General features: G+C 34.5%; 2 protein-coding genes across 6 annotated transcripts; one reads left to right on the top strand and one right to left on the bottom strand.

Moving 5' to 3' along the window:
- Positions 1–2,010: 2,010 nt before the first annotated feature.
- On the bottom strand, positions 2,011–5,671 carry LOC100780971 (omega-hydroxypalmitate O-feruloyl transferase). Its single transcript, XM_003553946.5, has 2 exons — positions 5,131–5,671; positions 2,011–3,189 (listed from the first exon to the last, which is right to left on the bottom strand). The coding sequence occupies exons 1-2, from the start codon at positions 5,584–5,586 to the stop codon at positions 2,311–2,313; spliced, it is 1,335 nt and encodes a 444-aa protein (XP_003553994.1). The 5' UTR covers positions 5,587–5,671; the 3' UTR covers positions 2,011–2,310.
- A 21,545-nt stretch (positions 5,672–27,216) lies between these two features.
- Positions 27,217–63,123, top strand: LOC100780430 (transportin MOS14). Of its 5 annotated transcripts, XM_026127113.2 has the most exons (25): positions 27,218–27,441; positions 27,516–27,756; positions 28,516–28,614; positions 28,762–28,986; positions 29,091–29,210; positions 29,432–29,515; positions 29,599–29,658; positions 33,415–33,543; positions 33,815–33,876; positions 34,246–34,302; positions 41,904–42,027; positions 42,497–42,631; positions 49,432–49,512; positions 54,660–54,773; positions 54,878–54,957; positions 55,183–55,318; positions 55,654–55,803; positions 57,055–57,140; positions 57,556–57,743; positions 57,818–57,910; positions 58,243–58,430; positions 58,589–58,700; positions 59,104–59,261; positions 61,584–61,700; positions 62,524–63,123. In XM_026127113.2, exons 2-25 carry the CDS (start codon positions 27,541–27,543, stop codon positions 62,746–62,748), a joined length of 3,039 nt encoding a protein of 1,012 aa, XP_025982898.1. In that variant the 5' UTR covers positions 27,218–27,441; positions 27,516–27,540; the 3' UTR covers positions 62,749–63,123. The 5 variants fall into 5 exon arrangements, with proteins under 5 accessions (XP_014627244.1, XP_025982898.1, XP_014627242.1 ...); XM_014771756.3 differs by having other exon boundaries at positions 27,218–27,756; XM_014771758.3 differs by lacking the exon at positions 61,584–61,700 and having other exon boundaries at positions 27,217–27,756.
- The last annotated feature ends 8,966 nt before the right edge of the window (positions 63,124–72,089 follow it).

Raw genomic sequence — 72,089 nt, 5'->3', positions numbered from 1 at the left:
AACGACTCTTAGATTCTTGAAACTTGCTTTGATTGAACGACTCTTTGATTCTTAAAACTTGTTTTGATTGAACGATTCTTTGATTCTTGAAATGAGTCTTTGACATCATCAAAATTATCTTGGAAAGCATTGCTTCCATGTGACGAAATAAGGTAACTTCTCAATGTTTGAATGTCACATATCATCATTTGATGCTTAAGAGTATATTGGTCCGGATACAACCCAAATTCAATTTCAAATTAGTACTAAATGAATCATTAATATAAATGAAACAATTTAATTATATAATTGATTCATAAATAATATAAATTGATTTCAAGTTTAAAATATTTATTGGTTATTAAAAAATTTATTTCATTAAACCGCTTTTTTATAATTTAAACTATATTTAATAATATTTTATCAATTAATTTTGGTTTTTTATAAAACATTTATTGGTCATTAAAAATATGTTTGAAAATAAAAATACTGTTTATAGTATATTTTTAAAGAATAATTTTGCTATAATTAAATTTGCGTACATGAAATTTTAATATATTTTTCATGTATAAATTTTTTTAAAAATTACATGTACAATTTTGCGTTATGTTAATATGAAATTTAATGTTGAAGTTTTTAAATACAGAAAAAAATCTGAAAATTAATGCAATTTTAAAAATATTATAAATAAATGCAAAATTGAATAGTTAAGCGGTAAAAAGGTTTTGTTATAATATACCATTTTGTAATAATCCAAGTAAAATTAAAATTCATTAATTTGAAAAATATATTATAATTAATTTATGCAAAAATAAGTAGCTGAGCAGTATTTGGATTACGTTATAGGTCAATTATATGTAATCCAACTAATAAATATTTAATTTTAATTAATTATAATTTTGTTCAAAATAATTGGATGGATATTCAAATCACACGTGATCTTTTATAATTCATACTTTTATAACTATATTTTTTATAACTTAAACTGAATTTAAAAATATGTTTATAAATTTAATTCTTTCTAAACAGTAAAAAACTAAAATGTTTTTATTATATGTTCTCAAGGTTGTATTGATACTTTTTACATGGGTTAAAATCACAATCGATATAATAATTAGTGCTAGCAAATTTATAAATTCTGTCACATTTTCTACATTGATTTTAGGAATAATCGGTGTAAAACATATATTTTTCACATCTATTTTAAAATCAATGTTAAAAGTATTTAACTTTTAACAATATTAGATACAACATCAGTTTTAAATAGATTTTTTAACCAATGTTAAATGTATTTTTTATGGTACTGATACATGTATTTTAAAAGCATGAATATTAGTACAATATTGAAATAAATGTCATCAGTTTAAAAAATAATAGTCATACTTAATTTCACTAATATGTTTTTTTTACTGCAATTTCACTAATATTATTAAGACTCGTAATTTTTTATAATAACTATTAAAATAAACACATTTAAAAAATTACATATTAATAAAAAAAATATTATGCTAAAAAAGTAATGATACTAATATTATTATTAATTTCCCGTGCATTGTACGGTTTTACATACTAGTATTTTAAAATAAAGTTTGTTTAAAGAAATTTTATTTTAAAATACAATTTATCCATTTCTGTAATTAATTTTAAAATTATTCATTTTAGTACTTTTTAAAAAAAGTTACCCCAATCTGATAAAAAAAAAACCACTTTCGTCGTAACACTTCTCTCATACTAAGTAGCATTGCTGTTTAAAAAAATCAAATCAAGTACTACCTTAATCTTGTAATAAAAAATCATTTTGTTTATACATTAGCCTACCATATTCTTCTCTACATGAAGTCATAAATCTCATTCGAAGTAGCAACAATAAAAAATTAGCTTAAATGTTCTTGTTTTTCTTAATTAGTTATTTGAAAAAAAAAATGTAGTGTTATGCTAAAATCAAGTATTAAACATACAATTTAATAAATATTTGTATTTTCCTTATTTTAAAAAGAAAATCACTATTTTTTTAACTTATTGAAAGAACTCTTAAAAAAAATAAACGATCGAAGCTTTATATATTTAAGTTATACAAAAAACATCATGTCATGTACCAATCCTATGCATGTAGCAACAAAATGATCAGTCATATCTTATCTCTGGAAAACCATCACTTACAAATAAATTTTTCTTAACACACATTATCCATATATTGAAATACCATTCATCATTGTTATCTAAAAAAAATACCATTCATCACTTAATTAATTATTAATACACCAACATATATAACTAAGCATACTGATGACCATATCAAGCGAAGAGACATACAGTTGCCATCGATCAAACTCAATTCAAGAACATGTAAAAGAGGGTCTCGAATTTGTCCATTTCCTTGGGAGGAAGAGCCACTATAATATTTATCCCATCATCCCCACTACCAAAAGGAGGAAACACTAAAATAATGTCCTTCCGGTGATACACCACGGGACAACAATACTTAGGCTTCCCCCACGGATACTCCACCTCCTCAAAGCCTAATCTCCACCACGAAGACACCAAAACCTCCCCATGTGGAAACCCACTATGCACCTCTCCCCAGTCTATCATAGACCTTGTATACTCATCACTCATTCTCTTTGCACCCTCTGTCACCATCCCCACCAAGCTTGAGAACTCTCCCTTCTCCAATTCCTCCCATTTTGCTGTGGCATACGCGGTTAACACAGCATTACCCGCAAAGGATTTGGGGAGGGGAGGGTTCAGCCGTGGACGTATGTCCACGGCATATAGTATGGTGGATGACCTAGAGGGGTTGTAGGGTGCAGATAAGGCCTTGCATCTCCATATATGGGCAGTGATAACATTAAACCCAGTGGCACGAGCATTGGTGCTACCCTTGGCTTTCTCCTTGAGGCTGAGAATGTTGTGTGAGGTTAGTTGGAAAACTTTGAAGTCGAGCTCTTCCTTAGAGGCCTCGAAGACACTGGACTCGGTGCTGCCTGTGGGTAAGTTATCGAGCTTGATCAGCTCGTGGTGCGGGAAGCTGACACGTGGCGGAGATCTTGCGGCCAGGAGGTGCCTATCGTGGCAGGGTATCACAGCCAGGGGCTTGTTAGCAGCCAATGCGGCAAGGTTGTCCAAGAATGTTTTGAAGCTTAGACCGTCGAAGGTGGTGTGGCTGGTTGTGAACCCTATTGCGAAGCCTCCACATTTGAAGGATGTCAACTACAAAAATATAATCATTTCATCAATTAAGATTTAATGATATGAAATTTAATGCTTAATTGTGGAGTGGTTATGCCAATTTAATGCCCTACGGCCTAACTTTTAGGTTTTTTAAGAGGATATCAGGAGACATTGTATTTAGTGGAGTACTATTGAAATTTTTCTGTGATATGTGATTGATTGATAAATTAAACTTTCTGAACATCATGGTCCTATACTTAAATGTGCAATCCCATAGCCCTAAACAACAAACGCAGGAGTAATCTATTTGATGTAATGTGATCTTTAATTGTTAGACTAATTTTTCGGCTACCTAACTGTGGACAAAATTAAGATTTCTCAAAATCATGTTGAAGGTAAAGGACAGTACACTTCGAAAAGAACTGGTGAACAATTTTTCCTTAATTGAATTGTACTGTAAGTTTAGTCCTTTGATTTTCCGAGTGATGTAAGAGTGTGTGTGTAATTTTATTTTTTTACTGCATTAATGTAAGTGTGTGTGGAAAGATGAAAATGAAGAGAGAGATTTCAGTTAGAGGAGAAGCGAGCGAGAGCTACGTATATAATTTAATACCCTGGTGTAATCAATCTGTATATTATTTCCTAATTAAACTTCAATTCATAACTAGGGATTAGAGTTTTGGATTTTTGCAACCATTTTACCTTATTACCAAATTGATATAATGATATATTCAATGATCTACAGGTTTTATAGATCCGCAATGCTACTGCTAGAGTAAAGTTTAATGATAAAATAAGATTTAAGATTAAACCTTATCATCTATGGAAAACTTGCTACTATTATAAAATTTCATAGTGAAAATCGATATTATAGAATTTCATGGTGAAAATTGATGTTTAAATATTTTTTTTATTAAATCAAAGCTTAATCGAAACCAAACAGTTCATCAACAATTTTTTTTTAAAAAAAAATTATTCGGAATTAAGAAATTAAATATTTTTTTAAAATAATCATGGCACATGTTGTCAAATCAAAGTTATCCTTATGAATTTGGTGAAAAAACTAATCAGTGCTTTATACAGACTTTCGGCTTCAAAATTTTGATACGAAAATGGTGAAGAATGTTTAACATCAATCCTTCAAATTCATGTAAAATGTATTTATTACATATAAAATATAAAAGTATAACATATCTCTTTTTTAATAAACATTTACTACTTTTATATATATATGCTTAAAATCAAATCTCAAGAGTGGATGTTAATAAAATTGACAAACAATAGAAATACTATACAGTGGAGTAATATATTTTCGGCAAAAGAAATGTATATACGATTTGCCTCTGTTAACAATCCAATTTCTAAGATAAAGCAAAGAAGGAAAGAATGGGAACCAACAACATTTGCATGATTGAAAGAGCAAAAAAAAGCTGATGATGGAAACGAAATTAAATAAAGGTAGCTAGTAGATAGATATGTATTAATGAGGATCTACATTTGCCATGCTCGAAAAGTCGACAGCTATTACAACGTCCTATGATTTCTGAAGAGAAAAAAAATGCATTTAATTCAATTCAAACTACATTGTATCCTTCCCAAAATTATGAAAGTGTAGCTGATGCAACACTAACAAAAAGCTCAACTTCAACAAGCAGATGCAATGTATAAGAGTTAAAAAAGGCAAATTTGCATTGAAAACAAATTAAGGGGAGGGCTAGGAGCAAAGTAATCCCCTCAAACACACACTCTCAAATTAGTTAAAATTTATTAAAAACTATAAAATCAAAAAAGATAATCATTAATATAATATGTTTTAATATTACCTTCATTCATTTTTATAAGAAAAAGGTACTCATAAAGCCGTAAAATACAGACTATAACTTGTTTCTTATTACAAGGAATGATACTAGCAAATTTCAACAAATAAAAGAGAATATGTTTAAAAAATGTGTTAGAGAGTGATTGGAAACAATATTGTACCTGTGCAACGCATAGTGGTTGATCATTTTGTTGAAGGAAATCCTTACTCTTGTGAACAAATTGTGCAAAAGATGGATTGGGATAAACCAAGTGGCCAATCTCACTTAACTTGTACTCACTTGAAGCCACCACAAACCCAGCACCCTTTGCATTGCAATCTATCTCTAATCTTTTGGTTTCGGGGTTCAGATTCAATCTTCCTCCCAAGAAGTCATAGACCACTAGGGCATCCTCTAGAGCATTCTTGAACATCTTGGCCACTTTTTGGGGTGGAAAATCTTTGTTTGCTCCAAAGAAGTGAACCGTTTCCACTTCGAAGTTGAGGACCTTGTCTATGTTTGATAGGAACAATGACCTCTTCTCGGTTTCTTTGGATGGAAAAACCATTGAAGTTTCGTGGATGGTAACCCTTAGGTCTTGGAGAAGTGGTGGAGATTCTGGACAAGTGGTTCCCATGTTTGTCAACAGATACACACAAGGACTAAATGAAAGTGTATAATGTAAGAGTTATGCAATGAGCGTGTGTTGTGCTTTGGCCTTGACCTTATTATATATACACATAGTGGGTGTGTTATCTTTACGAAGGCATGCACATGCATGCACCATGCATCATGTACCATAACGTGCTTTTATGAGCTTTAAATGCATGAAAGGTTCATATTGTGACACGAACTCACGAGGAAGAAAATAAAAGGATTAAATGACATTTAGTGGATGAAATTATAGAAATGTAATATTCTGGTCACATTTTTATATAGTTTTATCCAAATGATGTATTTAGTTTTTTATTTTATTTTTTCATGTGGTTATTTTATCTTTTAAAAAATTTATTTAGAGACCATCTTATGTTAATATTGTTAATAAAATAAAGATATTAAAGATTAAAAAAGAAAAACGCAATACCTTGAATCTCCACCTCTCAAACCAAAAACAACACAAACTCAATTTACATTTACTCCATTATTTGATTGAATCTGAATTGGAGCGTAACTCCAATGAAAAAGAGAGTTTCAATCATAACTTTCCTAATTTTAATACTCTATGACCAGATCTTAAGCAGAAAAAAAAAACATCACAATAATTCTAACATCCATATATATCATAACAGAACATGCACACAGATTTCATAATAATAATAATAATAATAACCTCCATTGATTTCAATTGAAAAAAGAACAACGAAAACCACCACGACCTTGTAAAGTCCTCGGCAATCTCCAACGCAAGTTTGCCTTGAACGACCTTGAAGTACATGTAGAGAGACAGAGTGCGGAGGTGTTCTAAAGGAGGGGGAAGCGACGACGGGTTTCATGCCATTTGTGAGAGAGGCGCTTCGGCGAGGTGACTACTTCAAAAATGGATTCGTATGATTCCACTGTGTTCTCAGATCTCAGATATGGTTCGTTGCGGTCACCGGTGCCGGTGGTGAGGATGACAAGGAAGTGAATAAACTACCAGAAGGGTGTGGTTGTGGGTGACATTGGTGCAGGGAGAAAAGGAAGAAAAAACTTACATTTTTGAATCATTTTTAATTGTTAATATTTTTATCTCATTAAACGGAAATATTTTTATCTTATTAAGAAGTAAATGGAAAGATTATTTTGAATCAGCCAAAATAAGAATTTTTTAAAAAATAAATGATTAAATTGAATAAAAAATAAGACAAAATGATAAAATCATTTGGCCTATAATTTTTGTAAGCACTTGTGCTAATAACTTTTTATACATCTATAACTATCAATAAGAAAAATTATCCCTTCTAATATGCACATGTCATATTCTTAAATTTATATATATAATTATTTTTTTCATGAATCTGGAAAATGTATCGGCTGTCATTACTTTTTTTAATTACTTTTTTATTTTAAAAATATGGATAGAGACTCTTTTAACTAATTTTATATAATTTAATTATAGTGAAAAGGAAAACTCAATTTGAAATAGCCATATCCCTTTTAGAGCGTAAGAGTGTGGGAAAATGTGATGTCGTGGTCATGAAATTATGGGTGATGCATGCTATTTTGTAACAGGCGTGTCGGTGTGTTTGATAAGCGTGGCCAGCATTTTTCATGAGCCGATGCATTAGAAATAGCAGGCCAGTTGCCGTGTGATTTAACACAAACTAGAAAAAGTGGTTAAGTGGTTGGTAATTATGTCCTCCAAAGGATAAAGGGGGTTCGCGTGTAATCAAAGCCATGGTTGTTCGTTGACACATATCAACAAGTGTAGAGATTTTACTTCCAAACTTGCCATTTGTAGGACAAAATGTACATGCATGTTGCAACATTATGTGTTCAGTCATCAGTGAGGAGATTTTACTTTCTAAGGCCCTTTTTTAACAGGGTGACTTTGCCTCGTTTTAGACCATTAGATTAAATCTAACGGTTTAAATTTTGTCATTTGAATAAAAGATGAGTATTTTTTTAATTTAATATTTAACTTAATTTCTATGTTTTTATACTTTAAAATCATAAAAAGTACTATTAAACGTGTAGATTAATTAGTATAGAGTTATTTCAGTTTAACTAATGGTCTTTAGAAATATTTTATAATTTATAACAATTTTATCCAATTAAAATACGATTATCTCTCACAATATCAAAATATTTGTATCCGTTCTTAAATTTTCATAGTTTTTTTCTCTCTAAAAAATTTCTGACAGTTTAATAAATGTGAAATAAATAATTTGAAGATCTGAACAAATTAAAAAATATATATAAAAAAATTAAATTAATAATGTCACTTGAAACAAGTTGCAAAATATGGTCCATCAAATTAATTCAATGGCTTAGCATTTCTCTTAACTATTCTTGCTCACCGAAATGAGTTCACTGGTCAAAAACCGCCACTTTTGAAAGCAAATGAGTTCACTGGTCAAAAACCGCCACTTTTGAAAGCAAATGAGTTCACTGGTCAAAAACCGCCACTTTTGATGTTATTTTAATTAACTAATTATTTTGTTTTATTTTTTTGAGAAAAATGTTCATATATCATCTGTGTCAAGATACACAAACAATCAATCACGGCTCTAGAAATTGTCACAAACCCCAAATTCTTATCGTGTCCATGTAAACCCCACCCCACCCCACATTCTGTTACCTTGCTCACCACATTCGTTGTTCTTTGTGTTGTACCTTCTCTAGTTACATCAACGTCTCTACCTCTGAGACCTACTCCTGTCATATTCTTTGAGAAATAATACTCCCTTTCTCCTTCGTTATAAGATTATTTTCAAAATTTTATTTGTTTTTTTTAAGATAATTTTTTAATTTTTAAATATATTAATTTTTTTTCTGTATACATTTACTTAATTATTATCTTTCCAAACTTAATAAATAATAATTAAGTAGATAAAAAGATTAAAAAAACATAATTTTAGAATGATAATATAATTAATTAATAGATTTAATATGATTAACTAAATTTGTTAAGGAACATAAATTAATTAAAATGATTTTATAATTAAGAAGAGATGAACTAATAGATATATAGGTGATGGGGAAATATGTTTGCAGACATGATCGGAAAGTTTAAGATCGAGATATCCAATTTTTGATGCAGGGAGAAAGTAACAATCAGAAAAAATCTTTTGCTATCACAATGCAACTATGGCGTGATCCATTTTGAAGTTGCAACTGTTACATTGTCCCATTTAAAGGACGTAATCGTCAAACAAAGAGTAAAGCCTTTCTTCTTGGCCAAGGCCTAAAAAGGGATAGTATACCGTATTATGAAGCTGCGTATCCTTTTAGTCATATACTTATATATTTGATACAACATGACTCGGTCTTCAATATATACAAATGACGAATATCATTGGATCATAATTATAGTTAATAAATCTATCTAAGGATATTAACTTGGTTAGAAGTACTTAAGCAAGATTAAGAGACGTAATACCTAACTGGTATTCATAACATGTAAGCCTATAAACCCAACGTCCGGTAAAGTTAATATATAAGGGGAAGAGCCTCAAATAAAAAAATTGATCCACTTTTGAGTATTCACTAGATATTATCAATAGTTTTGAACCAAACTGTTACTTGAGTGTCAGAAGTACCATTTTGCAAATATCTTCTTTTCTTTTGGACTCACACGAAGTGAAATTATTGACAAGAAATCATGAGAGAGAGATCTCGATACAATAGAAAATCCTTCGTTATAAGGATAACTATCTAGTCTATTTGTGACGGAACCAAAGTTATTGACATTTCTCTCAACGGAGATCAAATTCAATTCTTTTAAGATTTTGTCTACTGGTAGCAAGATTAATTATGCAAGGACATTCATTAATTCAGAAATGTATAGTCAAGCGCATTAGGTGCGCCATCTAAGGGCAGAGGCAAGTGCAAGCTGCAGCTTAGAGAGGCCGAAAAACAGTGTTTTTTTTTTCAATTTTTAATAAAGTTTTATTTAATTAAAACACTATTAAATGACATGATAATTTGTAGAACAATGATTGATTATTGTATAAAGTCTCTTTCACTCACCTACGAGCATTTTTCTCTCTTTTTTTTTTATTTCGAGAATTTTCATTTATCACACGAAAAGTAGGATGAAGGAAAATGAAAATGGACATTTGAGCTTTGACTAAATCTCCACGCATCCCTTGACCGTGAAATATTGATGAAAGGAATTAAGTCGATGGTCCCATCCATTAATTAGTACTAATTACAACCCTATACGTGCACAAATGACCCTTCTTACTATTAATTTCCGTTGCAGATTGATATTAACACTAATGGCCGTACGTAACTAATTTTTTCAGCTTTAATAAAAGCAGTTTGGCATTTATGGGCCGAGAATATAAAAATGATTGCGTTGGCAAATCATGTAGTACCATCCGATAGGATGCAGTCTAACGTCACGGAATAATCTCTTAAACTAAGGCGCATAAATAAGTCGATCAGCAAAACAGATATTTAAAGTTTAGGATTGATAAATTAAGAAAATTATTTTAAATAATGTTGTAAAAGTATTAATTAAAAGGCATGAAAATGTCCACCGATAGTCAACGGACGGACTAGAATTGCATAATTTAGAATATTGAAGAACAAAATTTGCAGATTTAAAGATAAAAAATAAAATTACAAATTAAAAATTATAATTTAACCTATTTATTTTTGTCTAATAAAAAAACCCAAACACATTAGAAGACAAAAATCAAAGCAATTTAAGTAATATGTTTTCTTTTTCTAATTAATGTTTATAGTGAGTCTTCTTTCTTTTAAATATTATGTTATATTATTTTTCTTAAACTAAGATTTAGTTTTGCTTTTATTTTATGTTATAAATTTTGTTTATAGCAGTGGTTATTAATAGAAATAATTGAAATATATAATAGGAATTTTTTTCATTTGAGGATATAATTTCGTTTTTAATTGATTTTATAGACAATTTTATTGATAATGTGCCTTTATTTTAAATTTGGAATGCTTTTAATTGGTTTTATAAATTATTTTAGGTTTAATATATCAGGATGTTCCTATTTTTTTGGAAAATTTTAATTAAGTCCCTAAATTAAAAAATATTGGAATTAGGCCATTGATTTTGTAAAATTTTTATAATCAAGTTTATGGCACTTTGAAATTGCCAAAAATTAACAATTTGTGTTACTTTTGCTAACGGTAAGATCCAATTACAAAAATTATAGAAGGATGGTGTATTAAAATATAAAAGGGCCTAATTATAAAAAAAAGCAATTGAAGGACCTAATTAAAATTCTTAAATAATTCAAGAATGGTGTAATAAATCATTATTTTATTTATGTTACCATATATATTGTAGATCATTTTATGATGTGTTAAACTTTTTCCTCCTCGTAAATTTCCTGGTTGTGTCCCTCATTTCAAGTAGGAGTGTCTTATGATAAAAATAATACATATTCCAAAAATATTTTCTGTCTCATAATAATTGTTATACAAAAAGAATAAAAATTATCTAAAAAATAATTGTTATTTTATTTTTTTTATATAACATTAATTTTTTTTCATTTATATCTCTTATAATATTAATGATATGCGAAAAAAAACTAAAAATGAGTTAGAAGAAAAAATATGTCTCAAAATAATAAATTTAGTTCAATCTAGGTTTGTAGATCTAAGAAAGATTGTTTGTTTTGTGATTCATTTTTTAAGTCAATCTAATTTATTTAGTTCTAAAACGAAGAACTAAAATGTTTAAGAAGATGCAAACTTGACCCAAGTTATAAAACTATGCATCGCTTGAGTCGACAATGTTGTAGAAAAGTGCTTCACATAAATAGATATGAAACTAATTATGTTATCTAATGAGATAACTTTAAAATGCATATTGACCTTCGAAATGTGCAGAGACCGAGCATGTCCAGACTATGTTTTAGTGGATCCCACCGCGAAATTCATTGAATTTCTTGCGGCAAAACTAAAAAAACATGAGCTTTAATCATGAATAACATGCAAATTGCAAAACAACCGTGAAAGTAAACCTCATTGATTCTTCTGTATGTTCTAAAAATTTATGCAGAGGTTGCAGTGTTGTAAAAAATCAAGAAGAGAGGTTCTGATAAGGTGTGGAGAGTGGACCATAGTATACAAGAAAATTTACTTTTTCATTGTAACTTGTGCCATTAATGATCTGTGTAAAAAACACCCTAAGAAATAAACATAAAAATTAATTTTTCTTTTTTTTTTGTAAAATAATTCAGGATAAAAATTACAATTACAATAAGACGGATGAATGGAGTATTAAATAAATCTTCCTACATGTCTCTTATTATTATGACTAGAAGTTATTTCGCGGTTTCTTGTTGTCATGATCCGTGCATGTTCATTAAAATGAACACAAGAAGTTGAATACCCATGTGCATATAGAAATTAGTAATTTATTACATCCGGGAAATTTAGAGTTAAGTTATGGCACTTAATTCATCTTTGACTATGTAACATCTTATTTTTAGTAAAATAAATTAAAAATAATTTTATTTAAAAATAAATAGAGTTTTAAAAAAATAATAAGGTTTTTATAATTAAATAAATAAATAAAAATAGTTTTATTAATTAAAATAATGATTTTAAGGTAAATAAAATAAATATTTATTTTTAGAAAAAAAATATTTTATTTATTTATTTAATAGGGAGTAAAATAAAGCTTTCTTTTTATGAAATAATAAAATAACAAAAATAGAATAAATAGTAGACTCGAAACCCTAGTTATAAATAGAGACATATTATATCAGTTTTTACAATTATGATACATCTATATACTCTAATATCTTCTCCTTCTCTCTATCGCTTGGAAATCCTAGTAGAACAACCAGAGGCAACCGCTAGAGACGCTGATATAGCTGCCAGACTACATGCGTGAGCCCGCTTAGAGGTAAGGGATGAGTTACTCACGCTTCGGGATTAGAATGAACATGTGTAGGGATTCCTAGAGGATCAATTTTGGGTTATTTTATGTTGTTTTATGAAATTCATTTTTGTTCTTATGCTTTTAATCGCAAATTGACTGTGTTTGACAGATCAATTGATGTCCCGATGTGAAATTATTTGAAATTGATGTGTTCTATTCCCTTGTTTCGTGCTTTAAAAATTTATCTGTGATTATAATGTGTGTCGTTCTCTTGTTTCTTATACCTATAAATTGTACGTTTGATTGCTTTATTATTGTGAATTGAGTGCGCTTTCAGTATATTTGTGTCACGAAATATCTATTTGATTTTAATATATTATTTTTCAATTAACTACCAACAACTTTCGTATTTTGCTTATTGATGATGATCGAAAAGATTTTTATATAATACTCCATGATACCACGCGAATGTGCAGGGTTGCACTTTGCTCTTGAATCAATTGGATAATCATAAAGCTATATAAATAATAGGATAAAATTTACTAGATTAGCGTGAGAATTAGATTATTGAAAACGTTCTTTGTCATGTTTTGGTCTCATGAGCTTATTACATGTTGATGATTATAACACACACACACACACACATATGTATATGAATTGTTAAAATAAATTGGGAATTAATAGTTCAAATAATAAATTAAATTGAAGGAAACTAATATATTATGATTTGACGATAAATACTTTTAATGCATTTTTTTAGTTTAATTATTTATTAACTCTTTTATTGAAAATAATATAGTTTTATTTAATATATACATGTTTTGTGCCATGTAAATATTAATATTGTGTGATGTTTATATAATTTATGAGGTGTCATAACATGTTACTTTGGGATTATAACATTGTGATTAAGATTGAGTGTATATGATAAATTAAGTATGTGTTAAATTGTAAGGCACATGCATATTGAGATGTTATACGTCTTAAGTTGTGAGCTATAAACTGAATAATCACACAACTGTAAGACCATTTAACATGTTACTTTGGGATTGTAACATTGTGATTGAGATTGAGTGTATGTGATAAATTGAGTATGTGTTGAATTGTAAGATGCATGTGTATTGAGATTTTGTACGCATTGTGTTCTGAGCTATGAACTGTACAATCACACAATTGTAAGACCCTTTAAGAGCAACAAGTTAATGTGTGATGAGTTTTATGATGGGCTCCACTATGGGAACTCGACAAGTCTAATCACTTTGAGGCATGACGAATTAAAATAATTTTGAAAACAATTGAGTAGTTTTATGTATTACATAGTTCAAACTTCAGTGACATATATATGATTTTAAATGCTTGTTTTAATGAGATGATTAATCATATGAATATAACATATTAATATTCTTATTGTGTGATATGTATATGATGCATGAAGTGTCATAATGTGTTGTCTTCGGATTATGAAAGTGTGATTAACTGTGTGTAAGTAACAACTTGAGTATGTGTTAAATTGTAAGATCGCACATGTATTAAGATGTTGTGTACATTGAGTTGTGAGGTATGAACTGTACAATCACACAATTGTGGGTCCTTTAAGGATGACGAGTTTTTGTGCGATGAGTCCACTGTGACAACCTGACGAGTTGAACACTTTAAGGCGTGACGAGTTAAAATTATTTTGAGAACAATTGAGGAGTCTTGTGTTTTGTATAGTTCATAGATAGAGTTAGCATGTTAAAATGTTTTCTGGGTTGAACTTGAATCAGGAAGGAGAAGCCCTAACGGACTCTTCAGAGTCTAAGTCTTAGGGGTAAATACACTCAGTTTGAATGCTCCTTTAAGGCTATGTCGATCCCATATGATTGGAACATTCTCGCAAAATAGCGTGATCCTAACTTGTCTCCCTATGATTTTACCTTGTGAGAGTGACTTGACTTACCAGTGTGTGTGGTATGTCTTGTCATGTACTCTTGGGCACTCGATGAGGTTTTTCATTGACATGGTACCACATTGCATCTAGGATTGAGTTTTAGTATATATGTTACATAATGTTTGTGTATTGGTCATTATTGATTGGTTGAGTGATATTGTGTTTTGATCCTTGAGTACGTGAATGATGTGAAAATGTGTAAGACGTGTTGTGTTAAGGCGTGATGTTATACAATAAGTAGTGGAATGACGTGAGTTGTGTTTAAGTAAGTTAAGTAAGTTGTATTTCATTTATATGATATGTACATCTATATGTTGTCTCGTTTCTCTCTATTAGCTAGAATGTGATAACTCATTCTATGTGTGTTATTTGTGTTTGGATCCTGTGATGATCTCGAACCTTGTGTTCATGGGAGCAGATGGTTAGGTGGATGACTATGGAGAACCTCATGCTAGAGGGCGTTGGGATACCGTGCTTTGATAGGATGAGACATTGGGACTTAGGATTTTATGTTGTTTTTATCATATGCTAGTTTTAGATATGTAGTTGAACATGATTTACTTCTATGTTTCTCATTAGAATTTCAGATGTAATACTGATACGATCTTTGTTTAGGGCCAGAACATATTTTTATATTCTTACCGATAAGTTTTAACTTGGTTAATTGGTGAATGTGAACCTTTTACTCTGTTGAGAAGTTTTATATTGAGTTGTGAAGTAAATCTTTTTAAATTACTCTATTATTCTATGCTTCCTTTCACTATATGTATGTCGGGATAGAGGGTGTCACATGCACTGCACATGTCAAGTTGTAAACCATTTCACCATTCTCTTCATAAAAATATTTACTTTTAATCATATATATTTTTAAAAAATTGTATGTAGTGTGAAATTTTACATTTTTAATAACTTATATATGAATTTAAACATTCAGTGTTTTAATTATTATAATTAAGTTTTTTTTTCATTATTTTCTTTTGTTGGGATTCCTACATTTTCTTTTTTCTCAACATATTCACAATTATTTTCATTTTAAATATTCTTTAGCTTAAAATTGATTAATAAAATATTAGATTTATTCCAAAATAAAAAAATCTTTAATTTTTTTTTTGTGTTCATTCTCACATCTTATTGTGAAAGAGAAGGATGGTGACAAGACGATTTGGCACATTATTGAATAGAAAACTTTGTAGAAGACTTCTTAGAGAGTGGGGGAGTTGTGAAGAGACTCACAAACTGCATATGGGACTTGGGTGTGGGTGGCAGTAGAGGATGAAATAGATAGAGAGAGGAGGGAAGGTGTAAGGGTGAGTATAAAAAAAGAAAGGACAAAAACAAGCACAGAGGCATCACTACATACTTCTTCTCAAGATTCCTAATTGACTACAATGAGTTGGATCTTCGGAGAGTTTAGGAGGCGGTGGTTGCAAAAAGGCTAGACAAGTGGGGACACAGGTTTGATTTCATAAGATTCATGGATGTTCAAAATGTATGGGCCCTGTAAAATTTAATGGTTTTTCTAAGGATCACAATAATAGAAAATCAAATAGGATTTTGAAATATATGATTCTCACAGATAATAGATAAATAATATATATCTTTCTCCATAGTGAAACTTATCTTTGATGTGCTTTGATTCTTTGAAAGATGAGAGAAACAAGATTTCACTTCCTTTGATTGTTCTTTCTATTCTCTCTATCTTTTGTGATCGTGGCTAGGGTTGAAAGAATACTTTAATGTCAAGAAGGGGATCTTATTTCACATTAGTGGGCATTGACCCCTTTATAGCCACTACTCCCATCAAATAGTAGTTGTCTTTAGAAATTGCTCCACTTAAGCTCTATGTCCATTTACAACTTAGTCCTTAATAAGTCACATGTCTCTCACATGCGACATTAAAACCTTACATTCTTCCACTTGCTCATGCAAAATTACCTAACATCATGGAAAAATAAATTAATTAATTAAACTTATGTAATGCACATTGAAATGGCTAAATCGTTTCATACATTGGGCACATCATAATTTCATAATTAAGGATATGTACTAATTTGAGTCATGGCAATTTTACATCACTTAATTTGAGCCATGTACCACAAGTTAGACTTCTCCTTAATATGAACATAATTAGAAGCACATAATGGTCCAACATAATGTTTTTATTTAAGATGGTACCTGTTTACGTTACTCTAATACAAACACGCATACAAGTGTAGAGAATAGGTAATCAGAAACATATCATAAATGAGCTCAAAATGTCAACAATCCAAAACAAAAATAAACATTACACCAAAAAAAATCCTTAATAACAATAATGATCATATTTTCAACATGCTCAATAAATATCTTGGGTGGTAATCCCTTTGTCAAAAGGTCAACTATCATGAGATTTGTATTAATAGTTTCTATTGACACTCTTTGTTTCTGAACTTCTTTTTTCATGGCAGAGTACTTTAATTCCATATGTTTAGCACCTTTAGAGTACTTGTCATTCTTAGAGAAAAACACTGTTGTGGAGTTATCACAATACATTTTCAGCGGCTTGGAAATACTATCGATAATTTCAAGCCCTGAAATAAAGTTCCGTAACCAATTAGCTTGAATTGTAGCCTCAAAACATGTTACATGATAAATTTAACTTGTATATAATATCTTTAGTATAAAGTTTATATTATATATAATATATATATTATATAAATTTTATATGCAATTTAATTAGTAACTCACTATTTTATTTGGTAACTCTTTGGTTTGACCAATGACCCACATAGGCTTAGGTGAGGACTTCCTTCATCCTTCCTAAGCTTGGTTTCATGTTTTTTGTTGTTCTCTCTTGTCCCATAAACCTTTTGGATGGTTGATTTATTTTTCTTTTCCTTCTCTCCTTTGTTACCCTAAGTTAGGGATTGATGGTTTTAGGATGATTGTGAGTGATTCAAACTTAGATGTGGATGATTAAGGGTTAGCATATGTTGTATAAGTGTTTAGGTATTGATTGGCATGGTTAAGAGTCATGTGAGGCTTGTGAAGGGTTATGGGTTTGTACGAAACCCAAAATTATGAAGTGCAAATTTTGACCTACAACTTAAGCATTAGGGTCTACGGCTTAAGCGATGAGTCCTGAAACTTATGTGAGATTCGAGTCTACAATTTAAGCCATATTGTTTTGGCACTTAAGCGGTCGATTATAGCTTTAGCTAGAAAAAAGTATAACTTAAGTTACGATGAGAAACAAAGGCTAATATTTTTTTAATTAAAAAAATTAGAATTGGTGTTTCAGTTGAATAAAGGGAAAATTTTGCGACAAATGGGTACAAAGTATAACTTAAGCGAGCTTTGGTCAAGCTTATGCGATGAGTGGGTACAAAGATTGGTTGGTCTTTGTGGTTAGTTCAGCTTAAGCCATGGCAAGTCCAACTTAAGCTATAGTAATTCCAACTTAAGCCACAATGTATGCAAATGTATATTACCTTTGTATGGTTTTCGCTAAAGCATCACTTAAGTGAGAGGGAAAGACATTGAGAATGAGATGCATATGGAAGGTCAAGTTATGTAGATGTGTAACTATGTGCTTGCTTCAATTATGGTATAGTCATGATTGTTGGCTTATGATTTGTATGAGATTATGATGTTATTATATTGTGTGTTGCTTATGTGCATACATGGTGAATCAAGTGATGTAGTGGCAATGTTTTGGAAGGACTTATTTGTGGCCCAAGATCATATGGAGTAAGGATCACCATGTTATGATGAGTTGTGGTTAAATGGCATCGAGATGGGTGACCTAGCCTATGTGAGGAAAGAATGGGCCTGTGGTATTTTGATCATGAATGACCTAGCTTATACGGGGTAAGAATGAGCTCATTATATTTTATGTGAGGTTCGATGTAATCACTTGTGCAAGAATACTTGAGACATACATCATAAATGATCATATATTTTTAAGATGAGGGATGTGGTCAAGCTTCACCAGGGAAAACATGAGTAAGTTGAAGTTTGACTTTGTCCTTGGGGGTGTTACCCAGTTTGGAATCTTCATGTGGCTCATGCTGATCCCATGGGTTGAAGTGTCCTTGTAAGACTAGGTAACTTTGACACGTCATCGACAGTCTTGTCTTGGTGAAAGTTTAGTAATGGAATCATGTGGGTATGCTACTTGATGTCCTCTCGATCTTCTTTTGCATGTGTTTTTTTGGTATCACATGCATATGAGTAAAAAGAAAGGAACATTACACTGCATTTGTGCTTTATTGTGAGTTTGTTTGGCTTGTGTGGTTGGTTTTGTGATATGGATGCTATGTATGTATTATGTAGTATTGTATGATGTGTGATGATTCTATCTATAATCATGATATGTTGTGAATATGTGAAATTGTTGTGATGACTTGAAATGAGACTAGATGTGAGTTTAAGACTAAGGGCATGGAGAGAGATATACCTTTGAATGGCACTATGTAAGTATAGATGTTAGAATGTATATTGCTATTGATAATTGATAGAAATTGTAAAACTGATTTCATTGACAAAAAAAATTATCAAGCCTAGTTACAAAGGTTTGAGTCACCTCTTTATATAAAGGGACTCAAATTCTAACCAAGACAATTAGTAACTTCTAACCACCTAACAAAAACTTACATCACACACTCCTAACTAATAGAAAACTAACAACTCATTGTTAGTTAATTGACATATCGCTGACAATTAACTAATAACTTATAGTTGACAATTTTCCACTAAGTAAAAAACCAATACATTTTACTTAGTGGAGTAAGAATGCTCTGATATCCCCCCTGACATAAGCTCATGGTGGGTAAGATAAAGAAGAATTGAAGGGATCACGCAATGTGAGCTTGGCCCTAGAAGCTTCAAAGTTGCTAGGAGATAAAGTCTTGGTAAGAATGTCAACATATTAACTTGTAGTAGGCACATAAACTACTTGGAGCAGTTTGTTCAGAACCTGCTCTCAAACAAAAAATAAGTCTAACTCCATGTGTTTGGTGCGAGCATGAATAACCAAATTATGAGTAAGAGATGTAGTGCTTGTGTTGTCACAATGGATGACAGGAAGCTTGTGTGGGACAACAAGTTCAATTAGAAGAGATTGAAACCAAGACACCTCTGTAGTGACCAAGGCCAAGCTCCTATACTATGCTTCTGTGCTAGATCTAGCCACAACTGATTGTTTCTTTGACCATCAAGAGATTAAATTAGGCCCAAAGTAAACACAAGCATCAGATGTTGACCTTCTACCATCAAGATCAAAGGCCCAATCCGCCTCACAAAAGGCATTGATGAAAAAAAGGGCAGAAGAAGGTTTTAGATGAAAACCCTATGAAATAGTGCCTTTTAGATACCTTAGGATCCTTTTAACTGCCACCTAGTGATGTTCAAGAGGCTCCTTCATGAATTGGCAGACCTTGTTTATAGAGAAACTTATTTTTGGTCTAGTTATAGTAGCATATTAAAGTGCTCCTACAAATGACCTATACATATAGGGATAAAAAAAAAGGATTAAAACCACTTTTAGTGAGCTTATAGCCAGTTACCATTGGGGAAGATATAGGTTTGACATCTAACATGTTGGTTTTGCCCATTAAGTCTCTAATATATTTGGTTTAAGTTAAAGCAATGGAACCATCAGATAGATGCTTTACTTTCATTCCCAAGAAATAATCTGAGGATCCAAGATCTTTGAGAGAAAATACTATATTTAGCTTAGAAATGAGTTGATGTAATAAAGGAATATCATTTCATGTTTTTATGATGTCATCAACATATACCGGAATGTAGATTATGGATGAAGCCTTAAAATAAACAAATAGTGAAGGATCAAACTTGTTGGATTTGAATTCAAACATTAGTAGAGTCTCATTTAGTTTATCAAACCAAGCCTTAGGAGCTTATTTGAGGCCATATATAACCTTATGAAGCTTGCACACCATGGATTTGGTGGAAGATTCAAAACCTAAAGGTTGCTACATACACCTCCTCCTCAAGAATGCCATTGAGGAAGACATTATTTACATGTAACAGTTGAATAGGCCAACCATAGGTGACAACCAAGGAGAGGGGAAGTCTCACTGTGATAGGCTTGGTGGCAGGTGAAAAAGTCTCAGTGTAATATATTCCATATTGTTGATGAAATCCCTTAGCTACCAATCAGACCTTGTACTTATTTACTGAGCTATTTGAATTTTCTTTAATCCTGAAAACCCACTTACAACCAATAGGAACTCTGTTAGGAGGCAATGAAATAAGTGACCAAGTATTATTCTCAATAAATGCATCATATTCAGCTTTCATAGCAGTTAGCCATGTAGGATTAGCCAAGGCTTGTTTGGTAGACTTAGGTTCCATTTAAGTAAGAAGTCTAGGATGAATTCTATGTTTCACAATTCCAGACTTGGTTCTAGTTTGCATTGGGTGAGTATTTTGAGGAATGGATGGAATAGGTTGTTGTATGTCAAAAATGGAAACAGAAGAATTTACAGGTTCAACAATATACGATTAAGACTCATCTATATTAATAGTAGTAGATGATTGAAACTTTGATTGAGTGTCAACTAAAAGGAAAGGGACATGTTGACTTGATTATGAGTGAGAGAGAAGATTTTGAGAAACAAGAGAAGTTGAAATTTGTGACGTATTGATTGGAGAAGCAACAAAAGAAAGTTGACATTTGTGAGGTATTGATTAGAGAAGCAACAGAAGAAAGGTTATGTGATTGTGTTGGAGGTACAAACACAAGAGGAATAATGGTAATAGGGACATGAGACTCTAAAGAGGAAAGTGAAGAAGTAGAAGATGAAAATAGATTAGGATATGGAAATTTAGATTCATTAAAAACAGATGTAAATTCTGCCATCTAACGAAAGACACTTGTACCCTTTTTGTGCAGGTGAATACCCTAGAAAAAGATACTCTTGGGACCAAAACTGAAACTTGTTTTGTTGTAAGGTCATAAGAGAGGAAAATAAGCACAATCAAACACTCTAAGAAAGTGAAATTCAAGTTGTTGTTTGTATAGTTTGACAAAAGGGTATATCAAAATTAAGGGAAGATGTGTGAATTCTATTAATAAGATAAACATTGGTTAAGAATGCATGATTCTAGTAGGTAAAAGGAAGAAGAGCTTGAGCTAAAAGAGTGAGACCAAGCTCAACTATGTGTGTGAGGGCAAATAACCCTATGAGTGACACCTAATTGTTTTAAAAAGGCAACAAAAGTTCTGAACTCTCCCTCTAGTCAATTTGGACAACTTTAATAGGTAGACTAAATTGCTTTTCAACCATAACTTGAAATTGTTTGAAAACATTAAGTGTTTCATAGTTTTTTTTAAGTAGAAAAATCCAAGTATACCTAGTATATGCATCAACAAAAGTAACATAATAGTTATACCCTATAAAGGAAACAAAGGAAGTTGGTCCCCAAAGGTCACTGCAAATTAGTTCAAGAGGGTGATTATAAGTTATGAGAGAAGAAATAGAGTCTAATCTGTGAGCTTTACCAAGACAACATGAACAACAAAATTCAAGGCTTAGTTTTATTGATAAATGGAATCTTACAAAGTTATATTACAATTTTATGAATAGAAACACTAAGATGGCCTAACCTAGAGTTCCAAGTGCTTGAATTAATGGATTTTACAGAGACAAAATTTACAGCAAAATGAGAAAAAATAAAACTAGGCCTAGGAGAGTTAGTCTTGATAGCTGATGAAAAGCTTGACAACAAACTGGGAGGTTTGTACAGTCCATCAAAACCTAGATTTCCTTTGAGAAGTTTCTCATTGGAGACCTAAGATTTCACTAAGCAAACATTAGGATGAAATTAAAAAAATACATAGTTATCTTTGGCTAATTGATTGACACTCAACATTTTTTTAGAGATTGTAGGAACATGAAATAATTTGTCCAAAGTAAAAGTAACACTGGGATTAAAGGGAGAGGAAAATGAAGTCAAACCAATAAATTGAATAGGAAAACCTTTACCATTGCCTATTATGATCTGATCAAAACCCTTAAAGGGAGCACACTACTGAATGTTCTGAGCATTTGACGTGACATGATGTGAGGCATTTGAATCTAGAAACCAACTGCTAGAAGAACTAGTAAAGGTACCAGCACGCATAACTTAAGGATGTTTGGAAACAATGGATGATGCAGGAGCTGATTGTGGCTGTGGCACTTGATAATTTGCAGTCTTGGGAACTTCAGAGGGATTGATGAGATAAGATTGTTGTTGTAACTATTGATTAGTAGGAAATTGCATAACTGGTTGTTGTTAGAACTATTGAGAAGCATGATATTGCATAATAGGATACTACATGGGAGAAATAACATACTACATAGAAGTAGATACATAGGATTGTTGTGTGACAAAGGAAACTTGCACAGATTAGGTCATAACTTGCATAGGATTCCTGGTGGAGTCATAGGAGTAAACTTGGGGTAAGCAACTACATAGAAGGAAGAGGAATGTCGATGCCAACAATTACCAACATCATATCCAAACCTGTAACAAATGGAACAATTGAAGAGAACTCTTACCACCACAGTCACCATAGCGACCACCACGACCTCCAAAGCGGCCACCATTGAACTATTGATATTGATTCTGATCAATTTGAGAGAAATTCAAGGACTGACTCTGATTAGAAATAGAATTTTGATTTGAATTTGTTGCACAAAGTTAGTCTGAGTAGTGTTTAAATTAGCTAAAGCAGTGTCCAAATTAGATTTGGGAGGAGCGGAGGAAATTGTCACAACATTAATGGAAACAACATTTTTCTTGTGAAATTTCTCAAGTTGAGACTCATTTGCAAGAAGCACAATTTCAATCTCACTAAGAGAGGGAAGATCAATTTTGTTTGTGATAAAAACAATAGAAAAATCATAATGTTCTGGTAAGCCTTCAACAATTATATCAATATGTTCTTTGAAAGAGATCGGATCTCCAATTGCAACCAAAGAATCAATAATATTTTGTATAATAGAAAGGAAATTAAAGACAAATTAACCTTGAAGAGAGATATGATGAAGATCAGTGCAAAGTTGTCTCGCATTTGCATTCGTATGTGCATGGAAGTAGTTGTGAATTTTATCCCACAACAACCACGAACTTGTGCATCCAAAAAATTTATGAAGCATTGAGGCAGAAATAATGGACTGAAACCACGAGAGGAACAATTGATCCTATTGCTCCCAGGTGCGATAAGCCTTAGTGACATGACCTGCATTGCGATCAACTATCATGGCAAATCACTTCGGAATTTGGAGATCCTTAATGAAGTGATGAAGACGATGACCACATATCACAAGTTTGACTTACGACTTCTAGAAGAGATAGTTTATTGTGTCAAGCTTCTCTATAATAGAGTGATTGAAATGTGTGCTAACTGAAGCAAGTTGAATCAACAGTGCATTTCCATTGTTTGGTGAAGGAAGACCACCACCACCACCACCAGCGACAACTGGAGTTGTCATCATGGCAGAGATAGATGGTGGAAGAGGGGAAAATAGTGATCAAAGATGAAAAAAAATGAAGAAAATTGTTGCGGATCGCAACCAAGAGCTCTATGATACCATGATAGAAATTGAGAGAAATTGTAAAACTAATTTCATTGATAAGAAAATTATCGTGCAAAGTTACAAAAGTCTGAGTCACCACTTTATATAGATGGATTAATAGATTCTAACCAAGACAGTTACTGACTAACTACTATTAGTAACTTCTAACCACCTAATAGAAACTTACATCACACACTTCTAAATAACAGAAAAACTAATAACTCACTATTAGTTAACTGCCAGCTCACTGACAGTTAACTAACAACTTGCAGTTGACAATTTTCCACTAAGTAAAAAACCAATACATTTTACTTAGTGGAGTAAGAATACTCTAATAAGAATAGACTTATGTAAGGTGAGTGTTAGGGATCATTATTTGTGAATTTGATGTTAGCCAAGTATGCCTCAAAAACTCACGAGAGGGGGAGAATTGAGTTCTTTTAAAAATGAATTTCATGCTTAACCTTTAATACCCCATAATTCAATTTTATGAAATAGATGAAAAGAGTTAATTCAAAACCTAAATGCAAGCACAATTAACATGTAAGCAAATCATAGAGTTTAAGGAGAGAGAATAATGCACCAATGTTTTATTTTGGTTCGGTCAACTTGACCTACATCCATTCCTCAAGTCACGCTTGAGATTTTTCACTAAGTCTACATATTTGCTCTATTCTTAATTTTTCTATGATTAATTTGACAAGGATTTGTCTTACCATATAATGAGTGTTGTTTTCATATGATCTTTTTAGAAATTTTAAAACATGTTTTATACAAGGAGATCTTATTTCTTATCATCTTATGTTTGTTTGTCATCAACAAAAGGAAAATATTATTAGATCTAAGATGATTCAACCCTTGGTTTTAATGATGATAAACAAAATATAAGATTGTATGCCTATGATGAAGATTGATAATTTTTTGTTGTACAAATTATCTCAGCAAATCATCCTATAAAAGGATTGCCAATCTTCAAAGCTTTGTCGATCTATAAATTTACCTAAAGGCTCCATCCTAAGAGGAATTTTGTCTTACAAAAGAAGGTATTTCACTTAAGATACTCCTTCCATCCCTATTTATAAAACATAGTTTTGAATTTTTTTTCCTTTATAAGATTTTCTTTTAATTGTCTTGTGCATTAATTATTTTTTGACTAAAATGTCTTGAATTGTCTCTTTCTGTTTCCTATGGAGATTGGAGAAAATGAATATATTCCTAATAAAGTAAGGATAAATTTGGAAAAATATTATAATTATAGACAAATTTAATGATAACAACTAAATTAATCAACTTTCTTAATAAGCATAAAATAATCAACTATGTCTTATAATTAGAGACAAACGAAGTATGAGCTAAGAAGTGTATTTGAGAAGTTTTCAAGATTTGTTCTTATCAAAAGAGACAAACACAAAGTCGACCTATGCTCATGCCTCATAAGATGTATTGAGTCATAAAACGAATAATGACCTTCAATAATTTTGATTAGATGCAAATAAATACTAAATTTGAAAGTTATGCCTTATATGCCAACAAACAAAAGAGTTGCATTTGTCTATGATGGATCAAACGATAATAGATATACACTAAGATCTAGAAAGAATTTAGGATTGAGTTAATGCTCTGTATTTGTGATCTATTTGTAGAGAAGGTTCAAACATCCTTCCATAGATCTATCAAAGTGAAAAAAAAAGAATGATAAGAAATTAAACTCTTTCTTCACCTAAAAAGATGCACCAACTGCTGCAATTGTTATGAGCATACATGTTATGTGCTAAAGTTGATTTGACTACTGAAGCCAGTTCTAGAAGTGTGGCTTAAGGAAGATAAATAGAGTGGTGTATCAACAAGGAACGAGCGTGCATTCAATGCTCGTATTTAATGCACCAACATACACCTTCTTCAAATGCAATTTGAAGACCATTTAAAGACAACGGTTACCTGTTGAAGAAGTGTATAAGTACCAAAAGTTATTGAAGAATTGAATATAACAAACACAAACTTTTGAACAAAACATTCTCTCCTACCTTCAAACTCTTTTTCGTAAATTCTTTAAGTTGTAAAAATCTCTTAAAACACCTTGTGAATCCTGAGAATAGAAAGACATTGTGCTTAAGTTAGATATCCATTTGTAAGATGATAGCCTTGTTTGTATACACTGTGCACCTAACCATCAACATATCTATTGATTTGTTTAGAATAAAAAATGGTTTGGTAGAAAACAATACTTGGTTGTAGAAAGCTTGAGGATTAAGTTTTGTGTAAGAACCATAAGTGATAGTGAAAAGTACTTGTATCTTTGATTAAAGATGGTAAAAACTTGGTGGGTTATAAAAAATTAGACATAATCTTAATGATAGAGATGAACCATTATAAATCACTTTGCTCATTTGATTCTCTCTTTATCTACTTTATATAGCGATTGTGGGTTGACATTTATTTTTTATAAAACAAGTTTTTTTAAATTTGTTAAGTATCATCTATTTTGTTGCTTTTACAAAAAAAATGTTTTTCTTCGTTTTTAACATACAATTGATAGAGGTGTTCTTGCATTTTTTTTAAAATCATAATTCAACCCCACTTCGTGTGATCTTCTGATTTTATAAAATGTCTCAATCAAGTTATTTTTGTCCAATTGAGTTTGACGTTGTTACTTATACAAAAATCCAAAGATTCAATTTAGTCTCAGTATTTATTTATTTGGTTTCTCCTTTATTTAAAAGAATTAAATTTGATCCCTTTATTATTAAAAAATCAATTTGGTGCCTATTTTTTTTTCAAAAAATACCAATCTTGCCCTTTTCTACCATTTGAAATTAACGTAGCTATTATGGTAAATACGGGTGATTTAGATTTGTGAATACCAACAATTTTGAATCACTACAATTTAAGTTTTAAATTATTAAACTTTAACAATTTATAAAAAAAATTACAATGTTGTAGTTAAAATTTATAAAATTATTAACCCAAATGATTGACACAATAATATAAGGTTTCACTACATATAGAACAATCTATTTAACGAAAGAATCTTTGTTCGATTCTAAATTATGTACAAAATTTACTTGAGCTTGTAGCAATTGTGCAATGCAAGTAAAATTAGTCTATGACTAGAAAACACACTAGTCTCTGATTTGCATTACCAATTTTTATTTTTACAAAATTATTACTATAAAATAGTTTTTTTTAACGAATAAAAAAAATACAGTAGCTGAGAGAACCGTAGGATTAAACATGAGGTGGGTGAGGAAGGTGGCCAATGAGGGTAAAGAATCTATAAAAAATGAGGAGTTGGTGTATGGTGGGATGTAGAGGAGCAGAGCCAAACCCTCACCCGTCCCTCAGTCACTCACTGCTCTGTCACTCCCTCATAGCCCGTAGCCGTCCGATGCAACGGTTAACTGAATGAATCCCTTCCAGGCGTCGCTCCATCTTCCATCATCATCATCATAACATAACAACATCACTCACTCACTCTCTTCCGTCTGTTCTGTTCTGTTCCTTTTTTTTTTTTGTTACTCGCTCGATTTTTTATTTTTATTTTATTTTTAATAAAGAAAAAGCCAACCAAAGGCGCACATCATGGAATTGGCAATGAAGGTGGCCGAGGCCGTCCATGTGCTGAACCACGATACGCAATCCTGCAACCGCGTCGCAGCGAATCAGTGGCTCGTCCAGTTCCAGCAAACCCACGCAGCCTGGGACGTCGCCACCGCCATCCTCACCGCTGATCGCCGCCTCCCCCTCCCCGCCAACTTCGAGGTCGAGTTCTTCGCCGCGCAGATTCTCAAACGCAAGGTTCTTTCCTCTCTCTAGAATCTCCTTCTATCTTTCTCTCTCTAGCATCATTAGAGGCTCCTTTGTTTGATGCTTATTATGGATTACGATGCTTTGGATTTCGTAATTGAGGTTTCTGCTTTTATACTTACTATCTGTGTTGCGTGTTTATAGATTGTGGGCTGCGTGATTTAGTTAGGTAATCGAAGTGTTGAGATGAGAAAAAGATGTTGCTTTTTCTCAAGTTAAGAATGTGCTGAGCGTTTTTCTGTGTTGCACTGGCAGTGTTATTATTGAGTTTTGAATTGAATTGATTTTGTTACTTAATAGTATAATTTATTCAGAGATATTAAGGAATATTAATGCATTATTGAGTTTCGGTCCTTTCGGATTAAATTGATTTTGTTAGTTATATAATTTAGTCAATGCTATTAATGTATATGATATGAAAAAAAGTGAGACTTCATTAGTGTTCGGGACTTTTATTGTTCTTCCTTGACTTTCTCGACCTTTTTATAATCTTTTGTTTTTAATTTCTTAAGCTCAACTGTAGTTAGGTTTTTGTATCTCAAGTCATTTGAGCAGTTTAGTGGTAGCTTGTTGCCAGTAACTAATTTTGAAGGTGTGAAGCTTGATTTTGTGTTTTCTTCTTGCTCTGGACTTTTTTTTTAAGTCGTACGAAGAGTTCCTTCCCCGAGAAAAAATGGAAACCAACAAATACTTCATGACTGATGCCTTTAATATATGTCGGTGATTATTTTTGCATCTTTCAAATTACAGATACAAAATGAAGGTTATCTACTGCAATTAGGAGTTAAGGATGCTTTGTTAAATGCCCTCCTTCTTGCAGTCAAAAGATTTAGTACTGGTCCACCTCAGGTGCATTGTTTTTCTTTCTTTGTGATTCTGTTGAGTGTTGATTATCTTTTTCAAGTAAGGTACTATGTAGACGCTTAGTTGTCTTATAGATGGATTCATGTTAAAAATAATTTGATATGAACTTGTTCTTTGTTGTTGTTGTGACAGCTTTTGACACAGATCTGTCTTGCACTCTCTGCTCTTGTACTTCAAGTTGCTGCACATGGAAACCCTATCAAGCAGCTTTTTTACAGTCTCCGGAATCTGCAGAGCCAGGATGATGACAATATTGCTGTCCTGGAAATGCTCACTGTTCTGCCAGAGGAAGTTGTTGACAATCAACATATCGATTCTAAAATTAGTACATTACACAAAAGCCACTATACCCAAGAGGTTTAGGAACTTTTGCTTTGGTACATTCATCTATGCCATGTTTTTCTGTGCATCCTTGCTCTATCGCTCTGACTTCCTCACATTCTTTTATGTCTGTTTTACAGCTTCTCTCCCATACACCTATGGTTCTTGAGTTCTTGCTGCAGCAGTCTGAAACTAATTTTGATGGTTCTGTGCAACAACACGAAAGGAATAGGAAAATTCTACGCTGCTTATTGAGTTGGGTACGCAATTATACTGATGACTCATTTGGTTTTTGCAATTTTGCCACAATGCATACTTTTATGTTGCCCTATTTTTAAGTTTTAATCATGGTTCTGGACAAGACATCTTTTGCTTTGGTTCTCGTCTGTCTTATATTAACAAGAATATTCATCCATCCCGAGCTTCATCAAAAGCTTTCTGTCATCTCGAGTTTATTCTAGTTTGGTCTCAATATGTTCAGGTTAAAGCAGGTTGCTTCTCTGAGATTTCTCCTGGAACATTGCCAGCTCACCCACTTCTAAATTTTTTGTTCAACTCATTGCAGGTATTCCAGTTCTCATGCACTTGACATTTAGGATGAGCATTCATGACTACTCAAGATTAATTTATATTGCATTGTTTGTGTAGGTTCCTTTATCATTTGATCTAGCCATCGAAGTTCTTGTTGAACTTGTGACTAAACATGAGGTACAGTTGCTTAATTTGATCGAACACCTGTCATTCTGATCATTATTGATCTGGTTGGGTAAGTGCACGTGTCAGGCATTATTTTAAAGATGTCATTGTACTACTAGTCTACTACTATGTTATTGATGTACTTTCTCATTCTCTTAGATTTTATAATATGTTCTAGAGTTCAAGTTATCTGACACTGAATATCAGGGAATCTACCACGCCCTCTCCCATGAGCTCCACCATGACCTCCTCGACCATACGAACAGCCACCATCACCCCTCCCTTGATTACCATACACAGAATCATAATTTGAGGAGGAGTGTGTGTTACCCTGAGTTAGATGAACCTGAGCTTCAGAAGTAGAATTGAAATTTGAACCCTTAGCAAAATTCAACAAGCTCAAATTCTTCTTGCGAGACTTTTCAATGCTAGATTCCTCAGCAGTAACATAGAAGTGACATTGTCCAGATTTAGAGGATCACGCAAATTGTTTAGAATAGTACAAATTGTGCGATAATCATTAGGAAAACCATCGAGAATCAGGTTGATGTGAGCGCTCGTCGAAATCGAGTCTCCAATTGATGCAAGTGAATCAATTAAGGATTGAATGTGCAACAGATAAGCAGTAATCAAACGATTCTCAAGAGAAGAAGAACGAAGCTCACTATGCAAATGCTTCTTCTTTGCGCGCGTAGTGGATTGAAAGTGTTCATACAATCGATCCCATAGATGCCACGAGGTTGCGCAATTGATGATGCGAGGAAGAACTGTTTCTGAAATAGTCGATTGGAGCCAAGAGAGGATCAATTGATCTTGTTGCTCCCAAAAACGATAGGCAGTGCTAACGATGTTGTTGTCAAGATCTTCAACGGTGAGAAATTTTTGCGGAATCTACAGAGCGAGGATGTAATCGAGAAGACCATGTCCAATGATTACAAGTTGAACTTGAGAACGCCATAGAAGGTAATTGGAATCTGTGAGTTTCGCTGTTACAGTGTGCAAGAACGAGACGTGGGAGTGTGGTGCCGGCGGCAGAGGAGGAGGCGGAGGTGGTGACGGAGAAGAATTGTTGTTTGCGGAAGCCATTTTCATAAGCAAGGATCTAACCTAGCTCTGATACCATAAAGAGATTTAGGGAGAAGAGAGAAAGAGAGAGAGAGAGAGAGAGGAAAGTGTTTTTGTATAGATGAGGATTCAACCCAACCAGAGGTTGGGGAATGAAGCAGTACATATAGGCAGTTGCATAATAAAATGATAAAACTGTTGATAGGTGTACTTATAACTGTCTAACAGAAAACTAACCTAACCTGAGTCAGTTAACTTTGAGAAATAGTTAACTAACCTCTGATTACAAGAGATACAGAAACTAAGAAAAAGAACACTTAGAGACTAGAGAATACAATACTACTCTCTTATAACTAGATTTTAGAGTTGTTAGGTTCTTAAAATTATCATATGTAACTATACTGGTATGCTTTAAGTTTGAAGCTTTGCTCTCATACTATCTACATTGAGTACATTCCTACAATGGATGTGTGGTTGGCCTATATTCAAATAGAACATTCAAGCAACTGATTTTTTTTTTCTTGTTTAGGATTTAGGATAGTCTAGGTCCAACATAACAGTTGAATTGATGGTTATTTAGAGGCATCTTATGGTAGGGGTGGTTTAGCAAGCTATAAGTTGATCATTAAGGGTGAATTTTATGGATTTTTTGGTGCTGTGAATTATATAATGGAAGTTGGAGCTGAAGGTTCTTACAGCAAATTCCTGAAGATGAATTAGTAAATGATGCAGAGTCACGAGAACAATAGGAGTGGCTTTAAATTGAGGAAAACATTAGAAATTAATGAAAGAGCAGCGATAGAAACCTGCTTAAAACTATTGTTCATCATGCTTAGAAATTAGTTGCATAGCATGACATGACTGATGCAATAGCAGTATTATGGACTAACGAAAACTGATGATTACCTATTAAATAATCAATATAGCATGGTTAGAGTTTGAAATTGTATTTGGATAATTATGGCTCATAGTTGACAGTCGGCACATTTCAGATGCTTGGTTTACAAAAAAATAGTATATCCTTTCATTTTCTTCAGTTTTTTTTGGATTGTTTAGAGTTTGGGTGACAGTCTCATATTTTGGCTTTCTCTATCATTCCCTCTTGACGTGCATCTCATAAATGGGAAGCTAGGGGAGTCCTGCTTCTTTGTCTTTCTCTTTTCCATTTTTTTTTATGTAGTTCATCTTAAAAGAAAGCATATAACATGTTTAAGGCAGGCAGCTGGACTATTGACCCTGTTTTATTAATGTATTAACTGTTATTTTAGCTCATACAGCTGAAAATACAGCAAGAGCAAAAAACCTGTCTACTTTGAGCAGCCAGTTGGAAGTATTGTTAAATACAAGCCATGGTGCTGTCATGACGGAATGGCGTGGCAAATTTTTGCTAACCTCCATTGCAATTTGTGAAGGGAGGCCCACCATGATGGTAATGTTGTCAAACTCGAAAATTTACGTAAACTCGTAGAGACTCCGCAAACTTAACTCGCAAACTCGTAAGAGTTTACTGAATATAAAAAAATATTAAAATACCTATAAGTTTTTAAAATGATAGCATTTAAAAAACTAAAATATTATTGCTGATATTTGTTAATAAAATAAAAAATATTAACCACAACAAATAAAATCAATAACCAGTGTATAGAAATACAATAATACAACAATTTGGTGCTCCTAAATCAGTGTATATTCCTAATATAAAAATACACTCAGAAATTGAAGGAATAAATAAGAAGTAGCAACTGTTTAACATGTAAATCAAATCCTAAATAAGTGTTCATGGTTCAGTGAAGAAAAAATATCTTGATTGGTAGCCTGGTCTTATACAGCAGAGACAAAGTTACAGGTCGAGCCTTAAACGAACTCCAGAAATAAAATACCTTCAAGCTTTCAATGAATGCCAGCAGCAGATCGAGCAGAGGACAGATTGAGGAAGAGAGCATGCATAGGAAGAAAGGAAAAGCAGCATAAAAAATGTCAGAGAAGTGCTTCAATTTGATCTTCTCCTTTCTGTTCTGGTTCGTGACTCTAGGAGGTTTCGTCTCTTTTAAAATCTTTCGTCTCTACTGGACTAGCCAACTCGGGACGGAACTGGCGAGTTTAACCGAGTTTGTCTGAGTTTGAGTGAGTCTGCTTGATTCTACTGCAAAAACAAGTTTGGTCCTGAGTTAACTCGAAACATGGTTCTGAACTCGTAAACTCATGCAATTTTATGAATCAACTCGTGAGTTTGATAATCATGCGTGGCGGCGTCATAAGGTGCAATGCTGTGTTTATATGGCTGAATACTGGCCTTCCACCATCCACCACTGATAACACTGCCTTTGGTTATACTTTTACAAAGCTAATACCTCTGGTTGAGACAATTGATTTTTTCCATGGGTTTCTGAATCATTCCTCCTTTCTCTTCTCCACCTTTCAGTTTTTCCAGTATGCATATTTAAAATCGTGTTCTCCACTATGCTTTCTTTTTGCCATTTGTGATAAAGACTGACAAAACAATGATTTTTTTAACTACTATTATTGCATATGAGGCTAGAACTTTTCTGGATTTGTGTCTAATTTTTTCTACATAAATTTGGGGTGAATTTTGGCAGTTTACTAAGTTAAACTAGTCTTTTTCTTCTCATTACTTATTGCATTTCTATGCATAATGTTTCTGAAAATGGGTGATATATTGATTTTGATTTTGGTTTTCTTTAGGGAGTGCCCCGAATTTTGTTATGCAGAGTACATTATCTGAAGGAAGTACTTCTTTTTCCAGCTCTTTCTAGGGGAGACATAAAAGTAATTGGTGGTCTTTCTTGCTTGTTGTCAGAAATTGGGCAGGCTGTAAGTATTTAAATAATATTTGAGTTCTCTAGGATTTTCAAAAATCCTCCTTGTTGTGGATACCTTTTTATTTGTTGTCTACTTGTCTGTTAGGATGGCTTTGTTTCCTAATGGTGACTCTTTATTTAATCTTATGTGTTAGATATATGAAAACAGTTCAGTTTACTTATGGTTACTAACTTACTATTAGTCATTTAATTTTTCCATTGCTATGTGCAAGCTAAACAATGCATGCCTCATTTAACTTGTCAACTTGATAAATGTATGCTAGGCTCCATCTCTAATTGTAGAAGCAAGTGCAGAGGCCCTAGCCTTGATTGATGCCCTCTTGAGGTAATCTCAACAATTTATTTAGAATTTTAATTGTTTTAGTTTAGTCTTTTCTGCTCATTTATGGGTTGGAAGAAATCAAGGATATTAGGGTTTATTACATATGTCCTATTCAACATAATCATTGATTGTGAACTCTTCATGCTGTGTCAGTGGATCTAAGATGCTCTCACAGTAAAAGGATACAAATGTTTGGGTAATAACTCTGACAAAGATTTACAATTTGGGAACTTGTATGAACATACTTCAAAAGGCACTTTTTCATGTTGTCATAGTTTTGCATATCTCTAATCAGCTTGTTTGCATATAGCATATTATTATAGATTTCGTTGGTGTTGAGATTAACCTGTTGAATTTGAATTACGCTAACAGCTGTGTGGCATTTCCAAGTGAAGATTGGGAGATTGCAGACTCAATACTGCAGTTTTGGTAATGCAATTTTAGTAAGGCTTTACCACTTGTTTATTGGGGAAATTACACTAGGTAGGTACCCTTGAGTTTTCTTACGTGACACTCGCTACCCTTTGGGATCAGATTACACTTGATACCCCTTGAGCTAACGTCCATTAACAGGAGTTGGTTTACTAGTTGCAAGATTGAAGAAGCTACAAATGATGATAAAAGGGAAGATAGGTCATGTTTTGGATCTGGTTTTCTATTCTAATGGATGTTGAACACCATATTCAACTACAGTTTATGTGTGGTATAAGAAAACCTCGGGTACCGAGTGCAATTTCCCCTTGTTTATTTAGTTTGATGATCTCTACCCATCAATTATTTGAAATATGATGTATGTGTTTATCTCTATGTTGATCTATTTGTGTGCTCTCTCTCTTCTTTGAACCTCTTCGTGTAGTTTCTTGTTGCCATTTATTCTCCTAAGCATGTCAAATATTTGGTTGTTGTTCATGCTGCTAATTGATTATGAGATTTGATATAACATTTTCTTTTCTTTGGGAATGCTCTTGTTAGAATGTCTTATATATTCAAGATAGCATATCATATTGTTGGAAAGCCACCTTAATTGTGTCACCCCTAGCCTGCAAGTGTCTCTCGAAAAGGGCTACCTATGGAGTGGCTAACCAGAAAAATTGAGTGAAGCATAGTGTGGAGATCCCACATTGATTAGAGACATGGCCAATGTAATCATTGTAAGGCTTAGACAATCCTCACCTTACAAGTTGATTTTATGGGGTTGAGTAAGGCCCTAAGCCCAAATTCTAAAATGGTATTAGAACCTATCTTAAATCCATTGCTAGGCCAACTGCATTGCCACGCTCTAGGCCCATAGCCTTAGGCGTGAGGGTGTGTGTGCCTTAATTGCATCACCCCTAGCATGCAATTGTCTCTTGGAATGGGTTACTTATGGAGGGGCTGAATAGAAAAGCTGAGTGAAGAGTCATAGTGTTGAGCCACCAAGATGTCAATTCTTAGTAGGTTGAGATCCTACATTGACTAGAGATATGACCAATTAGTCATTATAAGGCCAGGGCATCCTCACATTTCAAGCTAGTTTTATGGGTTGAGTTAGGCCCAAAACCCAAATTCTAATATGTATATGGTAGATTGAATTAGGAGCAATCTTATTTTTTTTTTGGAAGGCAAAAATATATTATTATTAATATGATAAGATAGTACCAGGGGTACTGAAAATTAAATACAAGGCACCAAGTGTGCCACCTTCCAAAACAGAAACCAACAGGCCATAAACCCAACAATCCCCAACACAAAAGGAATACAATATATTAACCAAAAGACTCCGAAAGATTGGTAGACCATTGGTTAAAATGAGTATTGAATCCTTTCTCTCTAGCTTTTAACCAAGATCAAGCAAGGAATAAGGCCTCATCCATCACTTTATGAGGATCAATATAGGATCGTAGCTCTATATTAGGATCATATCATTGTAATTAATATTATCGTACTATATATAGACTATGTGTGGATTGTCTAGAGACACTTTCTTCACAACATGTTAATAACAGCATGCCCTTTCTTCCACGACACTTTCCAGTGAGCTTCCACCATTCAACTTTCTGGTGACCTCAAAATTTCATGTCCGATTTTGAAACCCTTGGGTAGAAATGCCAAGTCTTGATTGTCCAAACCTTTAAGTTTTACAGCTGCTAGCCTCTCCATGTAGTCTACCTGAAGTCCACTACACCTTTAACATCTTGATAGAATTGGACCAGAAACAGGGAATGTGTGTATTATTATTGTGGTGCCTCCAACACCCAAGACAGAATACAGATGAGTTTCAAGGTCTCACCACCCTCCACTTCCTAATCCCCCATTTCCTCTAATTCCCCTCTAATAGACTATTTATAGTTTCTTAACTAACTAACAGTTAGTTATCCTAGCTGTTTTAACTAACTGACAGTTACTAAGGCTCTTAGCTCTTCCAAGGATATTTCTTAACATACCCCTTTCCTCATCTATCACATCTTCACTGGTGCTTGAGAGAGTTTGAGCCACTTTTGTGATACTCTTCCATAGGGTCATGAAAACTCACCAACATGAGACTTCCCAAGCCACTTTGGCTCCTATCTTGGCCATTTGAGGGGTTTGAGATTTGGGTCTCATGGTTGTGTTCTTTGAACAACTCTGATGGGCCTCATGTGGGCATATAATTAAAAACAACGCCAACCATAGAAGGGGTAAAGGAACAAGGTATCTCAAATTTAGAAGAAATAATATTTTATTTTCTCATATAGAATTATGAGGTCAATGAACCTATATGTACATGAGTCTGCTGGCTATTTTAGGAAATATGGACAACTAATTCTAGGGAGACAAATCCCTATAATTATGGGATTTATTCTAAATACATAATCCTAGTATTAATAGTAATATACAGCTGTGATAAAGAATAAAAATACAATCAGGGATAAAATATAAACTTTCCTAAAATACACACTAAGTAACATGATTTTGACACTCCCCCTCAAGCTGGTGAATAAATGTTCTCCATTCCCAGCTTGGATATAATTCTTGCAAAGTTGATACAGTTTAGCCCCTTGGTGAGTATATCTGCAAGTTGATTTTGAGTGGACACATATGGAGTGTAAATCAAGCCATTGTCTAGCTTTTCTTTGATAAAATGTCTATCCACCTCAATATGTTTGGTTCTATCATGTTGCACTGGATTGTGAGCTATACTAATTGCAGATTTATTGTCACAATATAACCTCATTGTCCCACCTTATCTTTAAGTCTTCCAATATAATTTTCAGCCATAGAAGTTCACATATTCCTTGGGCCATTGCTCGAAATTCTGCTTCAACACTTGATCTAGCTACTACACTTTGTTTTTTGCTCTTCCAAGTCACCAAGTTTCCACCAAGGAAAGTGCAGTATCCAATAGTTGATCTCCTATCCACAACTGACCCAGCATAATCTGCATCGGTATATGCTTCAAGACTTACACTCTTGTTTCATTTGAACAAAATCCCTTTTCCTGGAGGCCCTTTTAAATATTGAACAATTCTAAGGGCAGCTTGTAAATGTGCTTCCTTTGGTTGGTGCATAAATTGGCTGACTAAGCTTACAGCAAAAGCAATGTCTGGCCTAGTATGGAATAAGTAAATAAGTCTGCCCACAAGTCTCTTATACATTTCCTTGTCCATGACAATATCCTCCTCTGCACTTCCTAACTTTATGTTTGAATCAACTGGAGTACTTGCTGGTTTGCAAGTTGTTTTACCTGTTTCTTTAAGCAAGTCAGTGATGTATTTTTGTTGAGATATGAAGATTCCTTTCTTAGAATGGGCCACTTCAATTCCCAAAAAGTATTTAAGTCTCCCTAATGTCTTAATCTCAAATTCTGTGGCAAGGCATTGACTTACTCTTGCTGCTCCCTTTTGTCATCCCCAGTTACTATAATATCATCTACATACACCAGTAATACTGTTACTTCCCCTGAAACTGAATGTTTGACAAAATAAAGTGTGATCACCTTGGCTCTGTTTATAGCCCAAACTTGTCATAACTTTGGTGAATCTTCCAAACCATGCTCTCGGGGATTGGTTCAGCCCATATAGAGTCTTTTTTAGCTTGCAAACAGTTCCAGTAGCAACCTGTCCATCATAATCAGGGGGTAACTCCATGTATATTTCTTTTTCAAGATCTCCATTTAGGAATGCATTCTTCACATCAAACTACTGCAGGTCCCAATCATGGTTTGCTGCTAATGACAATATTACTCTGACCGTGTTCATCTTAGCAACTAGGGCAAATGTTTCCAAGTAATCCACTCCATATGCCTGAGTGAATCCTTTGGCCACTAACCTTGCCTTGTAACGTTCAATGGTCCCATCAGCTCGATACTTTATGGTGTATACCCATTTGCACCCAACTGGTTTTATTCCAGTTGGCAAAGTGACAAGTTCCCAGGTCTTGTTCTTGTTTAACACCTCCATTTTCACATCCATGGCTTGTTTCCATTTCTTGTCAGATAATGCTTCAGATACAGAGGAAGGTGTGAGTGTAGTGTTTAGGTTTGTGAGAAAGGTTTTATGGGTAGGAGATAATTTTTTAAAGGATATGAAACTTGATAGAGAGTAAAGTGGTTGTTGGGTGCATGTTCTAGTTCCTTTTCTAAGGGCAATGGGAAGGTCAAGGTTTTGGTTCACCTGTACTTCTGAAATTTCAGCAACAAACTCATTAGAATTATTTATAGGATTAGAAGATATTACCTCATGTAATGATGGTGGATCAGATTCTTGGACATGGATAGAATTTGGAATGGCCTTTTCTCTCCTTGAATGTACCAGATTTTTCCCAAATTTTCCACCATTAGTCTCAGGTTGAGGTGCAGGTCCTGCTGTTGAATAAGGGGATTGTTCTGTTGAATTTGGACTTCTTTTAGTTTCGTGTACAACAGCGCTAGTTGTCCCAATTTCAGGTCCAAATGTCATATTCGGAAGCATTAGAGGCTCATCTTCCTCTATTACATTCTCCCCCTGAAGATAAGGTTGCTTGAAGTAGCTTTCTTGTTCGTTGAAGGTGACATCCCTTGACACATAGAATCTTCTTGATGGAGGGTGAAAGCATTTGTATCCCTTTTGTGTGGTTGAGTACTCCAAGAATACACACTTGACAGCCCTAGGATCCAGTTTTCCCCTTTCATTACTATGAACATGTACAAAGGATACACCCCCAAATATTCTAGGTTGGAGTTTATTTGTAGGGTCCAAGTGTGGGTAGAATGAGGATAGGACTTGTTGGGTTACAAGTGTGAGGTGAAGTCCCACATCGGGTAGAAGTGGAAAGGTTGAGGAGAAGACCCATAAACCTGAGCCTTAAGGTTTTGGGTTAGAGTGTGGTGTCAGGTCTCCTTATGTGGTGACTCGTGGTCCACAGGTGTACCCCTCGAATCCCCCCAACAATTGGTATCAGAGCCGATGGTTCAAGTTAGTGACTGGCTTAGATGAGTATGCAAGTACCGCAGGTGGCTAGAATGGCTAGCGGCACAGCACGCCCCGCAGGTGAAGCGGGGTAGCCAGAATGGCTAGCGGGCAGGGCAAGTACCACAGGTGGCCATGGCTATACTCGTGGATGATAAAGACTTCCGCTCGAGAGGGAGACTACCATGTGGAAGAGACTCACACTTGAGGGGGAGATGTGTTGGGTTACAAGTGTGAGGTGAAGTCCCACATCGGGTAGAAGTGGAAAGGTTGAACACCATATAAGTGAGGAGAAGACCCATAAACCTGAGCCTTAAGGTTTTGGGTTAGAGTGTGGTGTCAGGTCTCCTTATGTAGTGGCTCGTGGTCCACAGGTGTACCCCTCGAATCCCCCCAACAGGACTTGCATGAGACTTTTTGATTCTAAGATTTTTGAGGGTAACCTATTGATTAGGTAGGTGGCCGTAAGGAGGGCTTCCCCCCAAAATTTTTTAGGGACATGATTTTGAAAAAGCAAGGCTCTGGTTTGGTTTAATAAGTGTCCATTTTTCCTTTCTGCAATCCCATTCTGTTGGGGTGTGTTAACACATGAAGACTCATGGATTATCCCTTCCTTTTGACAAAAAGAGTTGAGCACAAGATTAAAGTAGTCCTTGGCATTGTCAGACCTAATTCTCTTAATGTTGACTCCAAATTGGTTTTTAATCATTGAGACAAACTGAATAAAAATAGTGCTAACTTCAGATTTCTGTTTTAATAAGAAAACCCATTCTCGACTTGGGGGTTTTCCATGTAATTTCCAACACTTCTCCCTTGTGTGACGTGGCTTGTTGCAGTAGGTACACCAGACTTCCTCATGTTTTTTCTCCATATTGGAAAATCCGTTTTTCTTCTGGTTAACAACCATGGCTGTTCCTCCTTCAGCTATCATTGTTGAGCTTTCAGCAGTTGGGGTTTCTAGCATCAGTTCTCGCCTGCTTTCTTCACTCCGGATGATGGCTATCACTTCATTAAGTACTGGGACTTTCTCTTTTCCTAGAATTTTGATTCGGACCTGGTCATATTCAGAATTCAGGCCTACCAAAAAATCATAAACTCTATCTTGTTCAATGTACTCCTTAAGGATTGCTGAGTCTTCTGAACACCTTGCTTTTATGACTCGATAGTGATCCAATTCCATCCATAGGGATTTGAGTTGATTGGCATATTCTGTGACTGATTTGTTTCCTTGTTTTGCACCCAAGGTTTTCACCTTTACATCATATATTTGTGCAGCATCCTTAGCCTTAGAATAGGTTTGTTCTTCTGCCTTCCAAATTTCCTTTGCTGATTTAAGGAACATACATGTATCACTGATTTCTGGGACCATTGAATTCCACAGCCATGCCATGATCATGGAGTCTTCTTCATCCCATGATTTGAACTTGGCATCCTTTTCATCAGGGGCATTATTAGTCAAGTGACTGCCCTTTCCTTTTCCCTTCATTATGGTCCTAATGAGTTGAAACCATTTAAGATAATTCTTTCCAGTTAACCGATAAGCAGAATGAATATTCTGCAATTCTCCAGCAATCTGGAATTTGTCCCCTATTTCAGGAACAGGATTCACAATTTCAGCCACGGGTGAGATCAAGGCTGCGATGAGTAATGAAGACAGCAATGAAGGCTGCGATAGGTTTAAAGGTTGCGCAGCAATGAGGGCTGCGACTTAGGGTTTCAGGCACGGTCAGAGGCTCCTAAGGATCAGGAGCTCTGATACCATCTCAAATTTAGAAGGAATAATATTTTATTTTCTCATATAGAATTATGAGGTCATTGGACCTATATGTACATGAGTCTGCTGGCTATTTTAGGAAATATGGACAACTAATTTGAGGGAGACAAATCCCTATAATTATGGGATTTATTCTAAATACATAATCCTAGTATTAATAGCAATATACAGCTGTGATAAAGAATAAAAATACAATCAGGGATAAAATATAAACTTCCCTCAAATACACACTAAATAACACGATTTTGACAAGGTAGGATGTGAAATGACATGGAAAATGGAGGGGAGAAGTCTGTTACTACCAGATTAACATAACAGACAGGACAGGAGGCATCAGGAGAGTGGGGAAGGTGTTGTAATCATTGAGAATATGAGAGGAATGAGGGATAGGGGGTAAGGCAGGCTATCATTTGGGTAGTTTGAGGGTGTGTGTTGCTAACTTGCCTAGGGAAGAGAATGTCTCCTCTGATAATTACTTGATTTGTTTTCTGTTTCTGAATTCCCGCATTATTCTATTGTAATCTGAGGTTTGTTCTCTGGATTCTCCTATTATTTCTATAGTAAATTTCAGTTCCTATTTGATTTAATGCATGCCCAGACCTTCCCAGTCCTTTTTTTTAAGCACTCCATGTCCTTTAATTAAGCATAATGGGATTTTTGCAGCATTTAGGATTTATCTGAGAATTTTCTTACTAATTTTTCCACTTAAAACTTTGCTGTGTTATGTGATGATATACAGAGACTAGGAAGCCTTTCAGTATCGTTAGCTTCTCAACTTCCTAATTATTTTTTACATCCTCTCGCGTTGATGATGAACACACTCATCATAAGCACAAAATATCTTGTCACAGGTCCACTCTTGCAAGCTATATACTTGGCATTGATGAAGATGATGCAAAAAGTAGAAAACGCGTGGAAGACATTTTTTCTCCCGTGTTCTCAACATTACTTGATTCACTGTTATTGCGTTCTCAGGTTTGTTCATGTCTATTTGCATTTTTCCAATATGGGCATGAATTAATTTAATGTTGCTTTCTTATTTATGTCTTTGTTCCGGGGGAGGGGAAGATTCTATTTGCTTTTATCTACCTTGGACATTTTCTACTTTATAAATAATCTTTAAACTGTTCACTTTTAAAAAGAGAGAGAAGGAACTTTGCCTAACATTGGTTGTTGTGTTCTAATCGATAGTCCATATTTTATGAATATTGGATCTATTATTTGTTGATAAAAAAAATTATTTGTTCCATTGAAAATATTAACCTATCACTTATGATTACTATGGTATATTGGTCTTCATTTTGTTTGTGAGCATAACCTTTATTCAAGTGTGTAGCTTGACTGGTTGATCTTTTCTTTGTTAATAATCCTTTGAGCTTCCTTGTATTAAAAGATTGAATCTTTTGAGTAAATTGCCTTTTCTTTCCCTCTGGGTGCTTAACAGGTGGATGATTCTACATACAATGATGAGGGAGGAGTAGTTGATTTGCCTGATGGCCTTATCCATTTCAGGGTGAACCTAGTAGAACTTTTGGTGGATATATGTCACCTGTTAGGATCTGCCACATTTATGCAAAAGGTGCTTTTGGAATGTTTGATTTCTTTTATTTCTTTTTTGACTTGGTTTCCCGGGCTTGGTTTTATCTCTTACACCTTTTATTTGGTATCCAATAGCTGATAACTGATAATCACGAATTTTGACTCTGTTTGATCATGTTGGGTTATTATGAATAGATACTAATTGTTAATGGTTCAGAGAAAGTTTAGAGAGAAGATGAGTAATTATGAGAAACAGAAAAAATTATTTCATTCCCAAGTTTATTAGTACAGTAGTTAGGTATTTATACAGTATTGTTTTTAATCATGATTTCTGTATTGTATCAATCTCATGATGTCTAGAGAGAGAGAGAGAGAGAGAGAGAGAGTGAGTGGGTGAGGGAGCAAAACAGTGAGTGGGTAAGAGAGCGACCATGTCATAGCTACGCCGAGAAAGGGTAGGAGCAACGCAATGTGGCAACAGCCGACAATGGTGACACGACGAGGTGAGGGGAGGCAAAAAAACTGGAGGGACGCCTTAGATGTGTCTTCCTTCTACTTCACGTGTTTTCCAAAAGATATGGGGGAAAAGGACTTATGGTTCAAATTTAAAAAATGGGGTGACGTCAGAGAGATATTCATCACAAAGAATAGAAACAGAAGTGGGAGGAGATATGATTTCGTGCGATTCAAAAGGGTTGAAGATGTTCAAAAACTTGAGAGGTAGTTGGATAACCTGATTATCGGGGGACTGAAACTGCACGCGAAACTCCCGAAACATGGAAGGGAACGAAAGCTGGTAAAGAAAACCAACATCGTTGATCAATACAAGAAGGGACATGTCAGGGATAAGCTAGCAGAGCAAGACGAGGACATAGGCAGGTTGAAAACAACACAAACAGTGTGGAACAGAGGAGCTTAGAAGCATTATCCTCAATGAAACACATTACTAATTTCGTACACGGAAGCGGTTGTGACAGGCAGCAAGACGACGACGAAGAGATGGGTCCCAACACATAAACAGGCGATGACGCAACCATCCCACTCGTCAATACAACTAACTATACCCATGGAATAGAGGAAATGGTTCAGTGACGTATGGGTTGGCAGGTTACGAAACTTGATGGTGGTCGACAGATTAGAGGAAGAACTGCTGTGGGACGGAGGTGAGGACGTTAGGCCTAAGTACCTTGGTGGTGGTATGGTACTACTCATGGGCCTTAGTGATACTAGAGCAGAAGATTTGTGTAGGGAAGAAGACGAAAATGGTTTGTCCATGTTTCACACATTGGAGAAATGGAGCCCAACCCTGAAGTCTGGTTTCAGGTTGGTTTGGGTCCAATGCTGGGGAGTCCTGTTACACGCATGGGACATGGAAAATATCAAAAATATTGCGGGGGTGGTGGGTGAAGTGGTCGAGATTCATGACGATGTTGCGGACCTCCAATGCCTGGATAGGGCAAGAGTGCTAATTAAGACACCATGGCACCTCACAATTAACCACAGGGGTGCTGGCGTCCATTAACAAGGTTGAATATGTCATTAATATCGTGGAGGAGACATCTTACAGCCCCTGTAGATGTAAATGCAATGGGGATAGCTTCACAGGATCTTCGGAGGAAATATCGTCAGACAAGTGTGACACGGGGCAGAGCCTGATGTCGGAATACAAAATGTTTGCCGGCGAGTCACCGGCGGCAGCCATGGACGTGGGAGCAGTAGAGAGTGACCAGAACAGAAGCGAAGGGGAGAATCTAATGTCTGCTGGTCAATGTACTAAACAAAGACCCATGGACATTACGCGGGACCCTCTGCCAAGTAGACCAGTCAATTTCAGGCCTAGCGACAATAGTACTAGCCATGGGGTTGAGTCTCCTATGTGATGCTGGCGGACGCCAGACACCCACCTTGGCGAGCCAGCTTGGTGACAAGGATAGATATGAAAAAGATGACAAATGTCAGGAGGTAGGGGCAGCGGAGGTTTACGTAGGAATGGTGAATGGTACTGTGGCTTTTGAAGAGAAGAACGAAAACAAATGTAACAAAGAAAAATAAAGAGATGAAAGGGGCCCACAACTAACCCATAATTTTGAATTAAAGGGGGAGGAGGCACGTGCTGGTTCAGAGGAAAGAGAAGAAGCTCTGTCTATTATAGGGCCCACAAAGAAAATAAATGAGGAAACAAAGGGAGACAAATATCAGATGGTGGGCTTTAACATAAATGGGCCTGACCCTAAGTGGAAGGTATATTCTAGAAACAGGTGGTGCAAAAAGGAAGCTGGACCTAAAGAGACAAATGAACCCAAAGAAATAATTGGGCCCCAAAATGATCAGCAACAGCAGAACAACAGCCAAGGAAAGGAGCCCACCTCCAGCAAAACTAACCACGAGACATCCCCAAAAATGCTAGAGGGTAGTGGAGTGAAATAAATAATAAGATGGGAGGAAAGACACAATGATGATTACAAAACAGGAGTATTAAAGTCAGCTACGAGTTCTACAAAATGTGAGCTGGTAAAAGAAGCTGCAAGCAATTGGGATATGGCAAAATATTTGGGATTCTAATGCTGTAACCAGGAGGACATAATGGTATGCAAAATGGTGAGCATGGAAGAAAGGGATAAGGAAGAGGCGCAAAGGAATAATGAATATTATAACATACAATATAAGGGGGCTGGGGAGGGGGTAGTGGGCCTTAATCAGAAAACTAGTGAAAAAAGAAAGAATAGATATGTTATGTCTACAAGAGACTAAAAGGGAAGTGATGGACAAGAAGGAATGCCAAGCTTTGTGGGGGGATCCTGAGGCTAGATGGAAGGTACAACCAGCATGTAATAGTGCTGGAGGGTTACTATGTATGTAATGAGGAGACATTTAGACTAGAAAACAAGTTGATTGGACATGGTTTCATTTACTTGGAAGGGACATGGCATGCGGATGGTGGCAAAGTCATGATAGTGAATATATACTCGCCATGTGATGCAGTTTTGAAAAGAAATTTGTGGGAACAGATCAGAAAGATAAGGCATTCAAATATGGGGGGCCTATGGTGTATAATAGGAGATTTTAATTGTATTAGAAGACCCTCGGAAAGAATAGGCACTTGTTAAAGGATGCAGGATGAGGGTATTATGAAGGAATTTAATGAATGGATTGCAGATTTAGAGGTTGAGGATGTGCCTTGTGTGGGGCGAAGATTCACTTGGTACAGACCAAATGGGACAGCCAAAAGCAGATTGGGCAGAGTTCTTGTATCCACTGAATGGTTTGCTAAATGGCAAGGAAGCACCCAACTTATCATGGATCATAACTTCTCAGATCACTGCCCAATTCTGTTGAGATCTACCTGCGCAGATTGAGGCCCAAAGCCATTTCGGACTCTGGATTGCTGGATTGAGGATAAGTCATTTAGGAAGATTGTTTGTGATAGTTGGACATCGAATGATGTAAGTGGTGGTGGGGGGGGGGGGTTGTTTTAAAAGAAAAGATTAAGAGATTAAAGTAGAGATTAAAAGTATGGAATAAGTCCCAGTTCGGTGATATGCAACAAAAAATAAGAAGAATAGAGATGGAGATGAACAAGTTGGAAATAGAAGGTGAGGATAGGCAATTGAATGATGAAGAGATCAAAAGGCAAAATTAGATGGGAGAGGCCTAAATTAGATGGGGCCAGATTTAAGGCTATCGGACAACAACATAATGATCTCTTGGCGGTGTGTTTTGATGAGGGAAAAGTGAGGGATGCAATATGGGATTGTGGCAGCGAGAAGAGCCCTAGACTGGATGGATTGAATTTCAGGTTCATAAAGGAATTATGGGATGTTATTAAACCAGATTTGATGCGATTTCTGGATGAGTTCCATGTCAACGGAGTTTTTCCGAAGGGAAGCAATGCTTCATTCTTAGCATTAACTCCTAAGGTCCATGATCCACAGAGTCTGAACGAATACAGACCTATTTCATTAATAGGTTGTGTATATGAAATAGTGGCCAAAGTGTTATCTAGAAGGCTGAAGAAGGTGCTGCCAGTCATCATACACGAACGAAAAACCGCTTTCATAGAAGGTAGACACCTACTCCACAACGTGGTTATTGCCAATGAAGTGATTGATGAAGCAAAAAGGTGCAATAAAAGCTGCCTCATGTTCAAAGTAGATTACAAAAAGGCATATCAATCAGTTTGCTGGGAGTTCCTCTTGTGTATGATGAGGTGGATGGGATTCTACACTAAATGGATTAGCTGGATTGAAAGGTGTCTGAAATCAGCTTCCATTTCTATGTTGGTCAATGGGAGCCCAACCACGGAGTTCATTCCTCAAAGAGGTCTCAGGCAAGGAGATCTACTCGCCCCATTCTTGTTCTACATTGTAGCTAAAGGCTTAACTGGTTTGATGAGAGAAGCACAAGAGAAGAACTTGTTTGAAGGATTTAAGGTCTGGAAAAATAATGTGGACATCAGTATACTACAGTACGCAGATGACACAGTTTTCTTTGGGACAACGTTGGAAAATGTTAGAACAATCAAGGTGATGTTGAGGAGCTTTGAGTTGGTGTCGGGACTGAAGATAAACTTTGCCAAAAGTAGATTTGGCACAATCGGGGCAACTGAGCAATGGATACTCAATGCTACTACATACTTAAATTGTAGATTGTTGTCAATACCCTTCTCTTATTTGGGTATCCCTATTGGGGCAAACCCACGGCATAGTGAGACATGGGATTCAATAGTCAAAAAATGTGAGAGAAAACTATCAAAGTGGAAACAAAAATATCTCTCTTGTGGGAGAAGGGTGACTCTGATAAAGTCAGTCTTGAACTCGATCCCTATCTTTTTTTTCTCCTTTTTTAGGGTGCTGAAGAAAGTGGTGGACAGGTTGGTGGGGCTGCAGAGCCGGTTTTTGTGGAGTGGAAACTCAGACCAGAAGAAGATTGCTTGGGTGAATTAGGGTACAATTTGTCTGCCAAAGGAGAAAGGAGGCTTGGGTATAAGGGATTTGGGGAAGTTTAACTTTGCTTTACTCGAGAAATGGTGCTGGAATTTGTTCAACCATCACGGGGAGCTGTGGGCACAAGTTCTGGAATAAAAGTATGGCGGTTGGAGGAATTTGGATGCGACAAGAAGGTCCATTAGAGAATCTCTCTGGTGGTGTGATCTTAGCTATGTTTGCAATTTGTCTGAGGAGGGGAGCTGGCTTAAAAATGGGACAAAATGGAAAATAGGATGTGGATCAAAGGCCTTGTTTTGAGAAGATGGATGGTTGGAGGATGGGGTGTCGCCGAAGGAGAAGTATCCATGACTGTACCAGATTTCTCAACAACAACATCAACACATCCAGCAAATGGGGACAACATCAAATACAGGTTGGGAATGAAAGTTTTAGTGGAGGAGGTTTTTCTTGGAGGCTGAAATAGACATTGTTGCAAAATTTATGGTTGATTTACGGGGTTTGACAGTACATGTGCAGCACCAGGATATGTTGAGATGGGAGGGAGATTCAAGCAGCAAGTATATAGTGGGGAGTTCTTACGGGTTACTCAATAGTAATTTGTCTGTGGAGAGTCAAGATGAAACGTTTAAAGCACTATGGAAGATAAAAGTCCCAAGTAAAGCATTAGTTTTCGCTTGGAGATTGACTAGGGAAAGATTGCCTACAAAGAATAACTTAAGAAGGAGGAATGTGGAAACTAATGATGTCAGCTGCCCATTTTTCAGAAGTCATGATGAGGACGAGGCTCACTTATTCTTCACTTGTGCTAAAATCTTGCCGCTATGGTGGGAATCGCTATCTTGGGTAAATGTAATGGGTGCTTTCTTGGAAAATCCGAAACAATATTTCCTTCAACACTCCTACTACAATCTCAACGGACTTAGGTTTTAGCGGTGGCAGACCTGGTGGATTGCTTTGACATGGTGTATTTGGCATCATAGGAATAAGATTGCCTTCCAAAATGAAAGTTTCAACAGCCATAAAGTGATGGAGGACACTCTTTTTTATTGCTGGACCTGGCTTAAAAATTTGGAGAAAGGATTTGATATCCCATTTCACTCCTGGTCCAGTAACATTAGTGATAGTTTTTGTTTTGAGGGGGGATAGCTTATAAAATCGAATTTTGGCCTGTTAGGTACCTAGCAGTTAGTCAGATCTTTGGTTTCCTAATTCAGGTTGGTTAGCATGTATTAGGTCACCATATTTCTGCACCTTGCAAATGCTAGGATGTATATACAACCGTACCGCTTGTACTGATTATAATGTTCTATATAATATATATACTTTTGCTGATAAAAAAAAAGAAGGTATTTATACAGTGAGCCCAGTAGACAGTTGTCAAACTAACTGACTTACTTAGACTAGCTAATAGAGATTACAGTAATAGACTGATCTCAATACAATATTCACACACTAACTATAGTGATGGATAAAAATGAAGATTTTATTCAAACTTTTGGTGTAGTTGAATATGAGGCTTGCTTACAATGGGAAGCTGATCCAATAAGTTGTTGATATATATCCTGATCTTTCCAAGAAGAAAAACAATATCTTTGCAATTTTTGCTTGATAAAATACACTATAGCAGGAAAGAGATAAATAGTATTATACAGCATTGATTATAAAAACTAACCAAGCAGGATAAATATTAAAAAACTAATTGAGCAGGATAAATAAATTTTACTGGAATTGTTCATTTAAGTTTTTGAATGGAAGATAGTTTGTTATCCAATTCCTGGCTATATTCTGGTTAATGTATGTCAAACAACTCTTGATCATTATCATTAGTGCATCATGTCAATTTATTTAGTCAGCAAAGTCTCTATTCTCAATTTGAATATCGTTGTATGTACAGCTCTTCATTGGTGGGTGGGCATCTCAGAATCTATCAATCCCTTGGAAAGAAGTGGAAAGCAAGCTTTTTTCTCTTAATGCTGTGAGTAACACTTGCTGCTTTCATTTTGGATTCTTTATTGGCCTGCTAATTATAGCAGCTAGACTGGTGATTTGGCATGCAACAATATGATATGTGTAGAAACTCTATAGAGGAGAAAAGAGATTTGTATATTGACTTTAGAAAATATTACAAAAGCCACAGAGATGTCTTAAAAGAGCAGTATTTATACTGTTGAGATTCAGTTGTAACTGAAGACTAACTAAAGCTAACTGTCAACTGACTACAGTTATAAAACTAACTAGAGTTAGTTACGCATATACACTTACACCCACCTACCCCCCCACAAACTCAATGGGGCTGAGAAACCAAAGGTAGCTCAGCTACATTGAGTTTGGAACACAAATAGGTAAACCTAGTAGGAGACAAAGGCTTGGTAAGAAATCTGCCCACTAGCTGCTTGGCGAGAACCTTTTCTCTTACAAAAAACACATCCAACTCCATGTGTTTGGTTCTAGGATGGAAAACTGGGTTATGAGCTAGCTGCACTGCACTGGAATTGTCACAAAGCACTAGAGGCGTAGTATGAGGAACTGCAAGTTCCTGGAGGAGAGTCTGAATCCAGAGGATATCAGCTGTGGCAGCAGCTAAACTCCTATATTCAGCTTCTGTACTGGACTTGGAGACCGCTTTCTGGACCACCAAGATACCAAGTTAAGGCCAACATACACTGCTGCACTGGAAGTAGATCTTCTGTCATCTGGGTCTGAAGCCCAGTCAGAGGCCCAAAAGCCCCTAATGGAAAGGTGTTGATGAGGAGAAGCTGGATACAGAATAAGACCAGAATAGAGAGCACCTTTAAGGTACCTCAAAATCCTCTTTACTGCTGTCCAGTGGGATTCAAGAGTTGAGGCCATGAATTGGCAAACCTTGTTGACAGCAAAACTGAGTTCAGGACGAGTGATAGTCAGATACTGCAGGGCTCCAACAACAGACCTGTAAAAAGAAGGATCCTGCAGTAAATCAGACCCATGTTTGGAGAGCTTGCAGCTTGAGGTCATGGGTGAATAAATGGGCTCTGCCTCCAACATATTTGTCCTTTGCAACAGATCTCGAATGTACTTGGATTGAGTCATTAAGAGTGCTCCACTGGACAATGAATGAACTTCAATCCCCCAAAAATAGTCTAGAGAACCCAGCTGTTTGAGAGAGAATGAGGCATTGAGTTGCTGAATTAACTTGTGAACCAAAGAAGGTGAATTACCAGTGATAATAATATCATCAACATATACTAAAATGTAGGTAATAGTGGAGGAAGTCTTGTAAATGAATAAAGATGGGTCACATTTGCTGTCAGTAAACCCAAACTGCAGCAAAGTAGTTTTGAGCCTCTCAAACCAAGCTCGAGGAGCTTGTTTGAGCCCATAAATTGCTCTATTCAGCTTGCACCCAAGGGACCTATCTGAGGACTCAAAACCTGGATGTTGAGTCATGTAAACTTCTTCCTCTAACAGCCCATTGAGAAAGGCATCATTTACATCCATCTGCTGCAAGGGCCACTTGTGAGTGATAGCAAGAGTTAAAATCACCCGAATTGTTACTGGTTTAATCGCAGGAGAGAATGCCTCATGAAAATCAAACCTAAACTTTTGGTTAAACCTTTAGCCACCAATCTGTCTTTGTACCTATTTATACTGCCATCAGAGTTTTCCTTAAATCTGTATACCCATTTACATCCAATTGCATTTCTGTGGGGAGGAAGAGGAACTAGGGTCCAAGTATTGTTCCTTTTAAGAGCCTGAAACTCATCAGTCATGGCAGAAAACCATTTGGAGTCTTGAAGTGCTTGTTTCACTGACTTGGGTTCAGTATGAACACAAAGCAAGGAAGGATGAATCCTTGGCTGTACTATTCCAGCTTTGGCTCTTGTAACCACAGGATGCACATTTTCTGGTCTGACAAGAGAGGTTGGTGGGGAATTGAGGTTCAGTTGGAGACAACTGAGGATGAGCATCAGACTGCAGTGTACCAGAATGAACAGTAGCTGGGGAAGCTGCTGTATCCTGACTATGAGATTGAGCAGGTTCAGGTGACTGTGAGACAGCAATGTCAGAACTGGGAGACTCAATAGAGGGTGAGGAGATCTGGCTTTGAGGCTGAGATGAAATTGAAGAGGGAGGAGGATGAGAGACTCAAGTACAGGTAAGGTAGTGGAAAAGGATGCAATTGGAACAGAATTGGAAGAGGTAGAAAACAGTTTTCTATAAGGAAATTGATGTTCATTAAAAATGACATCTTTTGACATAAAAATTCTACCAGAAGAGGACATATATTTGTTGCCCTTGTGACTGGGTGAATAACCCAAAAACACACATTCAGAGGACCTAAACTCAAGCTTATGAGATTGGTAAGGGTGCAAGAAAGGAAAACAAGAGCAACCAAACACTCCTAAAAATTGATAATCAGGTTCAGTTTGAAAGAGAACAGTATAAGGGATATCAAACTTAAGAGGAGCTGAGGGTAACCAATTTATGAGATACACAGCAGTTTGAAAAGCATGATCCCAAAGGAAAGAGGAAGGGATGCGTGACTAAGTTGAGAGAGACCCAACTCAACTATGTGACGATGCTTTCTTTCCACCCCACCATTTTGGTGATGTGTGTGTGGACAAGTTAGCCAATGAATGATCCCCAATTCCAACAAAAAGGAAGAGAAAACTCGAAATTCCCCTCCCCAATCTGTTTGAATAGCTTTAATCTTTTTGTTAAATTGCAATTCAACAAGTGACTTGAATTGTTTAAACACTGATAAAGCATCAGAGTTATTCTTCAGAAAATATATTCAAGTAAACCTTGAAAAAGCATCAACAAATGACATATAATAGCGTAATTGACAATGAGAATTCATAGGAGCAGGACCCCACAGATCATTTTATATTAATTCCAAAGGAGAATTGTGTACAGTTTGAGAAAGCTTATAAGGAAATCTATGAATCTTGCCATACAACAAGCAGAACAAAAGGGCAGTTCATCTTTAACAGGAATTTTGAAATTACAACGATTAAGCACAAGCTTTAAAGCTTGAGAATTGGATTGACCTGGGCTAAGTTGCCAAATATATACAGAGTTAGGCACAGTATTATTACAATCAACAGAAGAAACAGTATTTATACAAGCTGGAGAAGACACAGCAGAGCAGAACTGAAGATTGGGAAACTGGTACAAGCCATCAGATCCAACATCTCCTTGAAGAAGGATTCTTTTGGAATCCTGATATTTAACAAAGCAACGATTAGCATGAAACTCAAAGAAAACATGATTATCTTTGGCAAATTTGCTTACACTAATTAGATTCTTAGTGATTTGAGGAACAAGAAGCATGTTTTTAAGAATAAGTTGGCCATTAGGACTGAAAGGAGAAACAAAATTGGAATTACCAGGGGCTGAGATATTCAGACCTTGTCCGTTACCAATTTTGATCTGATCTGGACCCTCAAATGGACAAGTTTGCTGGATGTTCTGCGAGTTATTAGTTACATGGAAGGATGCTCCAGAATCTGGAAACCGAGATGATGAAGAATTGGAGTCAGAATTTGCCACCATAGCTTGTGGAGGCCTAGAATTAGAGTTCTGAGAGTTATGATTCTGATTCTGACTTTGCTGTGAACTCCAATTGGAATTAGAAGAATTGTTCCAGTTGTTGATTTGGTTCTGATTCTGATTATGTGACCAGTTATTATGATTGTTGTTATTCCCATAATTGCCATTGTTGTTCCCATAATTGTTGTTATTCCCATAATTGCTATTGTTACCACTATTGGCAGCTTGATACTGAGGATTGAATTGCCTGTAGCAAGTCAGACCTGTGTGATTGTACTTGAAACAAACTTGACACTGGACTGAGCTCTGTCTGCCGCGACCACCACCACGGTTGAAACCACCTCCGCCACAGCCATTACAGCCACCAGAACCTCGTGAATCTGAAGAATACTAATTTGTATACACAACATCGGTGTCGGAGTACAAATTCGAGTTGTCATTGTCAATGGAGTGCGACGAATTTGCTTGAGTGAGATTTACTGTTGGTGTGAAGGAATTACTCGAAGATTCGAGTCTAGTGTATTTGCGAAGCTGTAGCTTCTGCACAAGGATGTATCCTTCAGCCTCTTCAATGTTGATGTGTGGTAGATGACTTTCAATTAGAGTGATGGTCAAGTCAAAATCCCTAGGAAGTCCTTCCAGAATTGCATCCATGTGCTCACGAGGTAGCAACATCACCTACCAAAGCAAGCACATCAATGAGTGCTTTGATCTGAGAGAGAAAATCGGAAATTGGACAATTATCCAGCCTCCTATGACAGAGCTCTGATTGGAGCTATCGCGCCTTTGTTCATATCTGGTGATGAAAATATGCTTGAATCTTGTCCCACACTTGGTATGATTGAGTCGATCCAAGAACTCAAGCGAGCATGGAGCTCGAGAGTGTAGACTGAAGCCAATCAAGGAGAAACTGATCTTGTTTATGCCAGATCGATAAAAGAGGATTAACGCGATCAAGATCGCTATCTTCATCAGAAAGGTATCGCGGAGGGATTTGAGGACTCGTAACGAAGCGATTGAGTCCGAGCGCAATGATCGATGGCTTGATTTGCTGTCGCCATAGCAAGAAGTTCTTATCATCTAACTTTTCAATGATTTGATGCAAAAAATTTGTTGTAGGAAACAACGAAGGAACATCTTGATTCATCGGAAATGCGTTGAGTGGAGTCGCACCGGAGATGTTCGCCGGAGATGTTTGCCGGAGTCGGGCCACCATTGTTGGCCAGAGTTGCACCAGAATTTGTGGAAGCCATGAAAAAGGATCAAAGAGCTCTAAATACCATGTAGAAACTCTAGAGAGGAGAAAAGAGATTTGTATATTGACTTCAGAAAATATTACAAAAGCCACTAAGATCTCTTACAAGAGCAGTATTTATACTGCTGAGATTCAGTTGTAACTGAAGACTAACTAAAGCTAATTATCAGCTGACTACAGTTATAAACTAACTAGAGTTAGTTACTCCTATCTGAGTCTCATTGTTGACACTTTTGTTTACTGAAAACTAATTCACTTTTATACCTTGTAAATTTAGATAATAGTCCAGTCATGTTAAACCATGTTTATTTACAGCAGTACTTTCTTCACTCCAGGTTGCTGATGTAATCGTACAGGATGGCCAAAGTTATGATTTCTCTGTAGTTATGCAGTTGGTGACCATGTTGTCCATTAAACCTTCTGATGGCTTAAAGGGTTTCATTTGCATTGTGGGTCATATATGAACTCTTTCATTTCCTCTGTTGGCAGCATTTAGTTCTAAGCAGTATTTATTCTATTTTACCGTCCATTCAAAAGTGTACTTTTATTTTAGGTATACAGATCTCTAGCAGATGCTGTTGGTTCCTTTTCCAAGTGGATATCTGCTTTTAAGGAAAATTTTAGAGCCTTGCTGTGAGTACACAAAACTCCATTTTTCCATGGTATTCATGATTAACTGATTAATTAGTTTTTTTACCTCATTTTATTATTTTAATTACCTTAGCTCATTTATGTTAAATAGATATATTTGATCAGAGTTTAAGATTTGTTTAATTAAACCTTAAATAACTATGTTGATGATTGACAATTTTCAGTTTTCACATATTCATTTTATGCTACAAACCTTTCTACTTTCAGATTATTTCTTGCTATTGGGATTTCACAACCTCTATCTTCGAATGCCTGTGCATCTGCCTTGCGTAAAGTCTGTGAAGATGCTTCTGTAGTAATTTATGAACCTTCAAATTTGGAAATTTTAATGTGGATAGGAGAGGTAGGTTACTCTATGCTTGTAGTGGAGTAAATATCTGATTATAATATCATGTATTAAGTTCTATGAAGCATTGTGTGCTTGAATTTCTGTTATTATCATATTTTTTCTCTATATGTTTGATACTTGTGTTACCATCTATGCAATATGTACATGGCTAAAGATGCTCAGCATCTTAATGTTCATAGATGTTAATGGATTTGATTTTTTATATAATTTATCTAACTTTCCAAATCAGTTGATGAAATCCTTTTGGTGCATGGTATATGATACCTTTCTCAAATATCCCTGAACTATGGATTCACTTTTAGCCATTTAAGTCATGCTTGTTGCTGTAGGGTTGGGACAAGTGGCATTTATCTTTGGAAGATGAGGAAGAAGTTATGCATGCTATAAGTCTGGTCCTTGGTTCTGTTCCCAATCTAGAACTAAAGAACAAGTTATTGGCTAAATTGCTTTCACCTAGCTATGAAGCTATTGGGAAACTTGTGAGCCTTCGTTTTCCTTTCTTGTTCACTACTGATTTTGACTGTGCAATGCCTATTTTGACCAGCTCTATTGAGCTGGTTGTTTCAACTGCATTCTTTCAGCATTATGCACTGATTCATCTGTAGTTTTCTTAAAGATTTTCCTGGACAATTAAATCAAAATTTGCTCAATGTTAATTTTTATGTGAAGATGTAAACGTACTTTTTGCCTTTGATTCTGATAATATAGTGTATATGAATTGTTGGCTAATTGCTGTTATTCACCCTGTTCTCTGAAGTTTATTTATTTTCTTAGTAGAGAGATAGAATAACCAAGGTGGTAAAGGAAAATTAAAGGCACATAAACAATGATTCTTGACTTGCTTTCTTGTTATATAATGATTATGGGTTCAGCTCATGTTCCCGAAACTGAAATTTTTTTCTTGTCTCTACTTCTAGTATATATGCTATTTCTAAAGGGAAGCATCTGCTGTGTAACATATTTTTATAAGCACCCATTTGTCTTTGCTGTGAAATTCCTGCTTTTCTGATACTTGCTTTCTTAAAAATTCTTTATAAAAAGCATAAATATAAAGAAATAACATTGTGATTTTTTAGTTCTGCTTTTAGGATAACCATCACTTTCTTGCTTCTCTTTAACAACAGATTTTGTGTTTCTGCTGTCACTTATCTGTCACATTTACTTTGGCCATAAAGTTGAAAAAATTTAGTATAAAAAAACAAAAAACTCAAAAAAGTAGCTTTTATTGATATCACAGCACAGACAAACAGAAGAATTATGATGCTTTCTGCAGTTGAACATTTAAATTGTCCATAATTTTTTTTTTTTGCTCAGCAAAAATATATATTATATATATAAAAGAGTACCAGAGGTACTGTAGGTACAAGTATAAGTTTAAAACATAACTGGTACAGAAAATTATGTCCCAGCTATACCCCATACTTAAACACATACATGCTGCACCTCTTGGAAGAGGTGTCAACCTTTACCCTCCCTTTCTAATTATACAAATACATCTGACAAATTGGAAGACCACTGGTTAAAATGTGTATCGAAGTCTTTTTCCATAACTTTGAGCCAGGACCAAAGTAGAAAGAGCGCATCGTGTAGGGGGGGGGGGGGGGGGGATATTGTTTATTATCTGCTATAACTTCCTTTTCCATTATAAATTTCTGGATGCATTTGTTTGAGAGCGTTTTCTGTGTAATGTGCTCTTTGAATTGTTGGATCTCATCCTGCTTTTATTTCAGGTTGATCCAGATATCAGCCTTTCTCTTAAACAGAACCCTGCTTCTTATATGCAAGTTTTGAATGCTTCCTCTAGAGGGTTGCACAGGTATGCTGGTGAATAGTCTGGTTTTCTTATTAAATTCATTTTACCAGATGACAGGTTGTTGTCAGGTTTTCTTCTTGGTCATTACATCTTTTTTTCTTAATAAAACTGATTTAGACTTGCTAGCAAGTTTCCAATGTGGAATTTTTATATTCAAAATTATTTCTCTATTAGTCTTTCGTTGACACCTTTTATCTTGACATTATGAAATACCAATCTCACTGTTACAAGTCTTGCTTATGTTTGCTCTACATTTTGCACACAGAATAGGTTGTTAGTTGCAGGATTGTGTTTCTTTAGTTTTTTCCTCGCAATTTGTTACTTGTTCCTTCTTCACTAGTATTGAGTCTTTTTGTATTCAACAGTATAAGTTTGTTGTGGTCATTTCCTTCTCTCATTTATATTCCTTTAAATTCAGAATGGGAACTGTATTCAGTTATCTTCCCATATCCATGGCAACTGAACCTGCTGCAGATGACTCAATACTTTCACTGCTAAGGGTTTTCTGGCCCATCTTGGAGAAAATTTTTGGCTCTGAGCATATGGAGAATGGCAATTTATCCGTAGCAGCTTGCCGAGCTCTTTCACTAGCTGTTCGATCCTCAGGTTTACCCACTTGGACACATTTGTTGACAGTTCATCGGTTCCCCTTGTGATAAATATAGTTTTTTAATGTGCAGGTCAGCATTTTGTGACATTACTGCCCAAGGTGCTGGACTGGCTTTCAACAAATTTTGTTTTATTCCAAAGTCATGAATGCTATATAAGAACCGGTAGGGATTTTTTATGATCTCTCGTTCATTTAATGCCCTATTATGCATATTCCAAGATGCATGTCACTGTACTGGTTGAAGTGATTGTTAAATCTTAATGACTTTGGCAAAGTACTGGTACATGATTAATTTGGAAAGTAAAAAAATTGTGATTATTTTTATCCGGTATTTACATAGGCTTGTATCTTTATGATTGTCAATCAAGAAAGCATTATTTGATGCCATAACAATCTTATTTGTACTTGTTTCCATATTCTGATAATGTTATTGTGCTCCTTCTGGGATGTTGCAGTGAACCTTTACTAATTTCCTGATTCAAACAATATTTTCAGCTTCCATTGTCATTGAAGAATTTGGTCATCTAGAGGAGTACGGACCTTTATTTGTCACTTCGTTTGAAAGATTTACTCATGCAGCTTCTGTAATGGCCCTAACTTCATCCTACATATGTGACCAAGAACCTGACTTAGTGGAGGCCTACACCAATTTTGCTTCTACCTTTATCCGATCCTGTAACAAGGTCTTTCTCATTCTATTTGCCCTATTTCTTTTTTCGGGAGTAGGGATCCAGAGTCTTCAGTGTTGAAGAAACTAGTTTGAATTATTTTATGGTTAGATTTAATTGCTGTTGTAAAAATGAAGTCTGCATATCTTTACCTCATCGATGATGTATCACAGGATGCTCTATCAGCTTGTGGTTCTCTTCTTGAAGTTTCTATCCAAAAGGCAGCTATATGTTGCACAGCCATGCACCGTGGTGCAGCGCTTGCTGCAATGTCATATTTATCTTGTAAGAAAAAATTATATTGCTTTTGTTGTTGTCGTCTTATTTGTTTTAAATGCAAAACCCTTTTCTTCTGTGGAGGGGGAAGGATACGAAAATTAAACTATTAAAGTATAAAAATATAAGAAACTGAAGAATATCTCATCTATGAAAATCATGTAGCCAAACAAACTTCTGCTATAAATTGCTGCTAAATTCTAGAATAGTGATGTTAATATTTATTTGACTTTGTAGTTGCCTTCTATTTAGATGTACACTTAATTCTATTTTTATGTTTTTACTCTAGTTTTATGAAACTTTGGTGTAATATTGACTGGAGTCATTTGTTTATATTTTTTGTGTTAGATGGTATCTCCTTATTTTACTCATTAATTTTAGTTCATTGACTGTGATTTCTCTTACTCTTCAGGTTTCTTAGATGTGGGTCTTGTCTCTTTGTTAGAATGTATGAATTGTATTACTGAGGGATCATTCAACATCACAGCTATTCATGTCATATCTCACAGTGGTGAGGGTCTTGTATCTAATGTGGTGTATGCTTTACTCGGTGTGTCTGCAATGTCACGGGTAAATCTCTCAACTTTCCTTGTTAGTGAATTTCTTTAATGTTCTCAAGAGCAAATAAATGTCTGTTCATGACTTTGTATAATGAAGTAGAAGCAATAGGAAATATGGTAAACTATGGGAGAAATTGATTCTGCTAGGATGAAGTTTGCCTATTTATTATCCTTAAAAAGTCATTCTCTTGCTGCAACCTTCCCTTTTTTCTTATAATGCATTTTGCATAGAAATGAATCTTTGTTGCCCGCCTTTACATTTTCTATGCAGGACCGTTAGTCAACTAGGGCTTTATCATCTGATTTTTATTAAGGGAAAAATCGAATTTCTTGTAGTTCTTATACGATTCACAAAAGCAAGAATAGGACTAAGCAAAGCAGTTTACATTCGAAAAATAGGTTTTTTGATTCCCATTAGTTGTTGGTAAAAAAAAGGGTTAACTATGTTTTTGGTCCCTAAATTTTTTGATTTTTTTTACTTTTAGTCCCTGAACAAAAAATTGACTAGTTTTAGTCCCTGATGTTTTTGTCTGTCAGTGTTTTTAGTCCTTACAGTTAAATGTTGTTGTTAAGTGATCATGTGACACAAATTTTATTATTATTTAATTACATTTTCTGGCGGTTAGTTTTTTGGCGATTAAAAACCGCTAAAAAATGCTTGGCTAAAGTGTTTTAAAAGGTTTTAAAAATTTTCTGGCAGTTTAAACCTCCAGAAAATGCTTCACATTGTTTATTCTACTTGCATCAGAATATTTGTGGGTATCATCTTCACAACAGGCACCAAAATGCTTCCACTCTTTCTCTCTCTTCAATATCCAAATTGAGAGATATTTTAGTTAAATATTTGTTTTAGTTTCATCATTAGACAATCGAATTTGGTTTTCTAATATATCCAGAGAAATAAATTCCTTATCCATAACTTTTGCCCTATTTAGAAATTCATTGCTCAATTTGTTTCTAATTTCTTCATTAGTATAGCTCTAATAATTAGACAATTCATCATAGAAAAATTTATCTCTTGTGAAGAGATAAAATTGGATTTTGAGAGAGAAAACCCTCTCTACCCCATTGAAAGGAAAAAAAAAAAATCAAAGACGAAAGATTCAGCGGAAATAGACCCTATTAGTGATTCCCTTTAGCTTCTGAGTACCCTCATGGACTCAGAACTCCCAAGCTTTTGCTGAGATCCACAACGCACAGTCAAAGGAGTGTCATTGGGTTCCCAGATCTGGTGTCGCATTTTTGACTTCAAGATCGAGATGCGAGATTTGGTGTTTCCTAGATCTGGTCCCCAATGAAGTGTAGTGCACGGAGAGAACTGCGGATTGCTCGTCTCCATTTCTTCTATCGGGAGATAAGGTCATTGCATTGGATTCTATGGTTCTCGGCGCGGCCAGCATTTCAAACCCAGATCTGAATTAACGCACAACACAGCAAAAACCCAGATCCGAAACAGAAACGCTCAACAAAAATGAGAGAGGAAGGTCATTGCGTTGAAACAAAAGGGGGGAGGGGGATTGATGCAGCGGTGTTGGTATGGCTACTCCCATGAGCATTTGATGTGGCGCAATTGATGCCCTCAAAGAGCACTATGAGTCGAATAACAAGGAGGGAGTCTTTTGAGATTACTTTGATTAGTCTACCAAGTACTGTTGAATCTGTTGCTTCGTGAAAGGCATTGTTAGGAAAATATTATTTTATTAGGACATGTTAAATAAATATTTTCAGTGTAAATGTGGCTCCAGATATGAGGTTGAAGCCTTGAAGGTGTTAAAAGAGCTTCTGTAATTTCTGGCGGTTTTTAACCATCAGAAAATGTTTTTTAATGATTAATTATTCATTGAGGCATTTTCTGGCAGTTTCTAAACTGCCAGAAAATTAGTCATCAGAAATGTAATTAAATAATAATGAAATTTATGCCACATCCTCACTTAATGGCTAGGACTAAAAACTCTAACGGACAAAAACATCGAGGATTAAGACTGGTCAATTTTTTGTTCAGGGATTAAAAATGAAAATTCGAAAAAGTTCAAGGACCCAAAATATAGTTAACCCCCGCCAAAAAAGATCACATTTGTTTATTTTAGTCATTTTTGCATTATGCTGATTCATCTCACTTGAAAATTGAAATGATAACTCCCATTTCCCTAACGTATTGGTGTCTTTGTATGTTCATAAATAACCCAAAAGTATCTGAAGAGTCAAGTTTTCTTATATTCTTTTTGCCTATTCCCTCTCCCTAGCTTCATTTGTTTGCTTCAGCATTAATTGTTCTTTTAGGCTTATAGTTTTGATTGATACATGGCTAGAAGACTTGTTTTTTACATGATAGGTTCACAAGTGTGCTACAATTTTGCAACAACTGGCAGCAATTTGCACTTTAACTGAAAGAACAACGTGGAAGGCTATACTTTGCTGGCAAACTCTTCATGGCTGGCTGCACTCAGCGGTCTCTCTCCCATTCCTTTTTGCTTGCATGTTTAGTTATTATGTCACCTTTAAGATTTGTTTGTTTGTTTGACTTTTCCTATATAAAGAAGCCAGCAGTTAGGGTTAGATTTTCTTCTAAATTTCCTATCTCCATGAAACTTAAAACCTGAACTAGATCATCAACAAAGAATTTTTCTCCCCTCGTCATTTATAACAGTTTATATTTTGATTATGATTGGATTGGATGGCATACTCCTTACCGTGTCAACATAAGTTCCTCTTGTCTTCTTTTGATCTGACTTGAATGCTGTGAAATTCTCTAGTGGCATATGGTCAAGATAGCCAGGTGCATCTGGTTGCAGTCAGTTGATTAGGCTATAAACAGTGAGGCATGTGTAGATCAGTTAAGATAAGGCAATATAGTAATTTAATCAGTAAAAGGCTATAGAATGTCGGACATGAGAAAAGTTTTGTTCTGGTCGAACAAGATGTATTGATTTTTTTTGTTTTTTTTTTTTTTGGTTTTAAAATACATAGACAAGGGCAGGCAACTGGGGATCAAGATAAGTTAGTATTTTCTAACGGATGCTTGTGTTGATGTGCATGGATACGGAAATGTAGCAATCTGCTCCATGGTTTTGTGCCTGTTATCAGATACATCTTTATTAGTAATTGTAATGTTTTAAAAATTAATGAACAATGTAGGTTGGTTCGTGTGTAGGCTCAATTATGGACTTTACTGTCTATTTTGCCATTATGATCTTATGAGTTTGTGGGTTTCATGTCTTTGCGACCATTGTCTCCCTATTGTGCTTAGTTTGATTGACAATTTAAGTTTTCAGGTTCAGGCTCTTCCTGCTGAATACCTTAGCCATGGAGAAGTAGAGGCCATAGTGCCACTTTGGTCCAAGGCCCTAGCTGATGCAGCCACTGATTATCTTGAGAGCAAGAACTCTGATGGATTAAAGAGCGATTTTGGGCATATGCAAGGGAAGGGTGGCCGAGTTTTAAAACGGCTGGTTCGGGAATTTGCTGATGCTCACCGCAATATTCCAAATGTAACTTGACCACTGGATGAGCATTTTTGTTTAGTAATTAACTGATGCGCTTCCACATGCAGGATCAAGAGTCACGAGGCACCTCTGGTCTTTTCTAACGGTACCTGTATTATTTGTTGTAAATTGTTGAGATATGTATAGATGCGCGTATTGTCAACTGTGATGCCCTATTTAAAATGCCTCACCAATTTCCATTACTATTATTTTTCTGTATTTTTGCCCTCTGTACAGTAGTATATGCCCACAATTTTGGCCCTCAAAAGGTTTAGGATAGATGCCCCCTTTTTATCAAATTGTACAGGATATCCATGAAGGATCATCCGCATATGGAATTATAGTGATTTTGAAGGAAAGTAAATTAATGACATTTATATTCTATAGTCATTTTCGTTGTACCACATGAAACAGATTGAATTACTATAGTAGTTTATTTTGTTAAGCATAATAATTCCGTCAAAAAATAGATAGATGAAACAATAACAACATACTATTTCTTTTTCGTATCATTTAATGTTTAAGGTTAATGTACATGAATTAAGAAATATTTAACAAAATTAAAAATTATTGTTATATTTGAACTAAAATATCTTTATTTAATACCTTAATCTTTGATATTTGTACTACAAGTAGTGAATATTAAATAAAGATATATTTGAAAAAAAATGTATTAATTAGACTTTAAAATCTTAAAATATCAATTATTTTGGAAAAAAAATAGAAAGTTAAAACATAAAAAATATGGGTAGTAATTATTATTGGCAATAATAGTTTTACATACATGTGATGTTTGAAAAATTTTATTTCACTATGCTGAAGTTTACAAAAAATCTTAGAATGTTGTCTACTCGAATTTATATGTGCTGTGAAGTTTATTTCAAATGTTTCATTCACATCCAATGATTTTAATATTATCCATCTTTTTTTTTTTACACAAACAAACTCTTTATTCTATTGTTAGAAGTTTTTCAAACTTGAATTTGTACTATTAAAAAGGAGATTTTTCCATTTCAATATGAGTTGTACTTTTCCCTGATCTGTGACAATTTTTAAACAAGTTCGTGAACTATGATAAAAAAAAATTCAATTCAATTCTTGAGTTTGTATTTATTTTTTAATTAAGTCCTTATTGAGGAACACAATTGAAAAAAAAAGTTTAGAAACCTAATTAAAATTAGACAGATAATTGATGAACATTTAAATCAACTTAACCTTTTCTAAAAATAATGAGGCAATTTTTATTAATAATTAAGAATACATTCTTTAAAAAAAAATTTCTTATTGTTTAATCTCTCTCTCTCTCTCTCTCTCTCTCTCTCTCTCTCTCTCTCTCTATATATATATATATATATATATATATATATTTACATGAATGGACTAATTTTAAATATATATTTTTTAATTAGTTCTTATAAAATTTTATTTTTTGATTTTAGTCCCATGATTAAAGGATTCCTTGAGTATTGACGTGGCTAATGGTGTATTCCTTCAATTGATTGACATCATGGTTGTTTGTCATATTAACAAATGATTACATAATCACTCGATGATGTCACAAAAAAATGTCTAATCAATAAATGATGATATCATCAAAATTATCAGTTAACCTAATTACATCATCAAGGATTAATTATTTTTATGGACTAAAATTAAAAAGTGATTTATTTTCAAGGACTAACAACATAAATGGATATATTTACAAGAACTAAAAACAAAAAAATAATATAAATACAACAAAAAAGTGGCATGTTTGTGAAAAGATATTTAAGCATTAAGCTAAATTTGTTTGATAAATAAAAATAAATACCTTGAAAAAAAGAGAAATTTGATTGATTAAATTGGAATCTTGTTTAAGTTACATTTTTTTTATATTTATACGGTACAATTGACATCAATAATTCTTATATGATTACTACTCACTATTCTCCATTTTAGGAGGCCACTACACTGACAATTTGACTTGAAAACTTGCTTTCAACTGTATCCCATGTTTAGGCTTTGCTTCGTGCTTTGACTTCTAGATTGATCCCAACCGTAGGCTACCTTAAGTATATATGTGTTGGGCCCCAATCAGTCATCTATAAAATGACTAAATCAATCCTTAAAATCTTGCATTTATATCTTCGAATTCCATTATCAAAATGCCTTTTGCCTTGGACTCTAAAATCAAGATTACTTTGTCAATAATTAACATTATTAATATTTGGTCAATAGTTGTCAAATTTTAGTTGTTGAATATTTGGTCATCTGTCGTCAACTATCAATTAAGTGTTAATTTAATTTAATGTTTAAATATTCTTTTGTAAACATGCCATTGTTTGTTTTAGTCCATGTACCTTTTTTGTTTTTAGTCCTTGCAAATATGTCATTTTTTGTTTTTAATCCATAAAAATGTTACTTTTTGAATTTAGTCCCAGGAAATATGTCACGTTTTCTTTTAGTTTCAGATGAATTCATTATGACGATGTGATACTTTTGATGAGGACATCATCATTTGCTAACTAGTCATTTTTTATGATGTCATCAAGTGATGATGATATTATCATGACGTCATGGTGACGTTAGGACCATTGAATTTTAAGAATTGTGAGAATGAATTTTAATGGCTGATTTTATTATTCTGTAATGACTCTTTATTATCAAGCAATAATAGGTAATAAGATTAAACATAAATCCTCATAATATATGAGCCACATAATATTTTTCCAACACACTTATCACGTTAGTGTGTCAATGCCACCTCATGAATTAGATGCCATGATGAGAGTTTTTGTTAAAAAATTTACTATTGAGCAATAATAAGACAAATCTAGACCCTCACTTATTTTGATTAGATGTAAATAAATATTAAGTTTCAAAATTGCGTCTGAAACACATACAAACAAAAATATGTTGAGTCTACATCTAATGGATCAGACGATAGTAGACAAATGTTGAGTTTGGATATTTAATGACCAGTTAATGCTTTGTGCTTTTGATATTCTATTTAAGGAATGTTCGATTATTCCTCTTAGGATTTTTCAAAAACATAAAGAAAGAGAGAACTCAAAAGATAAAGCTGCCTACTTCAGCAAAAGACATGCCTAGACTTGTAACAGTGTACTTCACAATACAAAAATTGATTTGCTCTTTGTCGCTAGATTTGGAGTACCATTTAAGAAAGATAATTTGAGTATTTTATTGGTCTATGTTGACAAGTATTTTTTTAATGTTGCAATTAGTACTCCAACACACATCTTCACCAACAGACAAAGGACATATGGAAAAGGTCGTTTAGAGACAACAATTACTTCCTCAGTAAGACTGTAAATACCAAAGTTTTGAAGTGCTGAAGTTACGAATTTTGAACGAGCATATCTCCCTCAAGCCTTCATCTCTTGTAATAGTTTTCTAAGTGATTCAAAAGTTCTCAAAACACTTTGTTTATCCTAAAAGTAAAGACTGTGGGCTATATCTTGTATATTCGTCTTTAAGACATTAGCTTAGTTAGTGTACACTTGATCTTAAACAATACTTGGGATATTAGCTTGGCGAAGTTAATGTAAAAACTACTTAGATGAACCTAGGAGTGACTTGTCTAAACAACACTTGTATATTTGTGAAAGATATTGGAAACTTAGTGGGTTGTCAAAAATTGGTCGTAATCTCAGCGTAGAGACAAACCATTGCAAATTCGTGTGTCTTTATTGTCTGCTTATGTTCTTTTAACTAATTTTTGAATTGTAAAGCATGTTCGTAAAAATGGGTTAGAAAAGCCTTTGTGAAAATTATCATCTGTTGTTCCTTTCTAAATTTTCTTCAAAATCGATTGCTTTTAGATGATATGTTGTTTTGTGGAAATTTTATAAAGGGTAAATACTCATTTTCATCCTTGAATTTTTAAGGCACTAACATTTAGGTCCCTAAAAGATGGAAAATTAAAATTTTGTTCCTAAATTTGAAAAAAGTGTAACAAATTAGTCCTACCATTAGTTTTCTGTGTTAACTCAAACAGTTGTGCTTACATGGCCCTCCGATGATGATGTGACAGATGACGGTTGTCACATGTCATCCATGTGGTTGCCACATGTCGTCTACATGATTGCCACATGTCAAAATGTTGATTTTTCAGTTTGGTTTTTGAACTTAGTAACTTGCTATCATTTTTGTCCCTGAACTCAACCACTTACCCACACCTCAAACGTAACATGTATTGTCATTTTGGTCCCTGAAAATTCTTTTAAATTTTCAATTAAGTCTCATGTTACATGAAATTATTAGCATAGACATTATAATTGTTAAGGCAAATCATATTTATGTCTTAAGACGAATTAGAACCCTTATTTATTTTGATTAGATGTAAACAAATACTGAGTTTGTCTTATGTGCTATCAAAACATGTTTTGCAAAGTATGTGTTTGATGTTTCAGATGATACCAAGATAGAATCATGATCTAATACGACATTAAACATGACATTTAAGACCTCATTTAATACTCTATGTCTAAGATTTATTTTGCAAAGACATTCTCCTATGATCTGTTGAATCCTATGAAGAACAAACAAAGCCAAGTTCTGAAATTTCTCAATCGTCATCAAAAGAAGAGCTTTGTTGCATAGACATCCTCTGACATAAAAGGAAGTGGTTTCCTGCTATAGTGTTCAACACACCAACGATGAAAATTGGTTTCTCAACATGAAGAAGTACGTGCATCGAATGCCCAATGACCATTTTCTTCAGATGCGAGCTTAAAAGAGGAAATATGTCTATTTAGAGACAACAAATACTTGATTGAAAGAGACCTATATAAAACAAAAAATTTGAAGATATGAAGTACAATTTGAAGCGCTCATTATTTCATTCTTTGTGTAAAAGTTCTTTGTGTAAATTCTTGTAAAGTTTAAAAAAACTCACAAAACACTTTGTTCTTCTTGAGAGAAAAGACTAAGTGCATAAATTGTTTATTCGTTTGTAAGATGATATAATGTTAGTCATTGTGTAATCAAACAAACAAATCTTTTTTGTTTATGTTAGAGCCAGCAGTGATTTGGCAGGACAAAAAATACTGGTTGTAACAAGCTTGGGGTAAAGCTTGAGTTAAGGAGCTAGAAGTGACAGTAACAAATACTTGTAACTTGTTGAAGTTAGTAGAACTTGGTTTGCCAAGAACTAGAGGTAGTCTCAGTGGTTGAAATGAACCAGTCTAATTTTTTTGTGTCATATTCTTTTTATTTTCTCTTTTGTTATTTGAACTAACCTAGGGTTTGAATTTGATCTTTGCTTTTGAAAAACTCTGTTTGTTTTATAAAGATTCAAAACTATTGTTTGATTTGCTTTGCAAAAGTTTGATATTGGTTTTCTTAAGTCTTAATTCATCAGACGATAATTTTGTTATTTACAAAAAGGTTTTATTTGGTGAAAATCACAATTCAAACCTTCTTTTTGTGATATTTGCCTTTACAATAACAATTGCATATAAGAGGACATGAAAAATGAAAGTGTTAGAACCATTGTTTTATATATCCTTTTGTAGTTTTCACATTGTTGTTCAACGATTGAGTATTAGAAAACATATGACATACTAAATTGAGCATAAAATATTATTAATCCATTATATTCTCAATGGAGAAAGTGTTGGAATTTTCCGTTCCTATTTTCCCGAACAGTTTTTCTGTTGCGATTTTTATTGGAAGTGGGTTTCTGTACATGGTCTATTTTTTGTCCACATTCAACCCATGTTGAGCAACATTCAACAACAACCCATGATCTTATCATCCATACCCATGTTTTGTTGAGCTTTGTGATGGACAGAGCTCTATAAATAGAATCGGGTGCTCTTAGTTTTGATCACCAAACCTACTCATCTCTTTAGATAAAATACACCATTGAGTTTGAGTGAGTGAGAGTCTAAAAAGCTAAAACTGTGAAGGCTTAAAAAGGTTGATAGTAATGGGTGGAGGTAGGTACCTCTGAAAATTATATTTCTTCTCTGCGTCTGTTGTTTGGTCTGAATGTGTTGCTTATGGTTCAGACTAGTATATTTATAAGTTTTTCATATGGTATCAGAGCCTTATTTGCCTCTGCCTTGCTTCTTTTTGGCACTCATGCGTTATTTTTGTCAGATATGGGCACTCTGTTTTTGAATGTTTTAATTCATATTTAGACTGAAAATCATATTGGAATTGATTTTCATTTTTATCTGTGATTTAAAATGATAATTTTGACTATCTATATGGCTAAAAACCATCGGGTTTTCATTCAGGTCCGTGGGTTGCAACGGGGTGAAAGTGACTTGGCTCAAGGTTGAAGACGATGCATACGACCTTTCATTTTGTTTCATTTCTCTCACCGTTTTGATGCTACGAGCTTTTTTTTTTTGGAATCACTTGTTGCATTTTAGTACGGGCCATGTGACTAATGCTTTTAATAATATTAAAATCATACTCTACATAATTCTCGCTAAAGGCCCATGTTTGCTTTGGCTAGCCCATGTCGCCTTTAAAACAATTTGAAGGTTTAATAATTGTTTGTATATATAGAAAAACAACTTATACATTGCCCAACCATATAAGTTTTATGCGAAATACCTTAATGTCTTTAATTAATAATTGAATACGTACATGTTTTTCTAAATAACTGAATAACATATGCTAAACATTGTCTTCCCTTTTCATATGCCATAATTTTTATTGATGATTATACATATGATAAATAATTAAATTGAATGGTTTAGCACATATATGGTTTTGAATTATTTAGTGCATTTTAATGTGTTTAAATTATTTGTTTATTTAGTTTAATTGTATGTTTGAATTTGATATTTATTTAAGCATGCAATATTAAGTTAAATAATTTAAGCACCTTAAAATTAATCATTAGAGAGCTTACATGTTTTCTTTTTATTAAAGAATGATATGCATATATTGTTTATTTATTTCCTGAATTTTGTATGTATTATTTTATGATTATTGTACATGCAAAATTATGTTAAATAGTATTTATGCAATGTTATTCAACTGTTTGCATTATTGAGAAAAATTATGCAAATATTTAGCTCTTTATTAAGAATTAATTAATGTTAAGTGATTAATATAATTTAATTGATTAGAGAATAGCCACAAAATCTTTAATTGATTAGGTTTATATATATTAAGTGTTAAAATCACATTTAAAACATTAGTTGTGATTAGTCATATGTAATGTAATATAATTTGCCCACAAGAATTTTATTATATTTGTATGACTAATTAGGATAAAATATCAAGTTATATTTCTTAATTTACCCACAAGAATTAAGAAAAAAGAAACATAATTTGATAGTTTTATCATAAGTTTGAATCTAATTGATTAAGACTTTAGCCCACAGACAAGTTTTATGTCACTAGGTTCACAAACTAATACATGTTTTGCATTGGTAAAACATAATATTTTATTTGGTCTCAAATTATGAATAATGAGAATGTATGTTTGAACTTTGCAGTTAATCAATTAGCGAACATTTCTAATATTAAGTGTGATATTCCTAAATTGAAAGGGGACAATTATAAGGTTTGGAGGAAAATAATTCTCCTTCATCTAGGCTGGATGGGTATTGACTATGCCATTAGGAAAAATGAACCATCGGGTATTACATAAATTAGCACTCTAGATTCTGTTGATCTTCATGAAAAATGGGAGAAATCTAATCTTCTCTCTGTGATGTTCACGAAAACCAATAAATCTGCTAGTATTCATAGTTCTGTCGATCAACATGAAAAGGTCAAAGATCTTTTGAAGGCCATTGATGGTCAATTTGTTACATCTGATAAGGCCCTTGCCAGCACCCTTATAGTGCAGTTTTCATCCTTAAAAGCTTTGAAAGTTACCATGTTAGATTCTTTCCTAGTGCACTACATTTCATGTACTCTGCCAATGCAGTATGCCCATTCAAAATCTCTTATAACACACATAAGGACAAGTGGTCAATTAATGAGCTATTGTCTATGTGTGTTCAAGAAGAGGAAAGGTTGATAATGGAAGAGGGTGAAAAGCTATATTTAACTGCTCAGGGAAAGAAGAAAGGGGATTAAGCCAAGAATAAGGGCAAGATTCCTACTCAGTTAGTCATAAAGAAAGAGTCAAAGTGTTTCTTTTGCAAGAAGAAAGAGCACATGAAGAAAGACTACTCAAAATTTAAGAGTTGACTTGACAAGAAGAAAGGGCACATGAAGAAACAAAATTTACTTTTGTTTGTTATGAATCTAATATGGTTAATGTTAATCATAACACATGGTGGATTGATTCTGATTCTACAATCGATGTTTCTAATACCTTGCAGGGTATGGAAAACCTAAGGAAGCCAGTGGGAAGTGAGCAATACATCTATTTAGGAGGCAAGATGAGCTCACATGTGGAAGCCATTGGGACATGTAGTTTAGTTTTAAGCAACGATTTTATTTTGTGTTTAGAAAAAACATTTTACGTTCCAAGTTTTTCTAAGAATTTGATTTCTGTATCAAGACTTGCACCATTGGGTTTTTCCTTTAATTTTTCAGATTGTGGTTTTTCTTTAATTAATAAATCTAGAGTTATTAGTTTCTGTGGATTACTTGATGGGCTTTACTTTATTGAATTGCAAAATGATGCTACCTATAATTCTATGCATGTTATTGTTGGGTTAAAATGATGTGTATTGAATGAGGAATCCTCTATGTTGTGGCACCGAAGATTGTGACACATCTCCATTGAGAGAATTAAGAGATTGGTAAATGAAAGGGTATTTAGTGCTTTAGATTTTACTGATTTTGAAACTTGTGTAGATTACATTAAGGGTAAGCAAACTAACAAGTCTAAGAAGGGTGCAAAAAGGGGCTCAAACCTATTAGAAATCATACACACTGATATTTGTTGTCCAGACATGGACTCAAGTGGTCCAAAATACTTTATCACTTTTATAAATGATTATTCATGACATATGTATCTCTACATACTTCATTCTAAGGATGAAGCTTTAGATGCCTTTAAAGTTTTTATGGCCGAAGTGGAGAAACAATGTGGAAAACAAATTAAGATATTGAGATCCAATAGAGGTGGAGAGTGTTATGGTAGATACATGGAGAATGGACAAGCACCTGGTCTATTTGCAAAGTTTCTTCAAGAACATGAGATTGTTGCCCAGTACACTATGTCTGGTTTTCCAAATCAGAATGGTGTGGAAGAAAGAAGAAACCAAAATTTTATGGAAATGGTGAGGAGTATGAGGAGTAATAGAAAACTTCCTAAATTCTTGTGGATCGAAGCACTAAAGACGAATGTGTATATATTAAATCGAGTACCAACCTAGGTTGTCTCAAAGATACCTTTTGAGTTATTCAAAGGTTGGAAGCCAAGTTTG

This window comes from Glycine max, chromosome 19, assembly GCF_000004515.6.
Source record: "Glycine max cultivar Williams 82 chromosome 19, Glycine_max_v4.0, whole genome shotgun sequence".
Taxonomy (NCBI): domain Eukaryota; kingdom Viridiplantae; phylum Streptophyta; class Magnoliopsida; order Fabales; family Fabaceae; genus Glycine; species Glycine max.
This window is presented reverse-complemented; position numbering and strand designations above follow the sequence as displayed.

What these genes read in the sequence shown, in the direction of transcription:
- LOC100780430 (XM_026127113.2), top strand. Translation starts at nt 27,541, where the DNA reads ATGGAATTGGCAATGAAGGTGGCCGAGGCCGTCCATGTGCTGAACCAC. An exon ending in CGCAGATTCTCAAACGCAAG is followed by an intron (nt 27,757 to 28,515) that starts GTTCTTTCCTCT and finishes TTCAAATTACAG; the next exon opens with ATACAAAATGAAGGTTATCT. An exon ending in TTGATTGATGCCCTCTTGAG is followed by an intron (nt 33,877 to 34,245) that starts GTAATCTCAACA and finishes TTACGCTAACAG; the next exon opens with CTGTGTGGCATTTCCAAGTG.
- LOC100780971 (XM_003553946.5), bottom strand. Translation starts at nt 5,586, where the DNA reads ATGGGAACCACTTGTCCAGAATCTCCACCACTTCTCCAAGACCTAAGG. An exon ending in AACCACTATGCGTTGCACAG is followed by an intron (nt 3,190 to 5,130) that starts GTACAATATTGT and finishes ATATTTTTGTAG; the next exon opens with TTGACATCCTTCAAATGTGG.